We start from the raw sequence: 62722 nt of genomic DNA on the forward strand, positions 1-62722 counted from the left end.
GAAAAGACTGAAATGAAGAGAGAAAGAAGAAAAGGGAAAGATGAGAGCCAAAAAGTCTGGCAGAATTGGAGAAAAGCAAAAAGCTGAAAAGAAATTTAAAAGAAAGCCGAAAAAAATGCCAAAGGAGGCGGGATCAGAGGAGAGAGTATAAATAGGAGGCTCAAACACAGAGCTCTTCAGTATGCCCTCGCCTGAAGAAGAAGCAACACCTTCGAAACGTCGCGACATGGGCATACTCATTTAATTTTTTCCACTTTATGTTAGTTTGTTATTTTAGTTTGTTATTTTGGGGGATTTTATTTCATATTTTAATTCATGTTTTATTGGTTTTCCTTAAAAACTCAAACTGGAGATTAATTAAAACTAAATTTGAAAGAAGACACAGAAAACAAATTGGAATTAGAAATCTTTATTGGAATTGAGCCAAAGTAACGGACACGTGATATGACAACCTGTAAAAAAGAAATACTTACCTGTAAAAAAAGTAAAAAAATACTTACCTGAAAGGAAAAAACCTGTAAAAGAAATACTTACCTGGACAATTAAAGAACAATTATGAGGTAGAGGGATGTGAGGCTGCGGACCGTCGGGTGCGATGGCCCGTGCACGCTCTGTTCCTCCTGGAGTGCGTACAGGGACTCGATTGCTGTGACCCTGTCCACTCTGAGAGGGACAGGTTCTTTTTCTCACTCCTAACCAGCCAGCGCCTCGATCCGGTTGGTCTTTGGGTCTCACTCCTAGTTAAGCTAAATCTAGCATCTATGCCCTACCCAAATCATAACCCTAACCCTAACCAATTTGTTTATCTAAAATTAATTGAATCCTAATTGGAATTTAGCCCTATTTTACCTACCCCCTGATCTAATCTGGCCCTAAAAATTCACAATTTTGGAAAATCCCACTTCTACTTCATTTTTGGAACTAAATCTTAAACCTTAACCCAGTACTAGCTCTGAAGCCCAAGTAATCCTAACCCTAGCTGAAACCTAAAGCCTAACCCACAGTCACATCGCCTTTCTAAATTGTTTACTCCCCAAGTAGGGTTGAGTCCTCCCCAAGCAGGGTAGAGAGTTGATAAAAAGCCAAGTCGGCATTAATGGAACCTAAAAATTGGAAGAGAAAGAGACAGATGTAGGCCAAAAGGAAGGGTAAAGGGCAGAGGTCAAGAGAAGGGAAGAAAAGGATGATGAAAAGGGAAAAGTCCAAAGGGGAAAGAGGAAAAGACTGAAAATGAAGAGAGAAAGAAGAAAAGGGAAAGATGAGAGCCAAAAGTCTGGCAGAATTGGAGAAAAGCAAAAAGCTGAAAAGAAATTTAAAAGAAAGCCGAAAAAAATGCCAAAGGAGGCGGGATCAGAGGAGAGAGTATAAATAGGAGGCTCAAACACAGAGCTCTTCAGTATGCCCTCGCCTGAAGAAGAAGCAACACCTTCGAAACGTCGCGACATGGGCATACTCATTTAATTTTTTCCACTTTATGTTAGTTTGTTATTTTAGTTTGTTATTTTGGGGGATTTTATTTCATATTTTAATTCATGTTTTATTGGTTTTCCTTAAAAACTCAAACTGGAGATTAATTAAAACTAAATTTGAAAGAAGACACAGAAAACAAATTGGAATTAGAAATCTTTATTGGAATTGAGCCAAAGTAACGGACACGTGATATGACAACCTGTAAAAAGAAATACTTACCTGTAAAAAAAGTAAAAAAATACTTACCTGAAAGGAAAAAACCTGTAAAAGAAATACTTACCTGGACAATTAAAGAACAATTATGAGGTAGAGGGATGTGAGGCTGCGGACCGTCGGGTGCGATGGCCCGTGCACGCTCTGTTCCTCCTGGAGTGCGTACAGGGACTCGATTGCTGTGACCCTGTCCACTCTGAGAGGGACAGGTTCTTTTTCTCACTCCTAACCAGCCAGCGCCTCGATCCGGTTGGTCTTTGGGTCTCACTCCTAGTTAAGCTAAATCTAGCATCTATGCCCTACCCAAATCATAACCCTAACCCTAACCAATTTGTTTATCTAAAATTAATTGAATCCTAATTGGAATTTAGCCCTATTTTACCTACCCCCTGATCTAATCTGGCCCTAAAAATTCACAATTTTGGAAAATCCCACTTCTACTTCATTTTTGGAACTAAATCTTAAACCTTAACCCAGTACTAGCTCTGAAGCCCAAGTAATCCTAACCCTAGCTGAAACCTAAAGCCTAACCCACAGTCACATCGCCTTTCTAAATTGTTTACTCCCCAAGTAGGGTTGAGTCCTCCCCAAGCAGGGTAGAGAGTTGATAAAAAGCCAAGTCGGCATTAATGGAACCTAAAAATTGGAAGAGAAAGAGACAGATGTAGGCCAAAAGGAAGGGTAAAGGGCAGAGGTCAAGAGAAGGGAAGAAAAGGATGATGAAAAGGGAAAAGTCCAAAGGGGAAAGAGGAAAAGACTGAAAATGAAGAGAGAAAGAAGAAAAGGGAAAGATGAGAGCCAAAAAGTCTGGCAGAATTGGAGAAAAGCAAAAAGCTGAAAAGAAATTTAAAAGAAAGCCGAAAAAAATGCCAAAGGAGGCGGGATCAGAGGAGAGAGTATAAATAGGAGGCTCAAACACAGAGCTCTTCAGTATGCCCTCGCCTGAAGAAGAAGCAACACCTTCGAAACGTCGCGACATGGGCATACTCATTTAATTTTTTCCACTTTATGTTAGTTTGTTATTTTAGTTTGTTATTTTGGGGGATTTTATTTCATATTTTAATTCATGTTTTATTGGTTTTCCTTAAAAACTCAAACTGGAGATTAATTAAAACTAAATTTGAAAGAAGACACAGAAAACAAATTGGAATTAGAAATCTTTATTGGAATTGAGCCAAAGTAACGGACACGTGATATGACAACCTGTAAAAAAGAAATACTTACCTGTAAAAAAAGTAAAAAAATACTTACCTGAAAGGAAAAAACCTGTAAAAGAAATACTTACCTGGACAATTAAAGAACAATTATGAGGTAGAGGGATGTGAGGCTGCGGACCGTCGGGTGCGATGGCCCGTGCACGCTCTGTTCCTCCTGGAGTGCGTACAGGGACTCGATTGCTGTGACCCTGTCCACTCTGAGAGGGACAGGTTCTTTTTCTCACTCCTAACCAGCCAGCGCCTCGATCCGGTTGGTCTTTGGGTCTCACTCCTAGTTAAGCTAAATCTAGCATCTATGCCCTACCCAAATCATAACCCTAACCCTAACCAATTTGTTTATCTAAAATTAATTGAATCCTAATTGGAATTTAGCCCTATTTTACCTACCCCCTGATCTAATCTGGCCCTAAAAATTCACAATTTTGGAAAATCCCACTTCTACTTCATTTTTGGAACTAAATCTTAAACCTTAACCCAGTACTAGCTCTGAAGCCCAAGTAATCCTAACCCTAGCTGAAACCTAAAGCCTAACCCACAGTCACATCGCCTTTCTAAATTGTTTACTCCCCAAGTAGGGTTGAGTCCTCCCCAAGCAGGGTAGAGAGTTGATAAAAAGCCAAGTCGGCATTAATGGAACCTAAAAATTGGAAGAGAAAGAGACAGATGTAGGCCAAAAGGAAGGGTAAAGGGCAGAGGTCAAGAGAAGGGAAGAAAAGGATGATGAAAAGGGAAAAGTCCAAAGGGGAAAGAGGAAAAGACTGAAAATGAAGAGAGAAAGAAGAAAAGGGAAAGATGAGAGCCAAAAAGTCTGGCAGAATTGGAGAAAAGCAAAAAGCTGAAAAGAAATTTAAAAGAAAGCCGAAAAAAATGCCAAAGGAGGCGGGATCAGAGGAGAGAGTATAAATAGGAGGCTCAAACACAGAGCTCTTCAGTATGCCCTCGCCTGAAGAAGAAGCAACACCTTCGAAACGTCGCGACATGGGCATACTCATTTAATTTTTTCCACTTTATGTTAGTTTGTTATTTTAGTTTGTTATTTTGGGGGATTTTATTTCATATTTTAATTCATGTTTTATTGGTTTTCCTTAAAAACTCAAACTGGAGATTAATTAAAACTAAATTTGAAAGAAGACACAGAAAACAAATTGGAATTAGAAATCTTTATTGGAATTGAGCCAAAGTAACGGACACGTGATATGACAACCTGTAAAAAAGAAATACTTACCTGTAAAAAAAGTAAAAAAATACTTACCTGAAAGGAAAAAACCTGTAAAAGAAATACTTACCTGGACAATTAAAGAACAATTATGAGGTAGAGGGATGTGAGGCTGCGGACCGTCGGGTGCGATGGCCCGTGCACGCTCTGTTCCTCCTGGAGTGCGTACAGGGACTCGATTGCTGTGACCCTGTCCACTCTGAGAGGGACAGGTTCTTTTTCTCACTCCTAACCAGCCAGCGCCTCGATCCGGTTGGTCTTTGGGTCTCACTCCTAGTTAAGCTAAATCTAGCATCTATGCCCTACCCAAATCATAACCCTAACCCTAACCAATTTGTTTATCTAAAATTAATTGAATCCTAATTGGAATTTAGCCCTATTTTACCTACCCCCTGATCTAATCTGGCCCTAAAAATTCACAATTTTGGAAAATCCCACTTCTACTTCATTTTTGGAACTAAATCTTAAACCTTAACCCAGTACTAGCTCTGAAGCCCAAGTAATCCTAACCCTAGCTGAAACCTAAAGCCTAACCCACAGTCACATCGCCTTTCTAAATTGTTTACTCCCCAAGTAGGGTTGAGTCCTCCCCAAGCAGGGTAGAGAGTTGATAAAAAGCCAAGTCGGCATTAATGGAACCTAAAAATTGGAAGAGAAAGAGACAGATGTAGGCCAAAAGGAAGGGTAAAGGGCAGAGGTCAAGAGAAGGGAAGAAAAGGATGATGAAAAGGGAAAAGTCCAAAGGGGAAAGAGGAAAAGACTGAAAATGAAGAGAGAAAGAAGAAAAGGGAAAGATGAGAGCCAAAAAGTCTGGCAGAATTGGAGAAAAGCAAAAAGCTGAAAAGAAATTTAAAAGAAAGCCGAAAAAAATGCCAAAGGAGGCGGGATCAGAGGAGAGAGTATAAATAGGAGGCTCAAACACAGAGCTCTTCAGTATGCCCTCGCCTGAAGAAGAAGCAACACCTTCGAAACGTCGCGACATGGGCATACTCATTTAATTTTTTCCACTTTATGTTAGTTTGTTATTTTAGTTTGTTATTTTGGGGGATTTTATTTCATATTTTAATTCATGTTTTATTGGTTTTCCTTAAAAACTCAAACTGGAGATTAATTAAAACTAAATTTGAAAGAAGACACAGAAAACAAATTGGAATTAGAAATCTTTATTGGAATTGAGCCAAAGTAACGGACACGTGATATGACAACCTGTAAAAAAGAAATACTTACCTGTAAAAAAAGTAAAAAAATACTTACCTGAAAGGAAAAAACCTGTAAAAGAAATACTTACCTGGACAATTAAAGAACAATTATGAGGTAGAGGGATGTGAGGCTGCGGACCGTCGGGTGCGATGGCCCGTGCACGCTCTGTTCCTCCTGGAGTGCGTACAGGGACTCGATTGCTGTGACCCTGTCCACTCTGAGAGGGACAGGTTCTTTTTCTCACTCCTAACCAGCCAGCGCCTCGATCCGGTTGGTCTTTGGGTCTCACTCCTAGTTAAGCTAAATCTAGCATCTATGCCCTACCCAAATCATAACCCTAACCCTAACCAATTTGTTTATCTAAAATTAATTGAATCCTAATTGGAATTTAGCCCTATTTTACCTACCCCCTGATCTAATCTGGCCCTAAAAATTCACAATTTTGGAAAATCCCACTTCTACTTCATTTTTGGAACTAAATCTTAAACCTTAACCCAGTACTAGCTCTGAAGCCCAAGTAATCCTAACCCTAGCTGAAACCTAAAGCCTAACCCACAGTCACATCGCCTTTCTAAATTGTTTACTCCCCAAGTAGGGTTGAGTCCTCCCCAAGCAGGGTAGAGAGTTGATAAAAAGCCAAGTCGGCATTAATGGAACCTAAAAATTGGAAGAGAAAGAGACAGATGTAGGCCAAAAGGAAGGGTAAAGGGCAGAGGTCAAGAGAAGGGAAGAAAAGGATGATGAAAAGGGAAAAGTCCAAAGGGGAAAGAGGAAAAGACTGAAAATGAAGAGAGAAAGAAGAAAAGGGAAAGATGAGAGCCAAAAAGTCTGGCAGAATTGGAGAAAAGCAAAAAGCTGAAAAGAAATTTAAAAGAAAGCCGAAAAAAATGCCAAAGGAGGCGGGATCAGAGGAGAGAGTATAAATAGGAGGCTCAAACACAGAGCTCTTCAGTATGCCCTCGCCTGAAGAAGAAGCAACACCTTCGAAACGTCGCGACATGGGCATACTCATTTAATTTTTTCCACTTTATGTTAGTTTGTTATTTTAGTTTGTTATTTTGGGGATTTTATTTCATATTTTAATTCATGTTTTATTGGTTTTCCTTAAAAACTCAAACTGGAGATTAATTAAAACTAACTTTGAAAGAAGACACAGAAAACAAATTGGAATTAGAAATCTTTATTGGAATTGAGCCAAAGTAACGGACACGTGATATGACAACCTGTAAAAAAGAAATACTTACCTGTAAAAAAAGTAAAAAAATACTTACCTGAAAGGAAAAAACCTGTAAAAGAAATACTTACCTGGACAATTAAAGAACAATTATGAGGTAGAGGGATGTGAGGCTGCGGACCGTCGGGTGCGATGGCCCGTGCACGCTCTGTTCCTCCTGGAGTGCGTACAGGGACTCGATTGCTGTGACCCTGTCCACTCTGAGAGGGACAGGTTCTTTTTCTCACTCCTAACCCTAGCCAGTGCCTCGTGGGGTTGGGGGTGCCCCTGCCCACTACTCAAACCCTAACCCTAACCAGGGAGGTCCCTAAGAAAAACTAAAGAACACAGAAAGACAAGAATGTCAGAAAAGAGAAAGACAGAAAGACAAGTATAAGACAAAAGACAAAGAGGACAAAAAGTGAGAAAAACAAAGAACAGAAAAATGAATAACAAAGGACGGATATGTCAATAAACCAAGCAGGGGGTGCCATAAAAACAAACAGAGAACTTAAAGACAAGAGAAGAAAAATAGAAAAATAACTAAGAGAAACAGAGACACAAAACAGGACGGGATGTCAAAAACCAAGTAGGGGGTGCCATGAAACAAAGAGAAATGTAAAGAAAGAAAAACAAATAAGACAAAGAGAAAAACAAGAGAAATAGAGAAAGGAACAAAGAAAAACAAGTAAGAAGAAAATAAGAAAAGTAAGAAACTAAGAAAAGTAAGAAAAACAAGTAAGAAACTAAGAAAAGTAAGAAAAACAAGTAAGAAACTAAGAAAAGTTAGAAACTAAGAAAGAATTTTTGAAAAGCACAAATAGAAAACCTAAAAGAGGGAGGAGTCAACTAACAGTATAAAAGCCAAGAGAGGCAGAACAGAAGACAAACAGAAACACATTGGGCCAGCCTGAGGAAGGCGAAACTACGCCGAAACGTCGCGAAGGCCCAATGAAGTGCACTAAACCCTAGAAATGGGTAATTTTTTGAACCAGGGCAGGGACACCACCACCCAGCCCCATCGATGGCCCGTGCATGTCAGGCTTCCCAGCTTGCTGGTGGCCTGTTTCTTACCCACACCTAACCAGCCAGTGCCTCGTGGGGTTGGGGGTGCCCCTGCCCACTACTCAAACCCTAACCCTAACCAGGGAGGTCCCTAAGAAAAACTAAAGAACACAGAAAGACAAGAATGTCAGAAAAGAGAAAGACAGAAAGACAAGTATAAGACAAAAGACAAAGAGGACAAAAAGTGAGAAAAACAAAGAACAGAAAATGAATAACAAAGGACGGATATGTCAATAAACCAAGCAGGGGGTGCCATAAAAACAAACAGAGAACTTAAAGACAAGAGAAGAAAAATAGAAAAATAACTAAGAGAAACAGAGACACAAAACAGGACGGGATGTCAAAAACCAAGTAGGGGGTGCCATGAAACAAAGAGAAATGTAAAGAAAGAAAAACAAATAAGACAAAGAGAAAACAAGAGAAATAGAGAAAGGAACAAAGAAAAACAAGTAAGAAGAAACTAAGAAAAGTAAGAAACTAAGAAAAGTAAGAAAAACAAGTAAGAAACTAAGAAAAGTAAGAAAAACAAGTAAGAAACTAAGAAAAGTTAGAAACTAAGAAAGAATTTTTGAAAAGCACAAATAGAAAACCTAAAAGAGGGAGGAGTCAACTAACAGTATAAAAGCCAAGAGAGGCAGAACAGAAGACAAACAGAAACACATTGGGCCAGCCTGAGGAAGGCGAAACTACGCCGAAACGTCGCGAAGGCCCAATGAAGTGCACTAAACCCTAGAAATGGGTAATTTTTTGAACCAGGGCAGGGACACCACCACCCAGCCCCATCGATGGCCCGTGCATGTCAGGCTTCCCAGCTTGCTGGTGGCCTGTTTCTTACCCACACCTAACCAGCCAGTGCCTCGTGGGGTTGGGGGTGCCCCTGCCCACTACTCAAACCCTAACCCTAACCAGGGAGGTCCCTAAGAAAAACTAAAGAACACAGAAAGACAAGAATGTCAGAAAAGAGAAAGACAGAAAGACAAGTATAAGACAAAAGACAAAGAGGACAAAAAGTGAGAAAAACAAAGAACAGAAAAATGAATAACAAAGGACGGATATGTCAATAAACCAAGCAGGGGGTGCCATAAAAACAAACAGAGAACTTAAAGACAAGAGAAGAAAAATAGAAAAATAACTAAGAGAAACAGAGACACAAAACAGGACGGGATGTCAAAAACCAAGTAGGGGGTGCCATGAAACAAAGAGAAATGTAAAGAAAGAAAAACAAATAAGACAAAGAGAAAACAAGAGAAATAGAGAAAGGAACAAAGAAAAACAAGTAAGAAGAAACTAAGAAAAGTAAGAAACTAAGAAAAGTAAGAAAAACAAGTAAGAAACTAAGAAAAGTAAGAAAAACAAGTAAGAAACTAAGAAAAGTTAGAAACTAAGAAAGAATTTTTGAAAAGCACAAATAGAAAACCTAAAAGAGGGAGGAGTCAACTAACAGTATAAAAGCCAAGAGAGGCAGAACAGAAGACAAACAGAAACACATTGGGCCAGCCTGAGGAAGGCGAAACTACGCCGAAACGTCGCGAAGGCCCAATGAAGTGCACTAAACCCTAGAAATGGGTAATTTTTTGAACCAGGGCAGGGACACCACCACCCAGCCCCATCGATGGCCCGTGCATGTCAGGCTTCCCAGCTTGCTGGTGGCCTGTTTCTTACCCACACCTAACCAGCCAGTGCCTCGTGGGGTTGGGGGTGCCCCTGCCCACTACTCAAACCCTAACCCTAACCAGGGAGGTCCCTAAGAAAAACTAAAGAACACAGAAAGACAAGAATGTCAGAAAAGAGAAAGACAGAAAGACAAGTATAAGACAAAAGACAAAGAGGACAAAAAGTGAGAAAACAAAGAACAGAAAAATGAATAACAAAGGACGGATATGTCAATAAACCAAGCAGGGGTGCCATAAAAACAAACAGAGAACTTAAAGACAAGAGAAGAAAAATAGAAAATAACTAAGAGAAACAGAGACACAAAACAGGACGGGATGTCAAAAACCAAGTAGGGGGTGCCATGAAACAAAGAGAAATGTAAAGAAAGAAAAACAAATAAGACAAAGAGAAAAACAAGAGAAATAGAGAAAGGAACAAAGAAAAACAAGTAAGAAGAAACTAAGAAAAGTAAGAAACTAAGAAAAGTAAGAAAAACAAGTAAGAAACTAAGAAAAGTAAGAAAAACAAGTAAGAAACTAAGAAAAGTTAGAAACTAAGAAAGAATTTTTGAAAAGCACAAATAGAAAACCTAAAAGAGGGAGGAGTCAACTAACAGTATAAAAGCCAAGAGAGGCAGAACAGAAGACAAACAGAAACACATTGGGCCAGCCTGAGGAAGGCGAAACTACGCCGAAACGTCGCGAAGGCCCAATGAAGTGCACTAAACCCTAGAAATGGGTAATTTTTTGAACCAGGGCAGGGACACCACCACCCAGCCCCATCGATGGCCCGTGCATGTCAGGCTTCCCAGCTTGCTGGTGGCCTGTTTCTTACCCACACCTAACCAGCCAGTGCCTCGTGGGGTTGGGGGTGCCCCTGCCCACTACTCAAACCCTAACCCTAACCAGGGAGGTCCCTAAGAAAAACTAAAGAACACAGAAAGACAAGAATGTCAGAAAAGAGAAAGACAGAAAGACAAGTATAAGACAAAAGACAAAGAGGACAAAAAGTGAGAAAAACAAAGAACAGAAAAATGAATAACAAAGGACGGATATGTCAATAAACCAAGCAGGGGGTGCCATAAAAACAAACAGAGAACTTAAAGACAAGAGAAGAAAAATAGAAAAATAACTAAGAGAAACAGAGACACAAAACAGGACGGGATGTCAAAAACCAAGTAGGGGGTGCCATGAAACAAAGAGAAATGTAAAGAAAGAAAAACAAATAAGACAAAGAGAAAAACAAGAGAAATAGAGAAAGGAACAAAGAAAAACAAGTAAGAAGAAACTAAGAAAAGTAAGAAACTAAGAAAAGTAAGAAAAACAAGTAAGAAACTAAGAAAAGTAAGAAAAACAAGTAAGAAACTAAGAAAAGTTAGAAACTAAGAAAGAATTTTTGAAAAGCACAAATAGAAAACCTAAAAGAGGGAGGAGTCAACTAACAGTATAAAAGCCAAGAGAGGCAGAACAGAAGACAAACAGAAACACATTGGGCCAGCCTGAGGAAGGCGAAACTACGCCGAAACGTCGCGAAGGCCCAATGAAGTGCACTAAACCCTAGAAATGGGTAATTTTTTGAACCAGGGCAGGGACACCACCACCCAGCCCCATCGATGGCCCGTGCATGTCAGGCTTCCCAGCTTGCTGGTGGCCTGTTTCTTACCCACACCTAACCCCCTAACCCTAACCCTAACCCTGGCCCCTGGACTAAAGCCTTCCCCGGCCCTAAACCTAACCAATTTGAAACCCAGCTGGATATTCCCCCCACCCTCCAAACGGACCCTAATCTTAACCTCAGTGGACCCCACATAAGACCTCATTTGGGATTGAACCCCCATACCTTCTCTGTTCTCCTTTCTTCTTTTCCCTTTCCCCCCCCCCCCCCCCCCTCCTCTCCCCCCTCCCCCCTCCCATTTTGAGCCTCATCCACAGGACCTCACCTGACACGCCCTGTCAGCAGATCTGTGGGTGACCTGGACATCCGGGATGAGAACAGGTGTGGCCCGTGCATTGGAGCCCAGCCCCCTTTGGGAACTGGACTCCCAAACTTTAATTTCCCCTGACCAGCCTGTGCCGCCTGTCCGCTCGCTTGGGTGCCTCCAGGGACCCCTACTGCAATGCCCTACACAGAAAGGGATAAAAAAACTCCAATTAGGTACTGTGTAATAACTATGTGGAGGTCGAAGGGTCAGAAAGAGACCCTATTTCTGAGAGACTATGATATGCTCAGGTCTGCCATTATGACTGTAATGGCTTCTCTAACCCCTTTATATGAGAGAAATGGAAGCTCACAACTTCATTGTGGTGCGTGTCAAAATGTGATATACCACACTGATATTGTATATACTTACTAGAACGCTTCACTGGACTGTTTGGATTCTGGTATATGCTGATAACAGATGATCGGACTGATATTTCTGTCTGTTTGAGTGAGAAACAAGATAAGATGTTGAACTGGACTATATTTCATGATGAATGTATGTTGAATGTCTCTACTTGTTCAAAAATCTGAGTTCAATCATTGTACACACCCATGTTCAAGGGTAAGGCTTTTTTTCGATTATGAACACTACGATGTCTGTCCTCCAGAGGTCCGTGAAAGCAACATGGTTGGGTGTGACCAATCAGGGCCCTGACTTCACAGAGACTTTTGAACTGGTGAGGGTCGGATGCTGATTGGTGCAAAAAACCCGGGCACCCTAGGCATTGTGGGAAGTGTGGTTCACCCCACATGCAACTTGTATGCACGCTACTTGCACGGCACGCAATCTGCACTGGACACTGACATTGGACTTTTTGCTTATTTAATAAGCCAGCCTGAAGAAGGTTCATGCGAACCGAAACGTCGCGACTTTGGCTTGTATATTATATGTATATAGTTCATTTTTGTATTGATTTGTCAACTTTGAGCAACAATAAACCGCTCAGTGATCAAGATCAGTATACGAGTTATCCGTTAGCATAGAGCTGCCTAGCATCACCCACACGGTCGAGTGGGACCAGTGGAGAGAGCTAAAGGTATTAGTGGACGCATAACCATGCCCACATATGCTACGGATGGAGAGTGGACCCTCGTTCGGCGACGCAGGGGCCGGAGAGGGGACCGCGACTGGAGAGCTGAGGAGATCGCACGCAGACCACCTCGCCGAAGCAGCTATCCATCTCGAGAGGGTCGGAGGACCTACACGGCGATCAGGAGAGATGATCACCACAGCGGTGAGTCAGACTTTTTCCACGCACCACAGCGGAACCGGGGGAGAAACCAGCCGGCAGCAGACCGCTATGCAGCCCGCCAGGAGAGCTGGAGAGGAGATCGCGGCTGGGGAGCTGACGAGGACGCACGCCGACCACCTCGGCGCAGCAGCCATCCATCTCGAGAAGGTCGGAGGACCTATGCGGCGGTCGTGAGAGAGGGACACCGCAGCGGTCAGCCAGGCTTTTTCCACGCGCCACAGCGGACCGGGGGAGGGACCGTCCGGCACCGGACCGCTATGCAGCCCGCCAGGAGAGCTGGAGAGGAGACCGCGGCTGGAGAGCTGAGGAGGACGTACGCCGACCACCTCGACGCAGCAGCTACCCATCTCGAGAAGGTCGGAGGACCTATGCGGCGGCCGTGGGAGAGGATCACCGCAGCGACGAGCCGGACTTTTTCCACGCACCACAGCGGAGCCGGAGGGGAGAACAGCCGGCGACAGACCGCTATGCAGCCCGGCAAGGAAGTCGGACCGGACGGGACCGACGATTCGAACGGAGAACGGCTCGGGACAATCGGTATGTGAGACGCACTCGCGCTGAGCGAGCTGGACCTCCTGTTAACAAAATAATTTCAGATGATCCGGACTTTTCTAAAAAGGTCCGCATTATTCACAGACTTATTAAGACAGTACATCATTTGAAAAATGTGACTAGTGACACTTATCCTCCTTCTTTAAACAAAATAGCACACAATTTAAAGACTGTTATTAAACCTGCCGTCCCTACCAAACACACACAAAATAAGATTGAGGAGAACGCTAAAAACTGGGCCCGTACAACCATGGTGATCCTTCGGCAACATTATACTCAGAGCGTAGAGGAGGAATTAAAAGCTCTCTCTGAGTGTTCTAAACAGGACTGGGAGGGCCCGTTCGAGATAGCAACATCCTGGGCCAAGAGGAACCTGGGCCGCCGCCTCCAACCTGACTCTCTGGAACAGGCCAGAGCTGAGATCGTGGCCAAACTGGGGGACCTGGGGACTGCCACTTCAACAGAGGAGGTAAACACCACTAGGGCACCTACACGACGGCCACAAGGGAGTGTGAGAGGGATACAGCAGGACACCATTGAACTCTTTAATGAGATACAGGGCCCACCTGCACCCCGCACAACATCCAAAACAACGACGGCAACGATGACGGACCACGTCGCTGGATACTGGTCACCTTCTTCTGAGATGGAGCAGGAGCAAGAGAGGGATCTGACACCTTCCTCCCCTCCAGAATCTTCACAACCAGCAGAGCCCAATCTGGCCACACCGAAGGAGCAGAGGGTGTTGAGATTCGCCGCCTCGATCCCAGAGACGCCATCCCAGGAACGGCCATGTTCTCCCTCCATCCAACCACCACAATCTGGTGAAATTATGGACACTGAGGGACTGGACCTCACACAGGGGGAAGTCACCCCCAAAAAGACAAAGCGGGTTAACACTTTAACAGTGGCTAAACCGCAACCAGTGTCTCACCCGGGACCATCGCGCAGCGGCTTAGACAGACTGACTTCCTGTGTGCAAACCCGGCTTCAGCTTCAAGCAGCAGAGGAAGAATCATCTTCTTCATCATCTCTTCCTCCCTCACCAGCCTCACCGGAACAGCAGGTGCGGACGCCGACCAGACATCCTAACACACACCGGAAGTTGAGAGACTGGCATCTGCATGTTAAAGAGCCCTGGCTCATCGTCGGCGATTCTAATGTTAGCAGACTGCCTCCCTTTGCGGCTGACACTCTACAGATCGACGGCTTTCCGGGAGCCAAATGGTGGCATGCAGAGTACCTCCTGGAGAAAGCCACTATTTCCACGCCGGTGACAAAACTAGTCTTGTCTTTTGGCATTAACAACAGGTCCCAGAGAGACAAAAAGGTGCCAGTGGTTGAACTGAAAAGGGCCCTAAAGGTAGCCCGGGAGAAATTCCCTGAGGCTGACCTTTATGTGCCGGAGGTTAACTTTTCTTCTGCTCTTCCTCAGGTGGAAAAGGACACCTTGACCTACTTGAACACTTTCATTACAGGTCTGAAAGAACACATTCCAGCCCTCGCCTCAGACATTTTCACCACAGAAAAGGATGACATTCACTGGTCATATGGAACCTCAGAGGCAATGTTACAACACTGGGAGATGTATGTAAATGGGGAGTCCCCATAAGCCTGATACATCAGGAGGGGACAAGTGAGTTGAATGTTGTTGATAATGCTGTTGTTGATGTTGTTGATGGGGTTATGAATTTGTCCAAAAAATTCACACTTTCCACCACTCAGCGGACCCTTCTAAATAGAGGCCTGACCTTTATCCCCACAAAGGGCTATAACAAAAATCTAAAGTTACAGTGTAAGTATGACATTCAGCAGTACCATAGAAGGATTAAATTGACTGTATTTTATAGGGATAAGAATGAGTCTGAACCACAGCCCTTCACTCCAAAATCTTCCTGGTCTCCGCCCATTGCTCAGCTTCCACCTGAGGTTCTTACCTTAATTAAAGCAGATAATGATTATTTTCAAAACCAATTTCGAGTAGAACGAATTAAACCTAATTTGACAACGGAAGAAACAAAAGCCTTAACAGAATTGAAAGAAAACAAACACATTATTATAAAACCGGCAGACAAAGGAAGCGCGGTTGTTATTCTGGACAGAGAACAGTATTTGGAGGAAGGCCACAGACAATTGAATGACAAAACATATTATTCCAAACTAAAAAAACCCATTTATCATGAAACAATACCTATGGTAGAAAAAATCATCAACAATCTACATCAAAAGAAGTTCATTAACATAAAACAAAGGAGCTATTTACTCGGGTCCTCTGAGCCAAGGGGAAGACTTTTTTACATGCTTCCAAAAATCCATAAGGATCCCTCAAAATGGAGTATCCCTTTCCAGGTTCCCCCAGGAAGACCGATCGTCTCAGACTGTGACAGTGAGACATATTACACAGCAGAGTACATTGATCATTTTCTGAATCCTCTGTCCACAAAACATAGCAGTTATATTAAAGACACATATGATTTTGTGGAGAAAGTGAAACAGATACAGATACCTGCTGATGCTTTTTTATTTTCTATTGACATTGACAGCTTGTACACGAATATTGACATTGGGGAGGGGATTAACTCTATTAAAAGAATCTTCCAAAAATATCCGGATAAGAAAAGACCGGAAAAGGAATTACTACAATTATTGGAAATAAATCTTAAAAGGAATGACTTTGAGTTTAACGGGGATTTTTATTTACAGATCAAGGGAACTGCCATGGGGAAAAAGTTTGCCCCGGCGTATGCCAACATTTTTATGGCAGAATGGGAGACCTCTGCTTTAAATAAGTGTGTGAAAAAACCGTTGCACTATTACCGATTCCTAGATGACATCTGGGGAATCTGGCAACATTCGGAGCAAGATTTTGATGTGTTTTTGAAGACTCTAAATGACCACAATGCTTCCATTAAGCTTAAATCCACCATCAACAAAACCTCAATTGATTTTTTAGATACAACCACATTCAAGGGCCCCAACTTCCTTAATGACCATAAATTAGATATAAAAGTTTTTTTCAAACCTACAGACACCCATTCTCTTCTGTTTAAAACAAGTTTGCACCCCAAACATACATTTGGTGGCATAATTAAGTCCCAGTTGCTGAGATTTCACAGAATCTGCACTCAGCGGACTGATTTTGATGAAGCTGTCAAAATTCTGTTCTCTGCACTTTCCACTAGGGGGTACTGTTGGTCCTTCCTAAGAAAATGCTTCAAATCTTACTTGGAGGTCAAACCCATTGATGTTTCTCCTCCTCTCCCATTAGTAATCACGTATGCTCCTGCTACCTGCAAACTGGTCAGAGTCATTAAAAACAATTTTCAGAAGTTTGCTCAGGATACACAAATGTTACGGGATCATAAAATAATTGCAGCTTTCAGGAGAAACAGAAACCTGTGTGACCTCCTGGTTAAAGCAAAGGTTCCACCCCTCTCTGCTCCCAGGCGCAGAGACCAGGGGCAATTTTTTCAGCACCATAAATGGGTGCGCAGCCACTCTAATGGGGATGTTTTTCCCTCTTTGTGTAAAGGGACCCCGAGGTCCAAGAACTGTATTTATGTTATCACCTGTAGGAAGTGTGGGATCCAATATGTTGGAGAAACGGGAAACACACTCTTGGTTAGATTTACCCAGCACAGGTACAACATCCTACAGAAAAAGAAAACACACACGTACCTTGTTGAACACTTTTTGTCACACGGTTGGGAATCTGTGACAGCAACTGCAATCCAGATCAATCCAAGGTGGACAGTACAGCAAAGGAGGAAGGCTGAAAAGATCTGGATAGCAAAATTAGACACTGTTTATCCAAGAGGACTTAATGAAAAGGGATTCAGATGAACCAAATCCTGGAGACTGTAGATAGTTACATTTGTGGTTATAATTGTGATTGTTATTGCCATTATGGTCATTCCTGTTGTACCATTGATTGCATTTGATGTTGTATATATTTTCATTTCCTGTGAAGGTTAATCGAGGGGACTCCCACCCCTGTAACTGGCCCTAAACCTAACCTCAGTGGCCCCTGGACTAAAGCCTTCCCCGGCCCTAAACCTAACCAATTTGAAACCCAGCTGGATATTCCCCCCACCCTCCAAACGGACCCTAATCTTAACCTCAGTGGACCCCACATAAGACCTCATTTGGGATTGAACCCCCATACCTTCTCTGTTCTCCTTTCTTCTTTTCCCTTTTCCCCCCCCCCCCCCCTCCTCTCCCCCTCCCCCTCCCATTTGAGCCTCATCCACAGGACCTCACCTGACACGCCCTGTCAGCAGATCTGTGGTGACCTGGACATCCGGGATGAGAACAGGTGTGGCCCGTGCATTGGAGCCCAGCCCCCTTTGGGAACTGGACTCCCAAACTTTAATTTCCCCTAACAACACATGGGGAATTGGGACATATTGGGGATCAAAACTTTATTATAACCATTAAAACCACAATATTTTGATTTATGACCCTTTTAATCACTTCATATTTTACAGTTAAAACACAACAACAGTCATTAAAATCACAAACTTTATTAAAACCCTTAAAAACACAATATGGCAGAAAAATATACAAACCCAAAAATCATAAAACCATAATTCGGTAAAAAACATACTCATCCAAGTTTAAAATTATAAATATATTTCTCTGCAAACCTACAAAATTCATAAAAACCTAATTGGATTACAAACATACAAACACAAATTGCTAAATCTTATATACATTACTTCAGAAAAACATAATTCTTAAAAATTCACATAATTTGCAAAATACATTTTATAAAACACATTTCATGCAATTTCATTACAAAGGTTAAAAAACACACATTCATAGTAGTATAAAACCATCACACATATTTGAAAACACATTGCCTAACCTAAAACTCAAAAAAACTAATGTACACGAAACCAAGCCTATAAAAGGCTGCACAGCAGAGAGGAGCTCATTTGGGAGCTGACCGTTGAAGAGGCAACATCTCTCTCTCTCTGTGCATTCCCAGCTTATAATTCATTGTGCCCCAGCCTGAGGAAGACCTATCTTGGGTCGAAACGTCGCGGCAGTGGGCACATTAATTCATTGATTTTCACTTATTGAAAAATTAAAAATAACTTTATTAATTTTATTTTTTATTTTTATTTTTCTTTAAAACACAAATTTCATTTACCTTTTTTTTCTCTTTTTTTTCTCGCCTTTGTTGTGATTGTAAATTCATATACACAGATTTTTCATATCTAACTAAAATAAATAGCACATCACAACAATTATTAAATAAAGATAACAAAGGCGACATCAAGACACAACACAAAAAATTAAAAATTCAAAGATGGGGTCCCGGATGGACTCGGAGGGCTGGACTGTGGTGCGTCATGGGAGAGGGCGGCTGCCTTCCCGTGGACGTGTCCAGCAGGGGACAAGCGGCAGAGGCGGAGGGATGGACAGAGCACCGTCTGGACCCTTTAGGGACCGGACTCACTTCCACATCCCTAACCACCTTTCCCACTCCTAGCCCTAACCCCAACCCATTGTCCCAACCCTTGTCCTAATCCCCTTCCCTATTCCTATTCCTAACCCTAGTCCCATCCCCTTCCCCCACCCCCACTTATTTTGTTTTTGTACATTTTATTGTAAATAGTTTAAAAATTTAATGTATACGGTGTGTAAGTTTAAATTAGGGGTTACTACAATTTACACACAGTTTGAATAAATATATGAATAAATAAATACTTGTCATAAATAAATAAATTAATAAATAATTTAGTTTAAAAGTTTTTCTGTAAATAGTTAATTTATTTTATATACACACCATTTAGTTCATATCATTTCATATGGTGTGGTTTTAGTTCATTAAAAAATTATTGGTAAGATTTAAAAACGTTTTGGTTAATTCATTTGGACTGTGGTGATTTCTTTTTGTTTAAAATTTAGAAGCCGTAGGGGCGGAGCCACAGCTTATTTAAGGGGTGAGCCTGCAGGCCAGGCTCATTCTCTCGTTGCCCTTCGGCGGAGACAGTCGCTTCTTTCAGCAGACTACTTTTAGTTACTTTTGAGTGTGCCCAGGCCTGAAGAAGACCAAGAGTGGTCGAAACGTCGCCACAGCGGCACACGATTTTTATTTTTTGAACCTTTTGAAGGGTATTTTTAGTTCTTAACAGTTTTATTTTTATTTTTTATTTTTTATTTTTATTTTTTCATTAAAAAAAAGCAATAAAAAAATAAAAAAAACAAAAAAACAACAACAAAATATTGAAAACTTTACCAGCCCTCCATTATGGCTGATGGAGGGTGGCAGCAGGTCCGCTACGGGAGGAGGGGTCGCTCCCGTATGCAGACCAATATTAATCGACCCCAATCTCTAGACCAGGATTGGTCTTCTTGGGACCGGGGAGGGAGGGGCCCGGGAGGGAAGGACCGTGCATACCTCGGTCCTCCCCAGGGAGGACGGGGCCGTAACCCACGTCCTAACCCGGTTGTAAATATTGTGTTTGGATTTCATCTCACAGCACGGACCAAGAAGGGGACACTGCACGGGAGTCGGGAGTTTGCAATGGAAGGAATCAGAATTTGGGACCTGTCCGCAGGTCACTGTTTATCTTTCACTGTAAACAGGAAGTTTTGCGTTTGGGCCCTGATCTTGTCTGAAACCTGATAATAGTGCAACCCTGAGCTGATGCACCACCATAAAACTTGGACGCTGTAAAGCCAGAGTTGATGTTTGCTTTGATGGTGAAATTGTAGATCCACAAATGCTTGTGTTTAGAAAGAGACATCCTGGGTGTGATCCAAAAATACCAGCTGCACTGGAGACAAGCTTAGAGATGAAAATACTCAAATTTAACTCTTTAAAGCTTGAACCATGAAATAACTGCCAGAAAATTCTAAATTTATTGCTTAAAATTGTGTTGTGTGATTTGTTTAGATTTCTTGGGACGGCAGCATGGGGGATTTACTCTGAAAGAAGTGTCTAAAAATTAAAAATGTGTATCAAATATGATACAGTAGGCGTTAACAGCTTTACGACTGCACTGCCTTATAATCATGATTCTCAACACAATTACTATGTGCTTCACTTACTTGAGGTCCATAGTAGTAGCAATTGTAGGCAATAGGTGTGTGACCTGGTACTGCTCCTTGGTCTATGCACATGTCAGCAACAAGGTTCTTCATCTGTAATTAACAGAACATTATGAATATTACAAATGGATACATGCAAATCACCAAATACACTGATTCCCACATATCCTGTAGGACTCCACTATACCAGGGCTCTAGAGTGCGACCAATTTGGTCACAAATGCGACCAAATTTTTCAATGGTGCAAGCTGGTCGCACCGGTGTGACCAGCTGTCCCAGTAAAAGAGAAAAAAAAAGTTTCTGGAACTCTGAAAGTCTATGTGTGGTCAATAACTGACACACATCATGCCACTATCGTGTGTCCCAATCAGAGATAGTCAGGGGCGGGACCTCTATGATTGGCCGTGGTCCTGTAGTTGTCCCGTAGTCCTGTGTGTACGTTTGAAAGTGCAGGTGGAAGAGGGAGGTGAGTAGCTTGAATAAAGCGAAGAGGGAGGTGAGTAGCTTGAATAAAGCGATATCGATTCATTAAATCCTGAATCGACTTAATATAAATGTATAATATAAATGTATTTTGCCAGAAACGCCAGAATCTCAGGTTAAAGCTCTCAAAAATATTTCAACAAACAGCAAATGAGAGCAGGTAAACTGATTCCACACAAAGACGTAAACACAGAGCGTGGACCCGACGCATATAGCAGAATCAGCTTTCTCATTCTCAGCTTTCTGACCCGACGGCACAAACACGGACACGCCGTCGGGGCTGAAAGCTGAGAGCTCACTGATTCTGATGCGTCGCCGCTTTTTTTTTTTTTTTACTTTTTGGTGCTAAATTCTGAGCTGCAGGTTTTATTTCTCTCCAACCTAAATTCACTGAACCAGCAGCAAAAGAAGATCCAAACTACGCTTCACCTTTGATAAATGTCGTCATTAATCCCCTCTTACCTTTGCTGTTTTGCTTCCACCATGATAAAATCACACATCGTGCACAGCTCTCTCTGCTTCAAGAACAGTTTCCCATCTCAAATCTCTGTTTTCAGCATTACTCATTTGCTTATTACCCACCAGTCAACCATTGTTTACAGTGCTGTCAGCCGCTGTCTTTTTTTTTTCTTTTTTTTTACTTAAATGTCCTCGGACAAGAAAGCCTAATTTCTGCTGTTCAATACTGAAGAAATTTATACTTTTTAAAATTATGCAATATTGCAGGATATTTTTAAGGTCATCTCCTATAAAAAGCCAGGCCAGGAAAATCTCCTTCATTTTTTCTGTGTTTTATTCTCAGTTACTTTGACACAAAGGCATCTGCTGTGATGTTCACACCTCTGATGAAGTCTCACATGTATCGGTACTGATAAATGATCAGAATTATAATGTTTCTGATAATCGGAGGCAAAATTGAATCGAAACAGAACCTCGTGAATCGGAATTGAATGGATTATAGAAATCAGTGATGATACCCAGCCCTAGAGAGTAGCCTAAGCCTGGCAGAAGTGGATGTAGCTGTGTAAAATAAGAAAAGATGAAAAGAAGTATTGATAAATGTTTTATTAAGTTAAGGCCTGATCTGTCTGAAATTCATAGCCAGTGCTCTGACACTGAGCCACCCATCTTTGAACGCTGAAAAAGCAGCAGTGTATCCGGAAAACACATTATATGCTGCGATAAATGCAGTGCCCAAGTGTCCCCTCTCCCCACTGCATTTCAGTGGCAGGCAGCAGCGAACAGGTCGTCAGAGGAGGCCGATGTGATGATTAAGTTTAACATTGTCTACAATATTACCAAAGGGTGCCAAAGCACTTTAAGCACAAGCAGTTTTTCAGTAACTTATCTTTCTTGTAGAAATGTGCTCCAAATAAAGAACTTTGTGTTGACAAGATTGTTAGTCAATTCTTTACAAATGAATATTGTCTGTATGGACAGCAATTTCCACCCCAAAAAGGTGCACATTAAGCAATGTGGCTGAAAAATCTGGGTGCGCCTAACTTTTGTGCTGGTGCGCCTAAGAAAAAAAGTTAGGCGCACCAGTCCAACCGTGGCAAAAAGATAGTCTAGAGCCCTGTATACCAAACATACTAAGGAACAGAGAAAAGTAAACTTACTCCTCCATATGCGAGTAGGTCGTCCCAGGGATCCAGCATAGGATACACATTATCCAGGTACCATTTGAAAGGTTTACAGTTCAGCCTTTCTCTGAGTTTCTTCCTCTCTGAAATGTCACCTATGTCAATTCCATGATTCTGCAGGAACAAAGAAAAAGATGTGAATCAATTCATAGATTGTGACTGAGGAAGAATCTACAGAATGATGTTCCTTAAATGTCGATGTTAAAAACACAAAGAGCTCTCAAAGCCTAATATCTCCTCATGACTCTGTGGACAAGAGAATGAAATATCCTTTAGAGAAAACATAATTTTCTGTTTGTGTCAGTGCCTGAAAACACCTCAAATGGGATGTTCCAAGCCAAGTTAACATTGTGCTTGTATTCATCCATCCAGATCTCTGCAACTCTGAGGGCATTTCTCTTCATGGCAGGACCCAAGTCAGGCATGTAGGGCTTGTGGGCCCTCTCGATGTGGGCGATCTTGGAACATGGAACAACTTCAACACTGCCTCCACATGTCCATACCTACATGAAAAAGTGCACTGTAAAATTTAGATAACTGATCACTTCTAACTTTGCAAGGGTAGAAAAAAGGCATTTTAAATGACCTGAGGACTATAACAAAATCCAGCAGGTCCAGCTCCACAACTATTCTTTAAAATCATTATTATGTAAGAGAATGTTATAACTCTATGTGATCTTTACTCACACGAATTCCCAGCTCAACATTTTCTCCACCATACACTTTCATTCCTTCATCAAGAGCTCCAATTTCCCCCAGAAACTTTCTATCAGCAACCATGATCCCCATGACAGATGGACTCCTAAAGTCAAAGAACAGAACTCTATCTTACAACTACTGTTTATTGTTATTATAATAAAAAATAAATCGAGATATCATAATGATAGCGTGATACAGTTAAAAAGCTGTTATTTTGGTTAAACACTGATTTCACTTGAACTTACTTCCCCGGCAGTGAACCATCATTAAGTTTGTATTACTCGGGTATAAAACTCTCATACATGCACCACAGAGCCCAGTCGAAGGCATGTGCACTGGGATCATGATTAATACACTTGAGATCATCAAAGTTGACTCTATCAAACACCGGGGAAACCACCACAGTTCGGTCAGCTTTAATCTGTGTCAGCAGAGGTTCAGCCCTGTATGAAGGAAGGGAAAAACTTTACATGTAATAAATTTAAATTAGACACTTAAAGACTTCAATGCAAGCACACACCCAGCCATCGCATTAAAAAAAAAGTCCTGATAACAGAAAATATAACACCCAAACAACTAAATGAAAATATGTATTTTTGCCATGTTCCTACCACATTTCATGGACTTCAATGTGTGCGTCCAGGATGGCCACCACGTCAGCAGTAGCAGCCCTCCACCCAGACGCTCTGGCATAAGCGAGACCTCTCTGCTCACTGTGCCTCACTTTCAAAATACAGAGATTAGGGTTCTCCTGCTCAAGTGACTTCACATACATGTCAAGGTCAGCCTTCAGATTTTCTGAATTGTAGAAAGAGAAATATCCTAACTAGAATTTTTTTTTTCCTTTGTTTTTTGCATTTCCGTGGATTTTCGGGTGGATCAGTTATTCTACAGTCAGTGATTTAAACCTCTGCCCTGCAACAGACTGGCGACCCATTCAGACTGTACACTGTTTCTTGCTGTATGACAGGTGGGAGAGGTTTCAACTATCCTGTGACCCTGAACAGGATCAGCAAAAGAAACTGAATGGCTGGATGAATTTAAATCAACCAAGCAAAAAAACTGGTTTGATTACAAACATGTGTGACATGTCACAGCCTCTGCAGGAAAAGTTCATTTGCAAAACCACTGTTTTTGTCACAGTTGCGATGGCAGATGTGTGGAGGTGAAGTAAGGACCCAAGTGCAGGCAGAGGTTGATATGAGAACTAAGTTTATTTAAGTGGAGATAGCGAGGACAGGAACTAAAAAATAAACTAAAACTGGGAAAACCTAAACACATGGACCTGAAGTCAAAATTCTCAGGGTCATACACAGAGGAACACAGGAAGAAGTTGGAGGAACCACAGGGAGACTCAGGGAAACAACACAGACGAGCCAGCTACTAACAGAGACAAACACAAGGCTTAAATACACAAAGGGATAACAAGGGAATGAGACACAAAAGGAGAGCACAGCTGGGAGTAATCAGACATAACGAGACAAGGAAGCAAAGCAGAATACACTACACATAGGATAGGGGCTGTGTCCGAATTCAGGGGAAGGATGCTTAAAATGCCATTTTTGGATGCAATGACATCACAGCGACGCGACGAAGGCTGTCCGAATTCAAAGAGCACTCAAAATGTGGCGACAAATGCGTCCTACTTTTCCGCGAATTTGAGGGTCAGTTGTGTCCGAATTCAGTGGAAGGATGCTTCAATGCCATATTTGGATGCAATGACGTCACAGCGACGCGACGAAGGCTGTCCGAATTCAAAGAGTACTCAAAATGTGGCAACAAATGCGTCCTACTTTTCCCCACATTTTAAGGATGGGTCCGATGTATCCTTCGTGTCCTACTATATCCCAGGATTCATTGCGGGTCATAGAGGAGATTTGTTTCTGATAACGATGGTGGTCAAAGCGGGAGAGGAAAACACTTTCAAATGTAAGTATATGAAAAGCTGGTTGTACAAAAGTTAAACTGTTATAGCGGTCGTGTTGTTAAGCTTTGGGCATCTGCATAGACATGTTTCTTTTATTTAAAATAACCGTAAACCAGCTTGTATGGTGGGTCCCGCGGTTTTTCATGTATTGCCGCTTAGATACAGCTAATTTTGATTTTTTCGAATTGGTGATATGTTGTGGGGAACAAAGACCAAACGGCTTCATTTATTAAAACGAGGAGAAAACGATCACCTCTTCACTGGGGTGAAGAATTGGGCCACTATGGCGTAAAAATACAATAAATACAACCACATAAAATGATCCGACCAAGACAAAAAATGTGGTATTTTGTAAATATAATAATAAACGTGAACGTACTGTGTAATTGTGTAACTTTATTAGCAGCATCCACCTGAAAATGTGCCAAATTGAGAGTAACATCCTCCTCTCTGCCGCTTAATGCTCTCTGGTCGCTATGGTAACGTGTAAATATTTCTTTCAAAATAAGACACACAACTACAACAAGGGAAAGACCCAGGGAAACAGAGTTAACGATAAAAACCCTGGAAACCATAAATGTCACAGGGGAGCCTCAACTCTCATGGCCCGGTACCAAATGACTCACAGACCGCTGCTGTACAGAACCTGTGATGTCCAGACGGTATTCCTCTGGTGTTCTGCTGTGAAAACCTTTGGGTTTAGGGATTAACATAGTTGCCATGGTTTCCTTTCTTCTCTTATTTGTTGTGTGTGATCAGGACAATTCTGGAGAAGATGGGCCTGCAGGGGAAAGTCACCCCCTTGCAGGCCAGAAGACATGAGATAACTTTAAAGAATACAAAGTACGTATGTGTGTTATCAAGAAGATAATTCTTAAGAACACAAGTTAATAAATGTGCAATTACTAAGAGTTGTTGTGGTGTTTTTATTTGCCTGCTGTCATTTTTGATTTCCTCTGCCTTTAGGATTGCAAGTATCCAGGCTCAGGAGAGGGGGTCAGTGGGAAGCCCACTGCTGCTACTTGGCCCTGGTTTGCCCTCATGGATGAGGTGATAGGACAGATGCCTGCCACTAAGCCTCCTGTCTTAATTTCCTCTCTCCCTGAGGACACTCCAGGGCCAAGCGCAGCAGTGGGTGATCAAAATGACAGCGATGACGAAGCGAGTCAGCCACCTACGACAGGGAGAAAGAAGAAAAGAGACAGGGATGATGAGCTGCTAGACCTCATCAGAGAGGACATGAGGCAGCAAAGAGAGGCTGAGGAGAGGAGAGGAGGGAGAGGATGGACAGACTGTTTTCACTTCTAGAAAGATTAGTTCCAAAATGAGTTATGTATTGAGAAATGTATTTATTTGAATATATTTGTTACAGTGTTATATGTGTTGCATTAGTTTAAAGGTTTTATGTTATTAATAAATTGATTCAAACAAACAGTAATTGTCACTGAACTCAATTTGATTTACAGGCATTTTTAACATGTATGAACATAACGCTAACTTTGAACAATATTACTTGGGTATTTATTTGATAGCAATAAAGTAAATAACAATAACAATTAAACGAGAATATTTCAAATACACAGTATGTAAAGATGAAAAAACAATATTTACAGTTGTTCACACAGGATTAACCTGAGTGACCTGTTCCTGGACCGTTTCATGAACAACTGTAATAGATTACAGGAAGTCTCTGGCAGTGTTGCTGAATCTGCCTGAGCAAGATCAGACGTGGATGAGGTGCTGCAACTGAGACCTGCGCTTTGTCTTTTCTGGTTGGCAAGTGGAAAATCACACAGGGTGGTCTGCAAAGAGAGCTTTAGGATGCTTCCTCCCACTGTCCACTGCATCGTCCATCCACAGGGTTTGCAGGGCTGGCTCACTAGTGGCCAATGTTCCCTCTAATTTTTCATGTGTCTGAGCGAACGCACAAACCTCCTGAGCGATCCCTTGGACCACTGTGAGCGACAGCAGACGTGTGCAGTGTAGTCACGCCAGCATCGAATCCATCCAAGTTACATGGTTTATTAAAATAATCAAATTACAGCATTTACATTTATGTTAGACTACTTTTAATTAACTGCTTTAGCCCACTTACAATGAAAATTTAAAAAATCTTGTTCATGACCTGTGTAGTATGTTAACACTATTGGAAGTAAAATAACTTGAACTCCAATTTTGAAAACTCAGCTTTTTTTCTTTCTTTCTTTCTTTTTTAATAAAGCTCTGGCTTGTATTATGACTATGACTCTGTGGTCTGGGATAGAGTCCTGTAACTCTCTCTCTGCAAAATATAGTATAAAATGACCAATGTTGGGCAATTAATTATATAGTTACTTCTTCAAAAAAGTAAATGAGTTATGCAAACAACAAAGTTTTTTGCAGCTGTTTACCTAAAAATGCAGCCAAGGCGTTTTTTTAAATAAACATTTCAAACTATTTACAGAACAATCAGCTGTTCTGCATCAAATTTGATGCCACACAAATTATTTGTGCCACTCCAAAAATAATTTCTGTCCACTATGAGATAAAGGAGAACAACAGCCTGATACCTGCAGGCCTGACAACAGGAGATGTATCACTCCTGTAACACATGTAACATTCAGTAGTCGCCTCATTGTTCTGACACACACAACAAAACTATTGACTACACTACACACTAACTACACACTAACTACACAAGATTTGTGCTAAATGTCGCAAATCTCTCAAATCTCAAAACACCGCCATCACTCCTAAACCTTCCCCCCTCCCTGAACAACAAATGCCATGTTTTGATTGGTCGACATGGTACATTTTTCGACCAATGGGAAAGGACGGCGGGGTTTTGGTTTTGTTTTTGCTCATAGGCAGAGAGTGCTTTCGAGCGATTTCCTTATAAAACGCCGTTTTTACCGTTTCTTCCCGCAGTAAATATAAACAACGATAGTATTCAGGAAGAAAACCAAACATTACATATATTTTTTATCATAACTCTGGTTTTACGTGGCCCATCAACACAATTTAAAAACTGGTATAAAGTCCACACTTTTTCCATCAATTGTTCCGTCTGTCCTGCTCACATCTCCAATGGTTGTACACGTTGTCATTAACGTGGCTTCACTGCACATCAGCCACGCCGCTTTGCTAGCTAAAACACCGGTGTCGGCACATAAGGACGCTGTCATAGCCTGTCGACGACGTTGATTAGCTGCGTATATACGAATGTGATAAGGTGGCATCGTTCTAATCCCATACTGGAGCAGCCAGTCACTTACTGACTAACACTGCAAAACAGAATTGTTAACATATTTACTTTAATTTCAATTCAGGTTAGATTTTTTTTTTTGTGCGCAACACAGATTTTTTCTGCGCAGAGACCGTGCCAGCAGTGCGCAATTGCACACACGCGCAGCTTAGAGGGAACATTGCTCGTGGCTGCCACACCACTAAGATATTTTCAGAAATATGCAAGCAGGAGATGGTGGATGCTATATTACTACTAGTATAATACTTGTAACTCTGTAGCAGACAACAGTTTGATAAAGTGCTATTTAAAAAACAAGCAAACAAAAGACTAGATTCTATACGTTTCAAAGATATTTAGTTCACTGCTATCTGGCTCTGTCCCCAGGTGCTTTAAACAGGGGGTTATTCAACCTTTGCTGAAAAAGCCTAACCTGGATCCAACACTTCAGTCAAGCTTCAGGCCCATCTCAAAACTTCCTTTTATCTCTAAAATCTTAGAAAAAGTCGTTTGGCTACAAGTAAAAAAAGTGCTGGAGAAGCATAATATTCTTGATAAATTTCAATCGGGTTTTAGAAAGTCACACTCCACAGAAACAGCTCTCCTGAAAGTCACAAATGACCTCTTGATGGCTGCAGACAGGGGTGATTGCTCAGTCCTAGTTCTTCTGGACCTTAGCTCAGCCTTTGATACCGTTGACCATCAGATCTTAATCCATCACTTAAATCTCATGGTAGGGATATCTGGATCTGTCCTAAAGTGGTTCACCTCATTTCTGGAAGATAGGACGCTTTTAGTTTCAGTGGGAAACTTCCGATCAGACGTGGCTAAGTTTCTATGTGGAGCCCCACAAGGTTCGGTTTTAAGCCCCCTGTTATTTTCACTATATATTCTTCCCTTAGGCCGGATCATTAGCGGTTTCAAAAATATTTCCTACCATTTGTATGCAGACGACATCCAATTATACATCTCTTTTAAACCTTGGGAATTAGACAAGCTATCCACTCTTATGGACTGTCTTAAGGAAATTAAGCTTTGGATGACAAACAATTTTCTGCAGCTGAACACAGACAAGACCGAGTGCTTTTTCCTTGCCCCAGAGAATATCAAGCCCCAAATTAGTCAACATCTGGGTGCCTTTCATCGTCGATAAAAGCCACTGCTTGGAATCTTGGGATAATTTTCGATCAATCTTTGTCCTTTGACGCTCATATTAAATCCGTGACCCACTCCTGCTTTTTTCATTTAAGAAATATTGCCAAACTCAGGACTATTGTCTCCACAACTGAACTGGAGATGCTTGTCCACACCTTCATTTCCTCCCGGCTAGACTATTGTAATGCACTCTTCTCCTGTGTATCTAAGGCCTCACTAAATCGGCTCCAAGCGGTTCAAAATGCTGCAGCAAGGCTTTTAACTCACAGCAATAAATTTTCCCATATCACTCCTATACTAAAATCCTTGCACTGGCTTCCGGTTGGGTATAGATATAAGTTTAAAATCCTCACCTTTACGTTTATGTCTCTACAAGGTGAGGCCCCCACCTATATCTCGGAGCTTCTCCAACCCTATTCTCCAAAGCGGACTCTTAGATCCACTGATAGTGGTCTTCTATCTATTCCACGGACTCGTTTGAAAACAAAGGGGGATCACGCTTTTCAAACCCTGGCTCCAATACTGTGGAACGGTTTACCCTCCCCACTACGCACCATCGACACTGTGGCTTCTTTTAAAAAACAGCTTAAAACACATCTGTTTAGACAGGCATTTGGGTAATGTTAGTGTGTAATATGTTGTTTTATTCTATATTTATACTGTACTATTGCTTTGTTTGATATGCTTTTATACTTCCTTTATATTGCTATATTGTTTGTCTGTTTGACATGCCTTCATTCCCATGTGAAGCACTTTGTAACAGCGTTTGTCTTAAAAAGTGCTATATAAATAAATTTTACTTACTACTTTTACTTACTTACTAAATATGCAAGCAGGAGATGGTGGATGCTATATTACTACTAGTATAATACTTGTAACTCTGTAGCAGACAACAGTTTGATAAAGTGCTATGAAAAAAAACAAACAAACAAAAGACTAGATTCTATATGTTTCAAAGATATTTAGTTTATATATTTTATATGATACAGTACATGTGTAAGAATGACCGATGTTGTGCAAAAAAAAGATCGTCTGCCAAAACTGATTTCCATTTTTTGCCCTAAACTGATTAATTGTATTTAACCTGCTATAAATAACTTGTTGGTCTATAATACATGAAACATATGTCAAATGTTTCCCTCATTAATGATATAAAGTCACTTTGAGCCACCAGCAACATTCCTGTAACAAGGTAGAAGCTGCGATCAGTTTTTGGTAGTGACTTTTATATATCCTTTATTTATCCAGTTCAAAAACAATCTTGTTGACATTAGAAATTTATTTTTTAAGAGTAATCTGGTCAAGAGGACAGAAGACAGCGCAACAAATATATCAATTGTTCCTACATTATAACCAGAGTTATAAAGATACTTGAACAACAGGTAATTATTGTATATATAAAACCCCTTAGTAAACTATGTTCACCGAAGTCTATTTACCAACATATATAAAGATATTACACATATTACACACGGAAACTTTGGAAATCAGTTTTGGCAGGCGAACACTTTTTTGGCACAACGCTGGCAATAATTCAAGTATCCGTGTAATTAGCTAAGTAATTCCTAAATGCCTGTAGATTAAAGGAAATTATTTTACCTGGATATGATTGTCTCTGATGAGCCTAAGGTACAAAACGTGCGGGCGACAACGATAAAGTTTTTCTAGCTCCTCGAGAATTAAAATTGTCCAAACAACGGAGCAACATTTCTGGGTCCATTTTAAAGTATTCGCGCTGTGGCGCTAGCGACCGGAAAAACACGCAAGTAAGGGCGGAGTTGAAGGCTAGGAGGCTGTCCACAGCCCAGCTGTTATGTTGGATACTCATTGTTTGTTCAATAAAGTTTCTATGGAGACAAAAGGGGGCTGTCCACAGCCGCTCACTTCCTGACTACCCGTCCATCTAAGGACACTACCTTGTGACGTAGGTAGGTAGTGTCCTTATGAGCATCCTTCCCCTGAATTCGGACACAGCAAGAGACTACCAAAGTAAAACAGGAAAAACAACAGATATGCACTAGAGATGGCACGATACCACTTCTTTATGTCTGATACCGATATCATAAATTTGGATATCGGCCGATACGATATGAATCCGATATAGTGTGTTTTTTAATCAATAAAACTGTTTTTTTTAAACATCTTTCTGCATTTTGTATAAGTTCAAACTCAAGATTTAAAAAAAAAAACATTGAAGCTATTCTGTTATACCTGTATGCAAAAAATACACTGCACCCAAAATATTTCATAGTTCAGCAATACTGATCAATCTAATAAACTCAAACCTACTCCATACTCCCTATTTTGGTATTTTAAAGAGTACTTAGTGGAAATATTAAGCAACCTAACTAATAGGGTTGCAAATTCCCAGCAATTTCTTTCTTTCTTGCTCTTGACGAAGGCGGTCGCACTTTTCTCCTCTCCTCCTCCTCCTCTCCCTTAGCTTCCCTGCTTAGCCTCTTGTGTCCTTGTCTAGTCTCGTGTTTTTTGTATTACTTTTCCCAGGAACACTCTCTCACAGTCTGTTCTCTAAAACCTAAAAGAGAATTATTGATTTGATCAACTGGTCCCTGAATGCAATTGACACCCTTTTCTCAACGAGAAGTCTGGGCTTGGGTGAGCCTGAGTGCTGAAGATATCTACCTATTCGGAACCATGATAACAGGGTTCTTGCTGATCGGAGCTGGCTTGGCCCTGGCTTATCGAAGAATTAAGAAAGCGGAACCGGCTGTTCAAACCCCCACAAGGCTGCCCGCTGGGATTGAAACGATGGGACGAGGCGTGAGTTTCTCAAAATGGGCTCATTGAGTGCAGCATGGATAAGATCTTGGAGAAGCTTACGGCTGCCGTGAATACTCAGAACAAGACCTCTGAGTGCAAATTGGATCACATCTTGGAGAAGCTCACTGCGGTCGTGAGTTCTCAGGACCGCAGCTTCCAGCAGCAACGGGTCACCTGGGGGATGGACCGTGCATGTCCTCCTACCTTCGAGAGAGGGGGGAGGAGTCAGTTTTCATTCCCTAACCCTTCTAGAAGAAATGACTATTAAAATGATGCATTAAGGTCTGTGACCCTTGACCAAATGCAAATGTTTTCAGAACTGCCTTTGTTGCCCACAACATAAGCAAACACACACCCAAGCTTAACAACAACAGAGTATGCTGTCAGAGTTTACATTATTTAATCATGATGTAGATTACACATTCCACCTATCAGTGAATTCTTAGGGCACACCTATTTTTGAACTGTGCCTGCATTTTGCTCCCAGCTACATACCTGTAAAGTTAATCTTAACTGCATCTTGTTTTTATTTGACATTATTACGTTTATACATTCTTTCCATAGAAAGAAAGGCTCACACACAAGTAGATAAAAGCCTGCTAAAGTAATTAAATTCAACACTGTGGGAGTTCCTACTATAATAGGTGTAATCTAGACATTATTTTACACAATGGCACACACAGAGAAAGTCACTTGGTGAAAATAACACTAACTACACTATATTTTAAGGTTATAATTTTATACACCAGATGAAAACATCTCTACTTCTGGTGCCCTTTTTTGAGCATTCACGATTTACATCCAACAGATCTTTAAGCAATGGCTTCACTTTGATGGCAACTACACACCTGTAAACCTTCCAGACTGCATTTTAAATTTGGTAGTCAAATAAGTGGATACATGTACCGTGCAGTCATTGTATTTGGTCAGATTTTTTCTGGTGTAGCCAGAGTAAAATCATTCCGTTTAGGCTGCCGTGTCTTTTTTTTAATCTTCATAAAACAGACCTTCATTAAAATGTTAGATTATTAAAATATAATTTATTTCTGCTAAGCACACCCTTGACAGGTCTATTGTACATACCTGTTTTTACCTGTTCTTGCTGCAGCTACTTCTTCTAAGAAGTTTCTGTTCTTTGAATGACACTCCTTAGAAGAAGCTGTGCCCTGTGAGTTTGTATAGTGACACATATGACAGCTCATGACTGCATGACACAATCAGTACATTAGCAGTTATGATAATTTTAGATATGGCTATTTCCATCATACAAGGTGTAAAAAGAGATGGCATACACAGTCTGATGCAAACGAATGCTTGCACCGCTACTCTATGTAGTTCAATATGTTGCACAACACAGTTACTAATTACTGTTTCACAACATGTTATTGTATTATACCATATTTCATTAATAATATAAACCTTTTCTGTTACAAATGCTTCACAGGTGGAAAAAATGCATATTTTACATATATTATCTATGATATAGGTCATGTCTCTTACATCTTTCTACTTTCCTGGGATTTGTCCTTTTCATTGTCATTGTCACTGCTCACCTTTCTTACTCTTGGACAAACACACAAACTGATTCTCTGGATTGGTGGTCTAATAGTGTGAATCATTAACTAGTTGGGTGAGAGATATTTCCAAGACACATCACCAAGTGTAACTTTGTTGTTGCAAATACAACAAAACAGCAAAGCTGGAAGAAATCTTGTAAATTCTTAATAATATATATGTCGTGATTCTGGGTCTATGTTTGTGGACTTTTGAATCTTGGTTAAGCATTATTGTTGTATTCTTAGATTGACTATGTTTCCTAGTTTAGTTTTCTTTTGCTTATGTTTTTTTAACATTTTTTTTTTTTATTATTGTGTTGATCTCTTGTGGTTCTGGTTTAGTTTCCCTTAGTGTTTCCCTTTTACTGTGTCTTGTCCTCAGTCTCTCCTGTGTATATCAGTCTTGTTGTCATGTTCTGACTGTCATAGACTTCGTCTCTGTGTTCTGTCCTCAGTGTCTTGTCTCACCAGTGTAAAAAGCACTACTTAAATAAATATAATCTGCTGAAATCTTCTAGAAGAAATGACTATTAAAATGACGCATCAAGGTCTGTGACCCTTGACCAAATGCAAATGTTTTAATGTTTCAAAACTGCCTTTGTGGGCCTTTCTCCTTTATATCAATGGGTACACAACACAAGCAAACACACACACCCAAGCTTAACAACAACAGAGTATGCTGTCAGAGTTGACATTATTTAATCATGATGTAGATTACACATTCCACCTACCAGTGAATTCTTAGGGCACACCTATTTTTGAACTGTGCCTGCGTTTTGCTCTCAGCTACATACCTATAAAGTTTCTTAACTGCATCCTGTTTTTATTTGTATTATTGTGTGTATAAATTCTTTCCATATCCAGAAAGGCTCACATACAGGTAGATAAAAGCCTGCTAAAGTAAGGCAAGGAAAGGCAAGTTTATTTATATAGCACAATTCAACAGCAAGGTGATTCAAAGTGCTTTACAGAGACATTAAAAAACAAAAACAAACAAAAAGCATGATTTAAAATGGAAAAAAGAAAGGAACAGTAGATAAAATCATTAGTTAAAATGTACATTTTGGAATTTAAGCTTAAAAGTAAAACAGTGCGGATTTGGTGCTTTATTCAAATGCAGCTGAGAACAGGTGAGTCTTCAACCTGGATTTAAATAAACTGAGTGTTTCAGCTGATCTGAGGCTTTCTGGGAGTTTGTTCCAGATATATGGACCATAAAAGCTTCTCCATGTCTGGTTCTGACTCTGGGAACTGATAAAAAGCAGCATCCAGATGACCTGAGGGATCTGGAAGGTTCATACTGGGTCAGGAGGTCTCTAATGTATTTTGGTCCTAAACCATTCAGAGCTTTATAGACCAGCATCAGAACTTTAAAGTCTATCCTCTGACGGACAGGCACCCAAATTTCTCGCCTGGTTGGTGGTGTTTAGGTGTATAGACTGAACTTCTCTGGTGACCTGTAATCGTTTTTCTTTGGCTCCAAAGACTATTACTTCAGTTTTGTTTTTGTTTAGCTGGAGAAAATTGTGGCACAACCAGTTATTAATTTCCTCAAAGCATTTACCAACAGCCTGTACAGGTCCTCGGTCTCCTGGTGACATTGTGATATATATTTGTGTGTCATCTGCATAGCTGTGATAGCTTATTTTGTTGTTCTTTATAATCTGTGCCAGTGGGAGCATGTAAATGTTAAACAGAAGAGGTCCCAAGATGGAACCTTGGGGAACTCCATATGTGATACTTGTCTGCTCAGATGTGAAGTTACCTATTGATACAAAGTATCAATAGTAATTAAATCCAACATTGTGGCAGTTCCTATTGTAATAGGTGTAGACAGACAAACTCAATTGGTGAAAACAACACAAACTTCAGGATATTTTCAGGTTATAATTTTCTACACTAGGTGAACACCCAGTCAAATAAGGGCAAACATTTGCCGTGCAGTCGTTGTTTTGGTCAAATCTTTTCTGGTGTAGTCAGAGTTGAATCCTTCTGGTTAGGCCGTCATGTCTTTTTTTTAACTTCATAAAAGAGTTCTTCATTAAAGACTTACACTATTAAAATATATTTATTTTAAATATTAAATATATATTCACTTCCGGCGCCCCCCGTGTGCGGCAGCCTGTTACAGCAGCTCTGCTCACTCTGAGTTTCTTTCTTTCTTATCTTTTTTCTCCTTGTAATTTTTGTAGCTAACGTATTGCTATTAGACCCTGCAACCATGTTTTACCGTTTTGTGTTAGTCCTGGTCGTTTTTCTTAGTTTTTTTCCACTTTTTTCACCCGTGTCTGGGGACCCAGTGCAGGGACCTTTGTTTACAGTAGGGATCAGCTGTTAGCGCTGCGTCCCGCAGTGGTACTGCCGGCGGACAGACTCGACATTCCCAGCGAGCTGAGGAAGAAAAGACGGGGGTGTCGTGCTGGGAAGGAGCGCTGTCACCCGAGAAGGAGACGTTATCGACCATCTCTTCCTTCTGTAATCATTGGAAACGTAAGATCTTTGCCCAATAAGATGGATGAGCTCACGTCGCTAACCTGGTCACAGAAGGGTACCGGCAATGTAGCATCATGATGCTAATGGAGTCGTGGCTAACACCGCTAACTCCGGACACGAGCGTGACACTACCGGGATTCCAGCTGCTGCGAGCGGACAGGACGAGAGAGAGCGGTAAGAGGAAAGGAGGGGGACTGGCAGTGTTTGTGAGTGACAGATGGTGTAACCCTGGGCACATCACTGTGAAAGAACAACTCTGCAGCAGAGACATTGAGCTGTTAGCCGTTAGCATGCGTCCGTACTACGTGCCCCGGGAATTCTCGCATGTTATCGTGATAACAGCGTATGTCCCCCCCTCGGCCAACGCGGATGCAGCCTGTGACACTCTGTGGTCAGCAGACTGCAAACACAATCTCCGAGAGCCCTCTTCATAATATCAGGGGACTTTAATCATGCCTCACTGGACTCCACACTCCCCACCTTCACCCAGTATGTGACCTGCCCAACCAGAGACAATAAAACACTGGACTTACTGTATGCCAATGCTGAAGAGGCATACAGTTCATCACCTCTCCCTCCCCTGGGCAGATCTGACCACAACCTGGTGCACCTTGTCCCTGTGTATGAGCCCTTAGTGCGCAGGGAGCCACCAGCCACTCGCACAGTCCAGAGATGGTCGGAGGAGAGCAAGGAGGCTCTTAAGGACTGTTTTGAGTCCACTGTGTGGGAGGTGATCTGTGACGACCACGGAGAGGACATTGACAGCCTTACTACATGCATTACTGACTATATTAATTTCTGTGTGGATAACACCATACCTACCAGGACTGTACGGTGTTTCTCCAACAACAAACCTTGGATTACCCCAGAAATTAAAGCTGTCCTCAAGCAGAAGAGAAGGGCCTTCAAATCCAGAGACAAAGAGGAGTTGAAAAGGGTGCAGAGAGAGCTGAGGGGACTGATAAGAAATGGGAAGGACAGCTACAGGCAGAAGATGGAGAACCAGCTTCAGCAAAACAACGTTGGTGAAGTCTGGAGAGGCCTCAGAACCATCTCAGGCCACAAACATCAGAACTCTCTGCCTGGGAGGGATGTGAGGTGGGCAAATGAACTGAATCATTTCTTCAACAGATTTGATTCATCCATGAGGCAGTCTTCAACATCGGCTGCAGACTAACCCACCCCCACTGCTGCTGTTCCACCTCTGACACCTCAGACACTTCACACCTCCTCTATTCACCCTGCTCACCCCTCCCCACCCCCAACAACAGCATCCAATACACACTCATCACAAGGCTCCAGGCTGTCTCTCTCAACCACCCAGGTTAGGAGGGAACTGAGGAGGATTAAAGTCATGAAGGCAGCGGGCCCAGATGGCATCAGCTCAAGGGTTGTCAGGTCCTGCGTGGACCAACTGTGTGGGGTGATGGAGCACCTCTTCAACCTGAGCCTGAGGCTGGGGAGAGTCCCACAGCTCTGGAAAACCTCCTGTGTTTTACCAGTGCCAAAGACTTCACGCCCCAAGGACCTCAACGGCTACAGGCCGGTGGCTCTGACATCCCATCTGATGAAGACCCTGGAGCGGCTGGTCCTGGCTCAGCTTCGGCACCTGGTGAGCTCATCATTGGACCCACTTCAGTTTGCCTACCAGCCTGGCATTGGAGCAGATGATGCCGTTATTCACCTCCTACATCGTTCCCTCGCTCACCTGGAGACTGCTGGGAGCACTGTGAGAATCATGTTCTTTGATTTCTCCAGTGCCTTCAACACCATTCTTCCCACGGTCCTGAAGGACAAGCTGGAGAACTCAGGAGTGGACCATCACCTCACTACCTGGATTCTGGACTACCTCACCGACCGACCACAGTATGTGAGAACTCAGGGCTGTGTGTCAGACAGGGTTGTCTGCAGTACGGGGGCCCCACAGGGAACGGTTCTGGCTCCGTTCCTCTTCACCATCTACACTGCAGACTTCTCCCACAACTCCACCCAGTGCTTCCTGCAGAAGTTCTCTGATGACTCTGCAATAGTCTGCCTCATCACTGATGGGGACAACAAGGAGTACAGAGGACTGACCCAAGACTTTGTGGACTGGTGCCAGCTGAACTACCTCCAGATCAACGCCAGTAAAACCAAGGAGCTGGTGGTAGACTTCCGCAGGCACAAGCATCCTCCACTGCAACCACTGAACATCCAAGGTATGGACATTGAGGCTGTGGACAGCTACAGGTACCTTGGTGTTCATCTGAACAACAAACTGGACTGGACTCATAATTCAGAAGCCCTCTACAGGAAAGGGCAGAGCAGGCTGTACCTGCTGCGGAGACTCAGGTCGTTTGGAGTGGAGGGCCCACTCCTGAAGACCTTCTATGAGTCTGTGGTGGCCTCAGCCATCTTTTACGGTGTGGTCTGCTGGGGCGGCAGCATCTCTGCTGGGGACAGGAAGAGACTGAACAGGCTGATCAGAAGGGCCAGCTCTGTTCTAGGATGCCCTCTGGACCCAGTGGAGGTGGTGAGTGACAGGAGAATGGTGGCTAAGCTGTCATCCCTGTTGGACAACATCTCCCACCCCATGCAGGAGACTGTGACAGCACTGAGCAGCTCCTTCAGTGGGAGACTGCGGCACCCACGGTGTGGGACGGAGAGATTTCGCAGGTCTTTCCTCCCCACTGCTGTCAGACTCCACAACAAAGACTTAAACTGATCAAACACACACATCCACACATGTGCAATAACACTAAGTGCAATAATCTTTTCTGGCATCGTTGTATTTTTACTCAGCTGTATATAGCATTTGTATTCTATTTTTATCCTATTGTATATTTTATTCTATTTTATTTTACTGTAAATAGTATTTTATTTTATTCTATTCTGTACAGTTGTGTACTGTATTTATTCTTATTGTATTCTAATTTTTGCTTCATAACTTTTGCACTGTCCACTTCCTGCTGTGACAAAACAAATTTCCCACGTGTGGGACTAATAAAGGTTATCTTATCTTATCTTATCTTATCTTATTTTATTTCTGGTACGTGCACCCTTGACAGGTCTATCGTACATACCAATTTTTTCCTGTTCTACCTGTTCTTGGTGCAGCTATATCTGAAACACTCCTTGCACTGTAAAATCTAATTAGTTCCCAGAATTTAAACCCCAAACTATGCAAAATTGTTTCCTCAAAAAAATTGAGTAAAAGCTTTACTCAATTTTTTTGACTTAACTAAGCTAGTTAAGATGACTACGTTAGGGCAACCTATTCATTTTGAGTAGACTGTACAACCTCATTAGTTCCCAGAACTTAAAAAAACTATGCAAACTTGTTGCCTCAAAAAATTGAGTTAAGCTTACTTAACATATCTACGTTAGAACAACTTATTCGTTACAACTATACAGTACTATGAATAACTTGATGTTTCTGACTGTGCAATACTAATTGTTTACCCAATGACAAACACTTGAAGTTCTACTAAATTAAAAAACAATTTGTTGTAAGTTACTTAAAAAAAAAAAAATCACATTTGTTTAACCCTCTGGGGTCCAGGGTATAATTGGCCGTTTTTGACTACTTTTGATTTTACTTCTATATTTCACCTTTAAAATATGTTTTTCTTGCCTTGTTTGGTATCATTATTTTCAGCACAACCTCAAATATCTTAAATTTGAGTTATTTTTTCATTTTGGTATACTATATTAGCACAGTTGATCTAAATTCAGACAAAAAATTCAAAATCCGAGTAGAAAAAAGTTATATTTTTTACTGTAAAACCCACACACATGTTTAACGAATCATTTTCATAACTTGAAATGCAAATAGAAATTGTACATTTCTAAAAATTATGCACAAGTTTTGCAAAAAACAAAGTTATATGGTACTATTTACCTAAAAATGCAGCCAAGGCCTCAGGCGTTTTTTATATAACCATTTAAAACTATTTACAGAACAATCAGGTGTGCTGCATCAAATAAGAAGGCACACAAATTATTTGTGCCAGTCCAAAAAATGTAGTTTGTGTTCAGTATAAGACAGAGGAGAACACCGCAGGTCTGACTGCAGGAGGTGCATCAGTCCAGTTTTCCATGTGGGAACAGCGTTTACACTGGAATCCACCTTTGACGTCTTTTTTTGGAGAAAATATGAAATTCAGCAGTATAACTGACACACAATACAAAACAATAACTACACAACAAACTAACTACAACCTCCAAACACGCTAAACATCACTAATGTCTCACATATGAAAACTCCCTCTCTCTCTCGCCCACTTTCCGTCACGAGTGTCACTCCTAAAAACTTCCCCTTCTCCCTAAGCAACCAAATGTCACATGTTGACATATCAATTTTTTGATTGGCTAACATGATAAACTCTAACACCAATAGGGAAGGGGTGTTTTTTCTTTTTCTTTTTTCACTCGCAAGTGGAAAGTGTTTGATAGCGCTGTCTGTAGAAAACGCTGTTTTTACGGTTCTTCCCGCTGTAAACACCACTGTTTTGTTCAGAAAAAAACATCGCGTGTATTTTTTATCATAACTCTGGTTTTATGTGGCCTATCGACACAATTCAAAAACTGGTATATAGTTTGAAGTCCGCACTTTCGACCCAAGTTGAAATGGAGACTCTGACTCGCTGCATCTTGTAGCTGTGTCGTCTTAAATTGGTCACGTGATTTTGATGCGCCGGCGCGTCCAGCGACCCCAGAGGGTTGAAAATGTATTTGTCATGGTCCCCGTGTCTGCCCGGCCGGCCCCACAAGGGCACATGTGTTTTTGTGTACGTTCTCTCGCCTCCCCGCTGGGGCGGATCTCACTGCGAGCTCCCGGCCTCGGCGCACACACACCTATGTCTCATCAGGCTCCAATTCAGATTGGACACTTAAGGCCGGGATGCAGACAGTCTCATCGCTGGATGATTGTGCGAGACACATTAGTGAACCTCGGCTTTGTGTATCTCTAGCTCTGTGAATTTTCCCTGTGATTTCTGCGTTAGCGTAACCCACCTTTTCCTGTGCACAGTTTCCCCGGACCCGTGACCGACCCGATGTGTGAACCTTTGTGAAGAGAGGAGCGAGAGTGAATGTGATTCCCTTCCCGGACTTTCCTTTATGGCCCTGGACCCCCGCTATTCCCCCGCTGTATATATCTGCACCTGGTGACTTTGTAAATTTGTTCCTTGCATTGAACTCTGCTCTGTGCCTGAGTCCTACTACAGTCCGTGACAGTCTTTCAGTCTATCCCTCCCTGTGTGCTTACAATTATCAGTACCTCATTGGTTTCTGGTCAGGTCCCTGTTTATTATAAGAATGCTGTCATTCACCCACTGTTAAAAAACCCCAAGCTTGACACTTCACTTCTTTGCAGTTTTAGACCAATTTCAAAATGACCATTCATCGCTAAGATTTTAGAAAAGGTTGTGGTTAAGAAGCTTATAGCTGTTCTGGATGAATACAGCGCTATGGATAAATTCCAATCTGGATTTCATAGAGCTCACTCTACTGAAACTGCACTTTTGAAACTGCACTACTGAAACTGTAAATAGCTTGCGAATGATTACAAATGCTTTGTACATCTAACAAATAATCTTCAGTTAGCTTTTGATGAATAGCTTGAACTGGTAGAGATAAACAGGAAAGCAACGTGAGAGGCGTGTACATAAGACAAAAGGTACATTTATCAGTCTGCACTCATTTGCAGTAATTTGCATGGCTTATAATTAGAGTTGTTTTTTAAAATAACCAACTTACCATTAGAACTATTGTCATCCACCATTATTATCTCCTTCAGCAGGTTTTTAGGAGTGCGGTCGATGATGCTGCGCAGGGTTCTTTGGAGAACAGACAGGGCTTCATCCAGGTAGATGAGCACCACACTGAGACTTGGCAGGTCCTTGGGGTAACTCTTTTTCAAACACCTATTTATTCAAAAGAATGATAAACCACTGTAGAAACCACTGTCAAAAACATAAAATATTTTAGCAAAAAATTAACTCCATAGAGTTAATTGTCTCGACTATTTTACTTTTATGTACAAAATAGATAATGAAAGATTAAAATCATAAAAATAAAAGTTGTACCGAGGATCTCTGGCATCTGAAAGAGGCCGATCCAGAGGGAGGTGATCGCTCAGAAAGACATTGTACCCATACTTCTCATACAGGCTCTGAGCCTCTCTTTGGTCATCCTCAGAGAGATCTTCCCCCCATGTCTTGAACAAGGCCGAGTTAGGGAACAGTTTTTCAGACTTTTTCATTTGGGCTGGCTCATTTTGGGGTTGGATATTTGCATCACCTCCCTTCTGCTTCTCTGCTTGCTGTTGGACCTCTGCTGGTTTTCTGTGTCTGTCTCTGTCCTCTTCCAGCTTTTGCTCCATGACATCCTGCTTTTTCTCAAAACTTCGGACTGCATTGTCTTCAGTAGAAAACAACATCAGGGAAAACATGATCAAGGAAATGGAACAGTTAATATTCCTACTAAACAAAACAAAGAACTGAAGAAGCTTCTCGGATGAGAGGTGAAACGTCTTCAAGCAACTTAAAGAAGTCCAGACGCTTTTCTTTGCAAACTCCTTTGACTAAACAAAACAAACACACTGCACAAAATAATGGTAAGATTACAGCATAAAACACATTTATAGTAAAGGTACAAACACCTGTTATAATTTGACCTCATCTGTCATTAATAGAGTGCAAAAGTTCAGGTAAAAGCTATTCATCTTTTTTTAACTACACACATGATAAAAATAATAATAATAATAATGGATTGCATTTATATAGCGCTTTTCGAGACCCTCAAAGCACTTTACAATTCCACTATTCATTCACTCTCACATTCACACACTGGTGGAGGCCACAGCTGCCCTGGAGCAGACTGACAGAAGCAAGGCTGCCATATTGCGCCATCGACCCCTCTGGCCAATACCAGTAGGTGAAGTGTCTTGCCCAAGGACACAATGACCAAGACAGACAGAGCAGGGGATCGAACCAGCAACCATTGATAAACAATAGCTGGTTTATCATAGTGATAAATTATAGAATGCCTGACGAGATATGTCTGTGAAGGTTCTCAGTAATCCAGGTGATCGTAGTCAAAGGAGTTTGCAAAGAAAAGCGTCTGGACTTCTTTAAGTTGCTTGAAGACGTTTCACCTCTCATCCGAGAAGCTTCTTCAGTTCTAAGGTCAAATGGCCGAGAGTCCCAGATTTAAACCCAGTGGGAGTATCCCCCCAAAGAGGGACAAAGGACCCCCTGGTGATCCTCTAATCACATGAGCCAAGGTGTGAAAGCGGGTGTGGGACCTAATCAGCCAGGGTTTCAGGTGAGCTCATTGTGAAACCTGGCCCCACCTCGTCATGTGAATTCCTGAGGTCAGATGGCCAAGGATGTGAGTGGGCGTTAAGGCGTCTGGGGAGGGAACTCAAAACTGGATTATAGATGGCAGACAGTTGGTGTCGTAAACCACCGCCTCTGTTCCTGAAAATTCAATTCAATTCAATTCAATTTTATTTATATAGCGCCAAATCACAACAAAAGTCGCCTCAAGGCGCTTTATATTGTACAGTAGATAGCACAATAATAAATACAGAGAAAAACCCAACAATCATATGACCCCCTATGAGCAAGCACTTTGGCGACAGTGGGAAGCAAAAACTCCCTTTTAACAGGAAGAAACCTCCGGCAGAACCAGGCTCAGGGAGGGGCGGCCATCTGCTGCGACCGGTTGGGGTGAAAGAAGGAAAACAGGATAAAGACATGCTGTGGAAGAGAGACAGAGATTAATAACAGATATGATTCGATGCAGAGAGGTCTATTAACACATAGTGAGTGAGAAAGGTGACTGGAAGGGAAAAACTCAATGCATCATGGGAATCCCCGGCAGCCTACGTCTATTGCAGCATAACTAAGGGAGGATTCAGGGTCACCTGGTCCAGCCCTAACTATATGCTTTAGCAAAAAGGAAAGTTTTAAGCCTAATCTTGAAAGTAGAGATAGTGTCTGTCTCCCGAATCCAAACTGGAAGCTGGTTCCACAGAAGAGGGGCCTGAAAACTGAAGGCTCTGCCTCCCATTCTACTTTTAAATACTCTAGGAACAACAAGTAAGCCTGCAGAGCGAGAGCGAAGTGCTCTAATGGGGTGATATGGTACTACAAGGTCATTAAGATAAGATGGGGCCTGATTATTTAAGACCTTGTATGTGAGGAGCAGGATTTTGAATTCAATTCTGGATTTAACAGGAAGCCAATGAAGGGAAGCCAAAACAGGAGAAATATGCTCTCTCTTTCTAGTCCCTGTCAGTACCCTTGCTGCAGCATTTTGGATCAGCTGAAGGCTTTTCAGTGAGTTTTTAGGACATCCTGATAATAAAGAATTACAGTAGTCCAGCCTGGAAGTAATAAATGCATGAACTAGTTTTTCAGCATCACTCTGAGACAGGATATTTCTAATTTTAGAGATGTTGCGCAAATGGAAGAAAGCAGTCTTACATATTTGTTTAATATGTGCATTGAAGGACATGTCCTGGTCAAAAATGACTCCAAGGTTCCTCACAGCATTACTGGAGGCCAAGGTAATGCCATCCAGAGTAAGAATCTGCTTAGATACCATATTTCTAAGATTTTCAGGGCCGAGTACAATAACCTCAGTTTTATCTGAATTAAGAAGCAGAAAGTTAGCGGCCATCCAGGTCTTTATGTCTTTAAGACATTCCTGCAGTTTAACTAATTGGTGTGTGTTACCTGGCTTCATGGATAGATAGAGCTGCGTGTCATCTGCATAGCAGTGAAAATTTATGCTATGTCTTCTAATGATGCTGCCTAAGGGAAGCATGTATAATGTAAATAGAATTGGTCCTAGCACTGAACCCTGTGGAACACCATAATTGACCTTAGTGTGTGAAGAGGACTCTCCATTTACTTGAACAAATTGGAGTCTATTAGATAGATATGATACAAACCACTGCAGTGCAGTACCTGTAATACCTACAGCATGTTCTAATCGCTCTAATAGGATATTATGGTCAACAGTATCGAACGCAGCACTGAGGTCTAGCAGGACAAGCACAGAGATGAGTCCACTGTCAGAGGCCATAAGAAGATCATTTGTAACCTTCACTAAAGCTGTTTCTGTGCTGTGATGAGCTCTGAAACCTGACTGAAACGCTTCAAATAACCCATTCCTCTGCAGATGATCTGTTAGCTGTTTGACAACTACTCTTTCAAGGATTTTTGATATGAAAGGAAGGTTGGAGATTGGCCTATAATTAGCTAAGACAGCTGGGTCTAGAGATGGCTTTTTAAGTAAAGGTTTAACTACAGCCACCTTGAAGGCCTGTGGTACATAGCCGATTATTAGAGATAGGTTGATCATATTTAAGATTGAAGAATTAATTAATGGCAGGACTTCTTTGAGCAGTTTTGTAGGAATGGGGTCTAAAAGACACGTTGATGGTTTGGAGGAAGTAATTATTGAAGTTAACTCAGAAAGATCAATTGGAGAAAAAGAGTCTAACTTAACATCGATGGTACTAAAAGTAGCTGTAGATAATATTACATCTGTGGGATGATTATTGGTAATTTTTTCTCTAATGATAAAAATTTTATTTGTGAAGAAGTTCATGAAGTCATTACTAGTTAACGTTAAAGGGATTGTTGGCTCAGTAGAGCTCTGACTTTTTGTCAGCCTGGCTACAGTGCTGAAGAGAAACCTGGGGTTGTTCTTATTTTCTTCAATCAGTGACGAATAGTAAGATGTTCTGGCTTTGCGGAGGGCTTTCTTATAAAGTAGCAAACTATTTCTCCAGGCTAAATGATGATCCTCTAAATTTGTGACACGCCATTTCCTCTCCAGCTTACGAGTTATTTGCTTTAGGCTACGTGTTTGAGAAAAGAGGGTTTTAGCCAAAGGACTCAATTTCGCCATTTCTCCGCAACAGTTGCCCATAGTGGACCTCATCACAGCCACAGAAACCGCCATATGGATTAATAAATTATCACAGACAGAAGCAGAGCAAATCAGGATGAAAGTCTCAGCCACCCTCTCCAGTGCGAAAGTCCCTCCGTCTAAACTTACATTACAAGAAAAGAAGGCCGTCGCTTCCCTGAGCAAAGACCACAACATCACTATATTACCAGCGGATAAGGGAAGGTGCACCATGGTCCTAAACACAACAGATTACCACACAAAGATCACTACTCTCCTCAGTGACAACAACACCTACGAAGCTTTAAAGCGAGACTCCACAAGCAGCTACAAAAAGAAAGTTATAGCTTGCCTTCAAGACCTTGAAAAGGACAAAAATTGACCGCATTACATATCACCGCCTTTATCCAGGGGATGCCATACCCTGCATTTATGGACTTCCTAAAATCCACAAGGAAGGGGTCCCACTCAGACCCATAGTCAGTAGCATAAACTCAGCCACTTATAACATTGCGAAACACCTTGCTACCATCCTTGCACCTCTCGTGGGGAACACCCCACACCACATCAAGAACTCCACCGACTTCACCGACAAGGTCCAGAAACTTACCCTGGATCCAGATGAAACCATGGTGTCCTTTGATGTAGTCTCTCTCTTCACTTGCATACCCACCACGGAAGCAGTGGAGACTGTCAGAAAACGACTACAAGAAGACAGCTCCTTGGAAGACAGGACCAACTTCACACCCGATCAGATTTGCACACTGTTAGACCTCTGCCTTACCACAACATACTTCAAATACAACGAAGGCTTCTACAGACAAAAACATGGCAGTGCCATGGGCTCCCCCGTGTCACCTATTGTAGCCAACCTTTACATGGAGGAAGTGGAAAGGAAGGCTCTTGGCTCTTTCAAAGGAAGAGTACCCAGCCACTGGTACAGATATGTAGATGACACCTGGGTCAAAATCAAGACACAAGAAGTGGAATCCTTCACTGCGCACATTAACGCCGTGGATAAAAACATCAAGTTCACCAGGAAAGACACAAAGGATAACTGTTTGCCTTTCCTGGACTGCGCCGTGCACATTGAAGAGAATGGCAACCTCAACATTGAAGTTTACCGGAAGCCCACACACACGGACCAGTACCTCCTCTTTGACTCCCATCACCCTCTGGAACACAAACTTGGAGTAATTAGGACCCTACACCACCGGGCAGAACATGTTCCCTCTAAGCCTGAGGGGAAAAAAGAAGGAACACACACACGTAAAGGAAGCACTCAAAACATGTGGTTATCCTAACTGGGCGTTCATAAAGTCAGCAAAGAGTCACAGAAAAGAAGATCAGACACCAGCGAGGGAGGATAAGAAAGACAGACGCAACAACGTTGTCATCCCCTATGTAGCCGGTGTATCATAGAAACTCAGGAGAGTTTTCTCCAAGCACGACATCCCAGTGTACTTCAGACCCAGCAACACACTCAGACAGAAACTGGTTCACCCGAAAGACAAAACTCCAGAACACAGACTTAACAACGTGGTGTATGCGGTACAGTGCAGCGAGGAATGCCCAGACCTCTACATTGGAGAGACCAAACAGCCACTTCACAAGCGCATGGCACAACATAGAAGAGCAACCTCCACAGGACAAGACTCAGCAGTCCATCTGCATCTTAAGGATAAAGGTCACTCTTTCGAGGATGCCAATGTTCACATATTGGACAGAGAGGACAGATGGTTTGAAAGAGGAGTGAAAGAAGCCATCTATGTCCACTGTGAGCGACCATCTTTGAACAGAGGCGGTGGTTTACGACACCAACTGTCTGCCATCTATAATCCAGTTTTGAGTTCCCTCCCCAGACGCCTTAACGCCCACTCACATCCTGGGCCATCTGACCTGAGGAATTCACATGACGAGGTGGGGCCAGGTTTCACAATGAGCTCACCCGAAACCCTGGCTGATTAGGTCCCACACCCGCTTTCACACCTTGGCTCATGTGATTAGAGGATCACCAGGGGGTCCTTTGTCCCTCTTTGGGGGGATACTCCCACTGGGTTTAAATCTGGGACTCTCGGCCATTTGACCTTAGAACTGAAGAAGCTTCTCGGATGAGAGGTGAAACGTCTTCAAGCAACTTAAAGAAGTCCAGACGCTTTTCTTTGCAAACTCCTTTGACCCTGATGAGATAATATCACATCAGAGAATACGCACGGCAAGGTCAGCTACTGACCTGGCGGGATCGGTTTGCTCAGGGGTCGGCAACCTGCAGCTCCGGAGCCGCATGCGGCTCTTTAGTCTTATTTGTGTTTGTTCTTTTTTAACTTGTAGTTCTAAATTGGAAGATTATTGTGATTTTGAAATATAAAAATAAAATTATATGTTATTATTTTTCATCGCTCAAAATAAGGGTCACATTTGCATAAACCATACCCGCCGAAATGCCATGCATTTATCAAGATTTTCAACAACAGGCAGGCCAAGTATGGATCTTCGGATCCACATAGGTATGTGAGCAGCTATTCTCCACCATGAACTATGGTAAAAACAAAAACAGCTCACGCCTCAAAGATGACAGCTTACAGTCCTGCGTAAAGATGACGTGACTTCGTAAAGCCCCGATTTGCAGCAGAAGTCCCATTGTTTCTCTACTGACCACTTTTCACACATGGTTGCTGTAGCCACAGAGCCAGCTGTAGCTTTCCAGCTCACAGCCCAACACATACCAACACAACAGCAGAGAGAGCACAGACTTTAAGCCGGCGAGGCTTGATTGTGGATGCTGCTCAGATGCGTCCGCCTCCCCACCAGCGGCACTGCAGACCACGCCCTGCCACACACATTGACCACGTAAAATAAATATTTATGCAGATATTTTGCAAATGTTTATTTTTCATTTTTTTTAGCAGTTGAGTGATTTTTTCCAATTATTTTTAAAATTCAGGTCAAGGCTCCGCTACAGGCTACGAAATCCCAAAGGTGATATAAGGATGACGCCTCACTACAGTTTTTGTTTGGTATTGAGTAATTTAAGTTCAGCTTTTTAATTCTTTTAAAAGAGACCTTCAACTAGGTGTCTTTCCTTTTTGTTATATTTTTTAAGAGTTCAAAATGTGTTCATTACATAAATAAAATTTTATTTTCTCTGTAGCACTTCATGGATTTCATAAGCAGCACACTTTAGGTGTTTTACAAAGCATAAACACAAAAAACAATAACAGTGTTATCTTCATTTTAGATGTCAAAAAGTATTTGCGGCTCCCAGTGTTTTCTTTTCAGTGGAAACTGGGTCCAAATGGCTCTTTGGGTGTTAAAGGTTGCTGACCCCTGGGCTAGTTTGTACCTACAGTACTTTGCATTGCATATAACCCCTTACATCTCAACGTACTGCTCAATGAATAGACAACTGTTGTGCATATATGCTTTGAATATATTGTAATCTTCGGTTTACTGGCTGTCAATTGTTAATTGTTTGGGTAACATATAGCTTTTGTTGTCTTGTTAGTTGATGTCTGCGCATCTTAGGTGCAGGGTAGAAATTCAGAGCTAACCATAGCGGTCTGAAACATATATGTTAAAGCCATCAAGTATGATTGTTCACGGACAGAAGGCGTATGCAACAGAGGCATAACTCTTCTCACACAGCGTACATGATCTGTCATCAGTGTAAAAAGTGCTACTTAACTCTCGTATTCTCCTCCAGTATTACTGACACATTTTAAGTAATATTTGCCTCCAGAAAATGGTTTACATACAATTGTTGGCCAAGTGTTTGTGTCAGGCACTTTGTTTATTTATTCAATGCATAATGCATGAATACAAATTGAATCGAAATGTATCTTAAAAAGTTTGCATTGAAATCTTTTCAAAATTACTGAGAACATTAATAACCAATGGATGAACCATATTGCTTTTTGGTGATGACATGATCTTTTCTCTAATGCCACCATCAGTTCAAACTTCCAATTTGAGATTTAGTGCATCTTCAAAATCTTTCATACAATTAAAAAAAATAATTTTGGGTGCACATCCATGCTCTTTAGAAAGAATCCCTTTGATTTTTGTGACCCTAAACCTTTTGCTCCAGTGCCCCGACATCACTTTCAGTCACCCCTCCTTTTTTCTTATCCGGGCTTGGGACAAGCAATGGCAGAGATCAAGAGTTGTTTTTCCATTTGGTTCTTTAGCAATCAGATTTTTTGTCTGAAGGCCAAGAAAGATACCCAACGAATTTACTTATTTTACCAAGTGGATCATCACGGCCTTGCAGTATTCGTCCATTTGATTGACCTTTGTTATTCAATTCAATTTTATTTATATAGCACCAAATCACAACAACAGTCGGCTCAAGGCGCTTCATATTGCACACTAGATCGTACAATAATAGATATTGTACGATTATTGTTACTTATTTATTTTATTTTGTTTTATTTTATTTTATTTTAAGTTATTACAGACAGGACAGACATGACTGGGGGATAGCAAATGGAGAAAGAATGAAAGAAAGGGAGGGAAAGAAAAAGAGAGGGAAAGAGGGACAGCGAGAGAAGACACTAAAAAAAATCCGCTGTTGAAAGAAAAAAAAAGAAAAGCAAAATGAGAGTAACACAATAAACACAACACCAGAGCAATAACTTAAATAAGTACAGTGTTGGGGAGTAACGGAATACATGTACCGCCGTTACGTATTTAGAATACAAAATATGAGTAACTGTATTCCGTTACAGTTACCGTTTAAAAAGGTGGTATTCAGAATACAGTTACTTTGTTGAAATAAATGGATTACATGGCGGTACTTCCCTGTTTCATATTGTTGCGGGTCAGGACTGTTTGGGTTTGTTTGACAGCTATGTAATGTTGTTCCAGGCGGCAGCGTTACGGTTGCCATGGTTACAGGGTGACGCGCGCTCTCTCTCTGCGTGTTTCCTGGGTGAGAGAGCGCTTTTTTGTTGTTGTTGTTGTGCTAAGCTAAAAGGCAGAATGCTACAGGCATGGCCCTAAAGAATGTAGCATCATGGGCAGTGTAGTCCGTGCTGCAGGGAGAATGGACACGTTATGTGTCTGTGAGCGAGGGGGGGAGAGAAAGGAAAAGTCCGAGCTGTCACGGAGCAAAAACGGGAGCTGGAAGCATGTAAATATAATAATAACCACTGCAGCCAAGAAGAGTGCCTGACGAGCCCAGCTGTAAGTAAGCTATTAAGACTCAACTGTACACTGTGTTCGTGTTTTCCTCCGGAAAAAGTAAGTTCCGTTGGAGCAGCCTTTCAACGCCTCTCTCTGTCTCTGGCAAGCAAAGTTGACCCAGACAAAAAAAGTAAAGCTAGTTTTCGGCTACCAGCCCGACACGGAACCCACCGTATTAGCCAGAGGTCCCTTTACTACGGTTCGGAGCCACGGACCTTCAGTAACAGTAATAAATCACAGCAATAGTACATTCACGTAGTTGTAAACTGCACGATAATATATTAAGTAATCCAAAGTATTCAGAATACGTTACTCTCATTGAGTAACGTAATGGAATACATTACAGAATACATTTTGGGGCATGTATTCAGTATTCTGTAATGGAATACATTTTAAAAGTAACCTTCCCAACACTGAATAAGTATAAATAACAGTAAATACCAAATATTGAATGTTATTGTGCAGCATGCAAGCACAATGTGCTTTGAGGTAGCAGACAAGAAAGATATAGTTTGTATATGTGAGCACCTTTGTGTACACCTGTGTGCACAGCTGTGTGTGTGAGCGTGCTTGAGTTCAAAAAGTTTCTCCATATAAGGATCTGCTAGAGTGTGTGGGGAGCCACAGCCCTGCCCCCCAGGGCATGACTCAAGCACGGAGGCCCCCAGAGCGTGAGAGCCCAAGGAGGACCATCGGAGGGGCAACCCCTGCACCCTCCTGGAAAGAGCTGAGGAGAACCCCAGATGAGGGGTCACCCAGCAGCCACGGTGTAGAAGCCACACAGGGCCGCAGTGGTGAGCTCGCGTGCTCCGCCGGCAGCCAGTTGCGCCAGAGCGGACTGAGCCCCATGCCCAGAGGCACGAGGGCCCCCCACCCTCTGGAAGGGGCACGACTGAGCCATGGGCACCAGGCCTTTGCCACGCAGCCACTGAGAATGAGCCAGTACATACCTGAGCACCCAGCCCTGGACACTGAGAACCACCAATGCGCTGACGGTTGAGATCACCACCAGCAGGGAGTGTGGTGGGGGGAGATCGCCCACCAAACCTGGGGGGACCTGACATGTTCTCAGAGAGGTGAGACAGGTTCTCTAAGGCCCGGCCTGACACATGAATACAGACAAACAGGCATAAACAGACACAAACATGCATTCCCATCTTCATGCAAACATATGCAAATACTCGGCACTCGCCCAACGTGGAGTCAAACAGAGATGGACACCATACACACACTCATACTCCCCAAACATTCTCTATACTCCAGGTCCAGGTACCCTCTCCCCAGAGGGGTAATCTGCCCCTAGACCCAGGAGATATTACCGTTTTCCCTGGGATGGGGACAAGCAGACCTTCCCTGGTCCTGCAACAGCAGGGAGGCCCAGCATCATAACATACGGGAAAAGACCCGGGGGAAACAAGTTAACGATAAAATGATAAAAAAAATAATGATAAAACCCCTGAAAACCACAAATTTCACACCAGAGCCTCAACTCTTGTGGCCCGGTACCACACCACTCACAGACCCATGGCCTGGGGGTTGGGGACCGCTGCTGTATATCGTGCCAACCCCCAAGGCCTTATTTGTATGTGTTATGAGAGCATGAGTAATATGGATGTCTATGTTGGGGAAGAAAATTAAGGGTCCTCCTCAACACAATCCTCTGTCTCTGACATATTTTCCTCTATGTCACTTTTACTGTCAAAGACTTGTGCCAAAATCTCAATGACAGTAAAGCTTTTCCCAGAGGACATTTTTTTTAGAGAGCATACAGATTGCAGATTCTACAGTGCAGAGTAAGAGTAATGCTTTAGACAGAAGACTGTCATGGAAGCTTAAATAAGCTCCCTTATTTTGCATGAGCTGTCAATGTCCTTGTGGGAAAGTCCCGCCAACCACCACACGAGAAATATCAGTTCTAATTCAACAGGTGTGAGTATTGTAGGTCACAGACACACACACACAACTTCAATACTTGGACATGGACAACTCTCTAGCCTCTGTCAGTGCGCCCCAGGGTGGCTGTGGCTACAACGTAGCTTGCCATCACTAGTGTGTGAATGTGTGCGTGAATGGGTGAATGACTGGATATGTAAAGCGCTTTGGGGTCCTTAGGGACTAGAAGGCGCTATATAAATACAGGCCATTTACCATTTTACCACACCACAAGAAGTATCAAAGTTCTCATGGGAATGTTTCCCCCGCCGCCCTTTCATGTATCAACTTCAAAGGACCAACTTTGCACCTGCAGATGTATGGATTTTAAGTCACACACAAAGACTGACTTGATTTACATAGCTAAAACAACTTGGTATCAAATTGACCAGAGAAACATATGCAAAATGTGTACAGCTCCTTGAAAAAAACATCATAAAGGTTTTATGCTTAATCAGTTGTCACCGACACCAGAGCCTGCTGGGGTCTGTGCTCCTATTGTAGCCTCAAGCCACCTAGAGGAAGGAGGGGTGGACGAGGTTGATGGTTTAAAACTAAGTTATCCCACCTGTTCTAGACCCCGTCTGTCTAACTCAGAAATGCTTAAAGCATTGCCGAGTTTGCTTGAGCATCTGTCTTCAGAGCAGCAAGAAGACATAACTGTCTTGATTAATGAATACACCTGCTTATTCAGGGATGTGCCAACTCACACTACAGTGCTAGAGCATGATATTGATGTCCAGGGAGCTAAACCTATTAAGCAGCATCCTTATCGAGCCAGCCCCCATAAACACTCATGAGACAGGAGGCTGACTATTTGCTGCAACATGGCTTAGCGAAGCCCAGTCAAAGCCCCTGGAGCTCACCTTGTATAGTGGAATCCAAACCAGATGGCTCGCCCCGTTTTATTACAGACTTCCGGAAGGTGAACTCTGTGACTGTGGCTGACTCACATCCTCTCCCAAGAATTGAGGATTGTGTGGACAGTATTGGGACTGCTCAGTATGTCACTAAATTAGATCTTCTTAAAGGTTACTGGCAGGTCCCTTTAACTGAACGTGCCTCTAACATCTCTGCCTTTGTAACACCTGACGATTTTCTACAGTACACAGTCATGGCGTTCGACATGTGTAACGCTCCTGCCACTTTCCAGAGGCTGGTAAATAAAGTCCTCCGTGGCCTGTCCAACTGTAGTGCCTACCTTGATGATCTAGTAATTTTTACTGAAACATGGCAAGATCTTTTGGAAACTCTGCGACAGGTATTTCACCGTTTGGCTCAAGCTACTCTAACTCTCAACTTAGCTAAGTGTGAGTTTTCCAAGCTATGGTGACATACTTGGGCAGGGAAGTGGGACGTGGACAGGTCCGGCCCATTGATGCCAAAGTAGCAGTGATTAAAGAGTTCCCCACACCTAGCACCAGGCGTGAATTGCGTAGGTTTCTAGGGATGGTGGGCTACTCCAGAAACTTTTGTAAAAATTTCTCTTCTGTGGTCAAGCCACTGACTGACCTATTCAGCCCAAAGGTTGAGTTTCTATGGTCAAGTGAGTGTCAAGATGCCTTTGAGAGTGCGAAAGCCCTCCTCTACCACACTCCAGTGTTAGCTGCACCTGACTTAATGCGACCATTCAAACTTGAGGTTGATGCCAGTGCTGTCAGGGCTGGGGCAGTGCTGTTGCAAGAAGACTTGCAGGGTTTGGACCATCCCGCAAGTTTAATAAAAAGCAGTTAAACTACTACTTGAAAAGGAGACCCTGGCTTTGTTGTTGGCTCTTCAGCACTTTCACGTAAACCTGGGGTCCAGCATCTTACCTCTTGTTGTGTACACTGACCACAACCCACTCGTGTTCTTTGCTCGCATGTTTAATCATAACCAGTGCCTTATGCACTGGGCTCTGTTGCTGCAGGAATACAACTGAAGTACTTACCACAAAAAGGGGTCTGAAAATGTTTTGGCTGATGGTTTGTCCTGGTTGTAAACATGTTTTGTGGTGTTTGTTCTTTGTTTTGGTTCACACTCTGTAATGTCTGCTTTTGCCCAACATAGTTGGTATTTTAAGGGGAGGGGTGTTACGGCCCCTGGCCTCATGTGGCCCCACCTTCCTCTATGGAAATCAAAGTGTTCCAGGACTCACGGGTGATTGGCTGGCCAGGGACCTATGCCCGCCCAACTTCATGTAGATCAGAGTGTGCCAGTCCACACACACCATTGGCTGCTGCAGGAGCCTTGAACACGATGGACCAATGACGCGCCTGCCTGCATTTACTGGGAAGCATAAAAGACTGAGGATTCTTCATTCGTGGGGGACTTGTTGATGTGAACAGACTGTGTAGACTGTCCCCCCTGCCTTTGCCTTTGTACTGATGCCTTTTGAGCCTTTGTTTTTGAGTTGCCGCCTGTGAGATGTTTAGATGATTAGTGTTCTACCGGTGTTATTACAGTGATTCCTGAGATAAGGGACAAAACATGTCCGGCAGATAAAACCCAATTTTGTGGTTAAAAATATGCATACAAGTGTTAACCCAACTGCCTAAAAGACAAACCAAGGCAATTTTTATACAACAAAAGATGATTTTGCATTTTTTATACATATATATTTATTTTAAATGGTATAATACATTACCAGTACCCTAAAAATCCATTGTCCAGAAGCAGGTGTGATAATATTAAAATACAGAAAAAACATAAAAAAACAAAAAAAACAAGTAATGTAAAATTAAACATCATGGCTCTCGTCACTAAGTATTTAAGTCAATACCTTATATAATATCAAAATATGCAATTGAAAATTTATTTTTACATATTTTTTAAGTGATTAAAATCGTGTCCAGAGTTTTTGTCAACACCATCAGATTTTAGTACAAAAAAATCAGGAATTATTGTGGGTAGCTTACACTCTGAGGACCCCTTTACCACTTCCTGTTTGATACACATGTCATGAGGTCACTGCTGTGATATTTTTTTAATTTTTATTTCATTTATGGCATACCTTTCTGATAAAATTCTGTGTCACAACCATAGTGCGTCAACACCAAAGTCGATGTAATGCAAGATTTAATTATTTTTTTGGATAAAAAGAGCTTAATTTAGGTAAATTGTAGAAGCCATAAGTAACTGATGATAAACAAGATGGCTTCTGTCAGAAAAACGTGTTATGAGAGAAAGTAGGGTATTTTGTCAACACCATCGGATGTCAACACCATCAGGATTTTTGTCTGACGGTGTTGACCCTTTTTCTAATGGTGTTGACAAATGCCACAAAAGTGTGCTATTCACCATTTATATTAAGTTATGGACATGTTACACCTGGTAAAGCAGCCACACTGATCATTTTATTAAAGATGAAAGAACTTGGACAGTTTGTAACTCTCAGTGATGCCGCAGAGTTCCTTTGACTTTGGGATCTGCAGCGGAGTTTGGAGCTGGACACGGCTAATGACATCAGACTTAAAGACCGGATAGCATCTCTATTGCTTAATGCATAATTGTGTTGTGAATATTCATCCTTAATCTGTAAAAAAGCATCAGGTTCAGAAAAACTATAGTAATTACAAAATGGTACATTTCAGGCTAGAATAGCAAAGGCGAACCTGTCAGTAGAGGAACGGAAGAGAAGGAACAGGGAGGATTAAAAAAGAAGGAGAGAAAAATTAACAGCCAGCCCGAGTTGAAGAAAGAGTTTCTCATAAAGGAAAGGGAAAGATGGAGAAAGAGTGAAAAAGAGAAAAATAAAGAACATCAGTGACCTGAAAGAAAGAGAAAAAAGGCAGAAGAGAAGGTTTTGGAAGAAAGCACAGAGAGACAAAAGGAGAGAAAGTACAGCAGGGTCTAAACACGCAACCACAGAGAACTTTAGGAATCAAGGAGTAGTAGGTAGCTACTTGCTGGTGAACTATTACGATGTAGAACTTGACATGTGCAAAAACAGAATTGTTATAATGTGTCTTGTGATATTACAAAGGTTGTTAAGGTTTAATGGTCATTTTGAAAGAAATAATATCTTGTTTTCTACTAGTGTGTCAACACCGTCAGATTTGTGTCACCACCGTCAGCACCTTGTCAACTCCATAATATGGAGTTTTTGTTTATTTTTCTCTTTTGGAGAACCACATATTTTCCTCCCTCATGATCTTCCAATAAAAACACGTAATTTTCTCAATAAACGTGTAATTTGCATTCTGCTTAATATGATTGTTTCTTATACAGATTAAAAACAAGCTTCTGAAAATATGTATGACTGTAACTCTAATAATAAAAAGCCAAAACAATCTTACTTTTAAATGTGGTATAATTACTTTGAAAACATGTGTGCATAAAGAATAGAATAGGGAAGCTGCTAATAGTCAAAATAGCTGAAACAATTTAATTTAAAATATATATTTTTGCATTTCTTTGTGTCTGACGGTGTTGACAAAAACCTTGCACTTCTCCAGCAAAAACATAAATTATTAAAAAATGTTACACCTGGGAGATTGTACCAAAACACGGTGAGACAGCCAAAACTTTGTGTAACAATTTTATATAAATATGCTTTTGAAAAATCAAAAATTATATTTTAGAAAATTAAAACCTGTTTTGTCCCTTATCTGAAGAATCACTGATTAGTGTTATTTGCATATACAGGGAGTGCAGAATTATTAGGCAAGTTGTATTTTTGAGGAATAAGTTTATTATTGAACAACAACCATGTTCTCAATGAACCCAAAAAACTCATTAATATCAAAGCTGAATGTTTTTGGAAGTAGTTTTTAGTTTGTTTTTAGTTTTAGCTATTTTAGGGGGATATCTGTGTGTGCAGGTGACTATTACTGTGCATAATTATTAGGCAACTTAACAAAAAACAAATATATACCCATTTCAATTATTTATTTTTACCAGTGAAACCAATATAACATCTCCACATTCACAAATATACATTTCTGACATTCAAAAACAAAACAAAAACAAATCAGCGACCAATATAGCCACCTTTCTTTGCAAGGACACTCAAAAGCCTGCCATCCATGGATTCTGTCAGTGTTTTGATCTGTTCACCATCAACATTGCGTGCAGCAGCAACCACAGCCTCCCAGACACTGTTCAGAGAGGTGTACTGTTTTCCCTCCTTGTCAATCTCACATTTGATGATGGACCACAGGTTCTCAATGGGGTTCAGATCAGGTGAACAAGGAGGCCATGTCATTAGTTTTTCTTCTTTTATACCCTTTCTTGCCAGCCACGCTGTGGAGTACTTGGACGCGTGTGATGGAGCATTGTCCTGCATGAAAATCATGTTTTTCTTGAAGGATGCAGACTTCTTCCTGTACCACTGCTTGAAGAAGGTGTCTTCCAGAAACTGGCAGTAGGACTGGGAGTTGAGCTTGACTCCATCCTCAACCCGAAAAGGCCCACAAGCTCATCTTTGATGATACCAGCCCAAACCAGTACTCCACCTCCACCTTGCTGGCGTCTGAGTCGGACTGGAGCTCTCTGCCCTTTACCAATCCAGCCACGGGCCCATCCATCTGGCCCATCAAGACTCACTCTCATTTCATCAGTCCATAAAACCTTAGAAAAATCAGTCTTGAGATATTTCTTGGCCCAGTCTTGACATTTCAGCTTGTGTGTCTTGTTCAGTGGTGGTCGTCTTTCAGCCTTTCTTACCTTGGCCATGTCTCTGAGTATTGCACACCTTGTGCTTTTGGGCACTCCAGTGATGTTGCAGCTCTGAAATATGGCCAAACTGGTGGCAAGTGGCATCTTGGCAGCTGCACGCTTGACTTTTCTCAGTTCATGGGCAGTTATTTTGCGCCTTGGTTTTTCCACACGCTTCTTGTGACCCTGTTGACTATTTTGAATGAAACGCTTGATTGTTCGATGATCACGCTTCAGAAGCTTTGCAATTTTAAGACTGCTGCATCCCTCTGCAAGATATCTCACTATTTTTGACTTTTCTGAGCCTGTCAAGTCCTTCTTTTGACCCATTTTGCCAAAGGAAAGGAAGTTGCCTAATAATTATGCACACCTGATATAGGGTGTTGATGTCATTAGACCACACCCCTTCTCATTACAGACATGCACATCACCTAATATGCTTAATTGGTAGTGGGCTTTCGAGCCTATACAGCTTGGAGTAAGACAACATGCATGAAGAGGATGATGTGGACAAAATACTCATTTGCCTAATAATTCTGCACTCCCTGTATGAGTTGTTTGGTGTGTTTGTTTAAATCACCCCATTGCCTAGTGAGTTGTTTCACTAATGGTTTTCAGTTGTGGTAATAAACCTTCTATTTTCTTTTTTTATCTAACCCTCCTGCCTCTGGACTCATTTATGTTACATCCCTTGTCACCTAGCAGAGCCGGGTTGTAACACCCATAAAATTAGGAAAAGTAATAAAATATGAAGCAAAAAAAAGTTACCTATGCTAGCTAAGCTAAGCTACCTGCGTTTACCCAACCTCGATAATTAGTTTTCTATCAAAACAAAAAAAAACAGAAATGCTGTCAAGAATCCTGTAAATTCATGAGCTAATATAGAGCTCGGTGTTATTGTCTATTGATCTATTTATCTATGTATGCTAACCTGGCAGCATGAGGTGTCACGGAGTACAAGGTGGACTCACGCGCCGGACTCCGGGGATGATGCACACAAGAGAATTTATTGAAGAACAAAGTCCAATGAGTGTATATACGCAGATGCGGGGCAGTGCTATCTACAAGGGTGCGGGGCAGTGCTATGTACAAAAGGTGAGGGGGGCAGGGCTCCGAGGAAAATCCAGGGGAACACGCTCGTCTCTCTCCACACAATCCAAACGCAAATCCACTCGCACACCAGGGAAACAGTCCAGGGAGTCTGTACACAAAGAAACGCTTGTTAGATTCCAAACACACACTGCATGGGAAGATACCTGCTTAGACACTTGACTTTCACTGACGCGATTCTCACAACGATCCAGCGAAGAACAGTCGTTGCTTCCTGGCTTAAATACCAGCCACACTGATGAGGCACAGGTGTTTCTTCCTCCGAGGGCGTGGGCCAAGGGCGTGAACCCATAATGAGTTCAGCCCTGGCGAGAGAGAGAGAGGGATAGAGAGAGAGCGGACTAGAGAGAAAGAGGCAGAGACAGCTGATCAGCGACCAGCTGAACCTCCAGGCCGTGACAGAGTCTCAAAACTCAACATGTGTGATGTGATCTGTCAACTTTAGCACATAGCTTGGACTCTGTCTCCTGGGGGGGACTGGACTGTTTCAGTCTCCCACGGGGAAAAAAAGGCATGGGTGGGTATCCTTGTATCCCCTCGACTTTCTGCCTGAACTTCATGATCAGTCTGAAGTGACTAAAGAAGACACGTTTCTCACACTGTGACTCTAAGTTCAGATAAACAGAATCAACCTTCTGGAATTTCCTTACTTGGATGATTGAGCATGCATCAAAATAAGCTCACCATAGTTTCCTGACCAATGAATCAAGCTTCTGCTACAACCCTTTAATTAAATAAATAAATAAATTCTTTCTGCAACTGCAGCACAGCCTATTCTATACTGAGCTTAAAAACAAACATTAGCCTCTTTCATAAGTTCTTTTTATTTATTATTCCAGTGTTTAAAAAAAAATGTAAACACGTTAGTTTCAATGCTCGCATCACTAATCACTATACTGATGAGAATTTTTTGAACCCAACTGAAACAAAGGCTCAAATATGGGCCTATTTTTTCCTGACAGAAAAAGAAAGTTGTGAGAGAGAAAGAGTACAAACCAGAGTACAAGCCAAGCACTTTAAACAATACAAGTAATCCAATAAAAAGAGTTGGTACACATTAATCTTACTCAGCTGTATTACAACATACTAACCCCAACCACCAGACATTACAAAGGTGAAGATGCATTTTTTTTACAGATTAGTTCATTATGAAAGCTGAACCTTGCAAAAATTCAGACGACCACACAAGAAAAACCTGTTTCAACAGTACATGACAGTTTTGTTTATTATGATGCACTACATTCCAGAGAACTATATACCACCATATAGTCAGACTTCTGTTCCCTTTTATGCATGCACCCTAATGTTAGCCAAGATCATATGAAATATTTTTCCAATTAAATGATTGGTCTTTACTTAATTTATTTTTCATTTAGTTTTCATTGATAACATAACAGACATAGGATCTATAAAAATACATTTCAAAACCTTTTAGCCACCCACATCCCCAAAAGAATGAATGTAAAACAAAAATTTTGCCATTAATACCTGTTGAACTACTGTTGAAGTACTTCAAACTTTAGATCAAATGTGTAACTAAACTAAACTAAAAACATTATTTTCTGGTCTCTGATGTCGCTGAAACTTAAAGAATAAAACAATTTTAAAACCCAAATTTCCAAGTTTTACCTGTTCTTGGTAAGAATATGTGAAAATGTAACTGAGGAAAATGGATTTGCTGTATAGTGTGCATAGCAGCATGAGATTCATGCCACTTCTAGTAAGGCCATATATACTTGACAACACCCTGCTAGGATTTCACAACTGTGGAACTTTGCTTAGAATGTTGAGAAAGATTCAAAGGTTGTTGTACTACTGGAGACCAGAGATGGGTAATCCGATTACTTTTTTCAAGTAACGAGTAAAGTAAGGGATTACTATTGCAAAAACGGTAATTAGATCACCATTACTTTCCCATAGGAACGCTGCGTTACTGCGTTACTAAAACCGTGATTTTGTTGCGAGAATGTCTCATGACAGTGACGTAAGCGAGTGCGACGTTCGTGGAAACAGCTGTGTGCAGATCAACAATGGACAGTGTTGGGGAGTAACGGAATACATGTACCGCCGTTACGTATTTAGAATACAAAATATGAGTAACTGTATTCCGTTACAGTTACCGTTTAAAAAGGTGGTATTCAGAATACAGTTACTTTGTTGAAATAAATGGATTACACTGCGGTACTTTCCTGTTTCATATTGTCGCGGGTCAGGATTGTTTGGGTTTGTTTGACAGCTACGTTTTGTTGTTCCAGGCGGCAGCGTTACGGTTGCCATGGTTACAGGGTGACGCGCGCTCTCTCTCTGCGTGTTTCCTGGGTGAGAGAGCGCTTTTGTTGTTGTTGTTGTTGTGCTAAGCTAAAAGGCAGAATGCTACAGGCATGGCCCTAAAGAATGTAGCCTCCTGGGCAGTGTTGTCCGTGCTGCAGGGAGAATGGACTACCATACACGTTATGTGTCTGTGAGCGAGGGAGGGAGAGAAAGGAAAAGTCCGAGCTGTCACGGAGCAAAAACGGGAGCTGGAAGCATGTAAATATAATAATAACCACTGCAGCCAAGAAGAGTGCCTGAGGAGCCCATTTGTAAGTAAGCTATTAAGACTCAACTGTACACTGTGTTCGTGTTTTCCTCCGGAAAAAGTAAGTTCCGTTGGAGCAGCCTTTCAACGCCTCTCTCTGTCTCTGGCAAGCAAAGTTGACCCAGACAACAAAGTAAAGCTAGTTTTCGGCTACCAGCCCGACAGGGAACCCACCGTATTAGCCAGAGGTCCCTTTACTACGGTTCGGAGCCGCGGACCTTCAGTATCAGTAATAAATCACAGCAATAGTACATTCACGTAGTTGTAAACAGCATGATAATATATTAAGTAATCCAAAGTATTCAGAATACGTTACTC

At 41.8% G+C, this 62722-nt stretch overlaps 2 protein-coding genes across 2 annotated transcripts; one reads left to right on the top strand and one right to left on the bottom strand.

Moving 5' to 3' along the window:
- Positions 1 to 13249: 13249 nt before the first annotated feature.
- Positions 13250 to 15587, top strand: LOC109200463 (uncharacterized). Its single transcript, XM_019356034.2, has 2 exons — positions 13250 to 13501; positions 13592 to 15587. Exons 1-2 carry the CDS (start codon positions 13283 to 13285, stop codon positions 14642 to 14644), a joined length of 1272 nt encoding a protein of 423 aa, XP_019211579.1. The 5' UTR covers positions 13250 to 13282; the 3' UTR covers positions 14645 to 15587.
- Positions 15588 to 19526: 3939 nt separating this feature from the next.
- Positions 19527 to 42418, bottom strand: LOC109200464 (probable polypeptide N-acetylgalactosaminyltransferase 8). Its single transcript, XM_025907020.1, is given in 8 exon segments — positions 19527 to 20187; positions 22197 to 22334; positions 22538 to 22723; positions 22908 to 23022; positions 23165 to 23362; positions 23531 to 23717; positions 41794 to 41960; positions 42123 to 42418. Coding segments are annotated over 8 exon segments (1440 nt in total). The 3' UTR covers positions 19527 to 20034.
- Between the last annotated feature and the right edge of the window lie 20304 nt (positions 42419 to 62722).

The sequence above is a fragment of the Oreochromis niloticus genome, linkage group LG5 (genome assembly GCF_001858045.2).
Source record: "Oreochromis niloticus isolate F11D_XX linkage group LG5, O_niloticus_UMD_NMBU, whole genome shotgun sequence".
NCBI lineage: Eukaryota > Metazoa > Chordata > Actinopteri > Cichliformes > Cichlidae > Oreochromis > Oreochromis niloticus.

Bases quoted from the DNA above. Each gene is read 5' to 3' on its own strand.
- LOC109200463 (XM_019356034.2), top strand. From the start codon at position 13,283: ATGGTGATCCTTCGGCAACATTATACTCAGAGCGTAGAGGAGGAATTA. The intron at 13,502-13,591 runs GTAAACACCACT...AATGAGATACAG, and splicing joins CTGCCACTTCAACAGAGGAG to GGCCCACCTGCACCCCGCAC.